Source organism: Theobroma cacao, chromosome 6, assembly GCF_000208745.1.
Source record: "Theobroma cacao cultivar B97-61/B2 chromosome 6, Criollo_cocoa_genome_V2, whole genome shotgun sequence".
NCBI classification, from domain to species: Eukaryota; Viridiplantae; Streptophyta; class Magnoliopsida; order Malvales; family Malvaceae; genus Theobroma; species Theobroma cacao.
In genome coordinates this window covers 6,780,508-6,836,667 of record NC_030855.1, presented here as the reverse complement: position 1 = coordinate 6,836,667, position 56,160 = coordinate 6,780,508, and the positions used below count along the sequence as shown (strand labels likewise).

Below are 56,160 nucleotides of genomic sequence, written 5' to 3'. Positions count from 1 at the left end.
TATTCAAACAATTTATAGTTGATGCATATGCAATTATAGAAGAAAAAAGATTACTATACATAAGAAATAATCAGAAAAATTTAAAATCTGAATTGTATAGGAGGTTTAAAAAATGCCTTTGCAAAAGGAAATAATAATGTAAGCATTATAGGTAAACGTGTAATATTACCTTCAAGTTTTATTGGTGGCCTTAGATACTTATTGCAAAATTACTAGGATTCTATGGCTATCTGTAAGTATTACGATTGTCTTGATCCTTTTCTCACATTCACATGCAATATTAAATGAAAAGAAAGTCAAGTTGCATTAAGCTTAATTCTAAATGAAAAACCAGTAGATAGACTTGATATAACATTAAAAGTTTTCAAGCTAAAACTCCATTATTTAATAGATGATTTGATGAAGAACAAACACTTTGGTCTTGCCACAACTAGTAAGACAACTCTATTAAAGTTTTATTCAAAACTTTACATCAATTAATAAATTTAACACTACTTGCACAACTTTAAATGTTTTTATACTAATTAATAATTATTAACTTTTTATAATTCAGTAATTTATACCATTGAATTCCAAAAACGAGAGTCACCACATGTGCATATCCTTTTTTGGGTCCATCATGATCATAAATGCTCATTATTTGAAGATGTTAACAAAATTATATCAACTGAATTGCCTGATAAAATTGCAGACCATGTTGCCTACCAAGCTATAGAAATATTTATGATCCATAGACCATGTGGTCCTGCATAGCCAAATTCATCATGCATGGTTAAAGGATTTTGCTCAAAATACTATTTAAAAAGGCTTCTAGACAAGAACTACAATCAATGAAGATGGATTCCCAATATATCGAAGGAGAAACATGCCACATAATACAACAACTAAAAATAATATTGAACTAGACAATATATATGTAATACCTCACAATATCGATCTGGTTATCAAATATTAAGCACATATTAATGTTGAGATTTGAGGGCAATCTAAGGCTATAAAGTACTTCTTCAAGTATATCAATAAAGGACCTGATCAAGCTAGAGTTATCCTATAAATACCAATTCAAATAGTTAAGAAAACCTAGGAAACACAAACTTGAACAACCATGAAAATCAACAAGAAAAACCTATTGAAATAGATGAAATTAAAACCTATTTAGATTGTAGGCATAGTTATCATTATTGTATGATACACGATACGTATCATACGATATGGTACATAAAAAATTATATGTATTGATATATGTATTATTTGATCGATTATCAAAAGTGTATCATCCTATACATTTGTGTATTCTGCATATCTCATGATACACATGATACACTTAATCTTAATGGATCTAAGCCCAGTTAAGTTTAGATACTTGGATTCAATTTTGACCTTTTATCTTTCGGGTTAAATCTAAGCAAAACGTAACATTTTGCTTTATTTTATACCACATCAACAGAAGTCTAAAAATTTGATTTGACTTTGGGAACTCAAATTGAGTTGAAGTATAAGAAAAGTTTAAAAGTCTGAATATTTTTCTAGAGACAAGACTTCTCAAGTGGACTTTTTAATATTTTTTAAGAATTTAAGTTAACTAAAAAGTTAGAACTAAAGACTAAAGCTTCTAGAAGATTGAAATTCAATTTTAGCCTTTGAGAGGGAAAAAAAATCAAAAACAGTCAAGTGTTAAGAGGCCTTTTGTGATTTTGTCTTCATGAATCTCCAATTCTCTCATGGTTAGCAAAACTTTCTCTTCATCAATCATCTCGTAAGTCTGCACTTTGCAACTTTCAACCTTCTTCAAGGTGAGTTTTTAACCTATTATTCTAAAAATATATATACTATTTATATTTTAACTAGTCTAAATGAACAGGTAAAAATTTAGAAGTTTTTTATCTCATTGAAGTTTTTTACTTTTTGTTGTGGTTCGTTTGTTTCTTATCTTGATTGTTGCTTCCTCGGTTCCTTTGCTCCTAGGTTTTTTTTTTTTCTATCTCTAATAGTCTAGTTTGTTTTGTTGTTGGCTATTACCTTTTTGTTTGTTTTTTGTTCCTTTTATTTGTTTTGTGCCCCGACTTTGTTGGCTTGGCCTTCTTTGCCCTTGTGGTCTTTGTTATGTTTTCTCCAATGCTTTGCATCTGACTCTTAATAAATTCCTTCTACTCTTCAAAAAAAAATAGAAGTTTTAATTTTAGTGGCTGTTAAGTTATTGGTTTTAGTTTTAGATTATTAAATATTAATTTAGTTTCAATTCTTATTTTCCATTGTACAATTGTTGCTACTTGCAAGAATTCATTAACATGGAAATTGATTAGAAGTTAGAACAAAGAAACAATTAAAGCACATAATATTTTATTAACTAATTTTTTTAAAATTATTTTAAGAAAATGCCTTCTAAGAAAAAAAAGACAAATGAAGCAACTAGTGATGATCCAACATGGGAGCATTACTCTTGTATTGATGAAAGTAGACTGCATTTGAGATTTAATTATTATGGACTTGAAAGATGGGGTGGAATAAGTATAATGAAGCTCTATTTTGTGAGTGATCAAGGTAATGTGGCTTCTTGCATGTAATGTCCTGATAATGTGGGGGAGAAGTTTAGTAAAATTATATAAGAAATGAATTAAGTTAATGAAAAAGAATGTTTTACAATTGAAGAAGTAGAAGAATAAGAATATCATACCATAGAAGAAAGGAAAAAAAAAAGAATAGCCTGACCATGGATGCATTTAGAAAAAGGAAAGGAACATTAAATGCAATGGCAAAAGATAGAGAACTAGTAGTTCAGAACATACGCAAATTTTTATATGGGCATGCATTACCTTTTAATTTAGTGGAGTCCATTGTTTGTTTCAATGATGAAAATAGTAAATGGGTATGATAGAGGCTTAAAACATCCAAGTTACCATAAAGCTAAAGTTACTTTCTTAGAGAAAGAAGTTGACAATGCTAAGCCAATTTTAGATAAATATAAAAAAAATAGGCAAGGACTGGATGCACTTTGATGTTAGATGGGTGGAAAAAAACAAAGCAAAGATCTTTTACAAACTTTCTTGTTAATAGTCTTAATGGAACATTATTTCTTAAGCCTATAGATACTTCAGGTATTATAAAACATGCATACTAGTTGTTTAAGTTACTTGATTCACTTGTGGAGGAAATTGGAGAAAAAAATGTAGTTCAAGTGGTGACTGATAGTGCATCAACTTATGTTTTTGCTAGACAATTATTAATGGAGAATAGAAAAAATTTGTTCTGCTCTCCTTGTGCAGCTTATTGTATTGACTTGATCTTACATGATATTGGTGATTTGCTCATTTTCAAGGAAACAATACAAAAAGCCAAACAAGTGTGTGTTTTCATTTATAGACATATTTGGGTTTTTAACATGTTTAGGAAATATTTCAAAAAGAAAGAACAAAAAAGAGCGGGAGTCACTAGGTTTGCTACATCTTTTCTTACTTTGAAGAGTTTTAGAAAGTAGAGCTCGTTTTCTTGAGTGATGATAAATCTTAGAAGTTAATTAAATATTGCTTGAAATGTGTAAGTCTTCTTATTAAAGTCTTAAAACTTGTAAATGGCGATGCCAAATCTACCATGGATTATATATTTGAAGCAATGGATAGAGTTAAATAACAAATTGCTCAAAATTTTAATCATCAAAAGACAAGATATGATCGCATTTGGAAAATCATTAACACAAAAGGGGATTTGCAACTTCATAGATCACTCCATGCAACTGTTACATTCTTAATCCTAAGTAAGCAATGCTAATTCTTTTCAACTTTTAAGTACAAATTTTATATAATTCTTTATATTGAATTATTGCTTAATCCCATTAATTCTTTGTGGGTTTCAATATAAAGAAGGCTTTTGTTCATACATTGAAGTTAAAATTGGTCTTTATAGGACAATTAAAAAAATGTATTCAAATATTGAATCAAAGATTAAAATTGATCAACAATTAGAGAAGTTCAAGAAAGTAAAAGGAATGTTTGACATGAGTATGGCCATTTTGACAAGAGACAAAAAGCAACTTGGTTTGTTTTTAATCTTTTTCTAGTCTTTCTTATTTTTTTTCTAAGTTTATACCTTAAATAATGCATGGCTAATGAATTTAAAAAGTTGTCCATTTTCTTTAATTATAACTTTGTGGTGGGAAAGTTATGGAGAGGATTGCAAAGAGCTTCAAAGACTTGCTATAAGAGTTTTAAATCTCACTTGTATTGCCACGAGTTGTGAAAGAAATTGAAGCACCTTTAATCATGTGCATTCTAAGAAAAGAAATTGTTTAGAGCAAAAAGACTAAATACTCTTGTCTTTATCAAGTATAATATTCACCTTGAACTAAGACAATCCAAGAGGATAGAAAAAGGTGAAACATATGATCTAATTTGTCTTTCTAACATGGAATTGGATGATGAATGGATAATTAAAATGAAGAATCCTTGTTTACCTCAAGAAAATTCATTAAGAATATCCATGAATGCTTTGAGGATGAAGGGATTGAGACTAGCAACAAAAAAAAAGCATGGTATGTATTCCAAAATCCAAATTAATATATATATACAACTTTAATATTTTTATTACATTTTAGATTAAATGTGGATAACTTTATATTTTTATTCAATTTTAAATGTAGGTTCAAGGAACTTGCAATTTGATGCCAAGAGAAAAAGTGAAATTATTTTGCAAAATGAAGATATTCAACCAATTGTTGAGGAAGAAGAAAACTTGCAAGATGAAGAAGAAGAAGAGATGGTTGTGCTAAAAGAAAATGAAGGCAGTCATGATGATAATGACTTAAAGCTTGAGGAAAAGGGTGATGATCTAGAGCGTGGTGATGAATGATGATAATTAATAATAGTCATGAGTCAAAAATGTCATGGAGCATTTTGATTACTAATATTTCTAACTTTTGATATTTTTTGAAACTAAAGAAATAGAGATTAACTTGATGGTACAATTTCGAGTATATAGTTGTCCCTATTAAAAGAAAAAAATGCTCATACACCATATTTTTTTATATTGTTACAAATACAATGCAAGATTTAAAAATGTCAAATTTTCATTCACTTTTTGTGAGTAAATTAACATGAAAAATGTAGTCTTATTTGTATATATTATTGAGGAGTATGTTGAAAGTTTATAATAATATTTTCAACTTATGCCATATAATATTTAATATATACCATATCTTACGATATGATACGATACTCAATACTTAAAAACAAAATTTTCATACATGATACATATCTCGATTTAACAACTATGATTGTAAATACTTATCGGCATATGAAGTATATTGGATGATTTTTTCCTTTCCAATACACCATAAAAAACCAATTATTCAAAGATTACTAGTCCACTTACTAGAACAACAAAACATTTATTTTCATGATAATGAGAACATATTAAAAGTTATATATAGACTAAAAATCACTAAAACTACTTCCACAGAATGAATGGTTTGCAACCAAATTGATTCAACTTGTAGGCACATACTTTATGCTGATTTTCCTACTTAATATGTATGGCACCAACAAGAATCTAAATGAGAGAAGAGAAAATAAGGAAGGTTTATAGTTGGAATTAACTATGTACATCCAATAGCAAGAGAATTATATTACTTGCGTATGCTATTAAATATAGTTAGCAGGGCTAGTAGCTATGACCATATTAAGACAATTGATGGAATTACTTATCAAATTTACCAAGAAGCATGTCCGGTACTAAGATTGTTAAGAAATGATCAGGAATGGAATGATGTATTAGTTAAAGCCTTTCAATAGGCATTTAACCAACAATTAAGACAATTATTTGTAACTATTATTATGTTTTGTCAAGTGACAAGTCCAACTACCTTTTAGGAAACTAACTAGAAATACGTTTTGAAGATATTGAATGTAAAATAAAACATGCCTTTGGGAACTTAGATTACACAATTCCAAAAATTGATTTGAAAAACTATGATTTAATTGCTTTGGAAGCTCTTTTCAATAAAAATTGTAGTTCTTTATCTGAACCTAGACTGCTTTTGCCAAGCCAAGGAAGTCTCATTCATGACTAAGATAAACTTATACATGAAGAAATGAGTTACAACTTATTTGATCTACAACGATTACACTTGGAATTATTGCAAACTTGAATCTTGAACAAAAATAAATCTATCAATCTGTTAAAAAGTCAGTAGATAATAATAAAGGACAAATGATCTTTGTATATGGACATGGAGGCATCGGAAAAATTTATCTATGGAATACAATCATATCAACCATAAAATCAATGGAAAAAATAGTTTTAGTTATAACTCTTCTAGAATTGCTTTTTTATTATTACTAGGAGGCAAAACTACCCACCCAAGATTTAAAATATCTCTTGGCATCAATGAATCCTCTACATATCTGATTAAAAAGGGAACAAAACTAGGAAGATTAATTGATGCGTGTAGTTAATAGTTTGGGATGAGGCACTTATGGTATATAGACATTGTTTCAAAGTTTTAGACAAAACTTTAAGAGACATACTCAATCATAATTATAATGAAGCCATTGGGAAACCTTTGAGAGGGAAAACCATTTTATTAAAGGGTGACATTAGGCAAATTCTGCCTGTAGTAGAATCTGGCTCTAAAATAGACATTATCAATGCCACAATCAATCAATCAACATTATGGTTTACATATAAGGTTTTCAAATGCACCAATGTTTGGACTTCAACTCAAAAAAGGATGCCTTTATCAAATTAGGAGGTTACAGATCAATGACAAGAAAACATCTTTCAATTTCATTCCTTCAAATATCATGGGAATATTTACCAAAAAAACTATCATCCATCCAACCCAAGAAGATTTAAATCCATATTTTGCATACTTTTTTAGTTTTGCCTCCATTGATTAACTGAGTACCCAAATCCGCAATAACACAGTTTTGACGGGTAACTTGATATTCTACATTAATAACTCATGTGCCAATCTTTAATTCTTTTTTTACTACCAACGCACACTCTTATTTCTAATTTGATAACCTCAACCATTACTCATATTTCTTTTTTTTTATTTACTTATCTTCCTTACGGACTTTATTAGAGCTTTAAATCAATGACCACCAATAAAAAAGTTCGTTTGCAGAATCAAGCAAATGATGTCAAGAAATGTGACTTGTATATTCAAGATATAACGTATAAAATAAGGCAAACATGCTTTCAACTCATCAAATAACTCAAAATTACATCATGTATTATCAATGGTAAATTTCATTTACAGTGGCAACAATTTGAAAGTTGCTCTATATAGGGATAAAGCTAAAACAATCAATCAGGACTAACTTTTTATTGATGCAATCAATCCAATTGTTATCTTGGCTACAACAATGGTTAAGAAATACATGAGTAAGAATATTATATATACTATCAATTAAATTAATCCATATCAATCAAATTTTCCTAATTTTGAGCTCTTTATGTAGATACCTTTTACCTTGCTTCTTGCTCAGTCACAAAAATATATGTCAATCTAAACATACTAGAAATTGCATTACACAAAGAAAGGTAATATTTATATCTAAAGTGTTTTACATTAGACAAATAGACCATTACGTAATGTTGACCTAACAAACAAGTATGAAAAAGAACCATTCAATATTTAGATCATTAATATGTAAATGCTACACCATTAGATATCAACAAAGGCCAATGAAATCAAAAAATCAACCATAGCAAATATCAATGCTGCTAACTTAACAAAAATACAAGTAACAAAAAAGTACCTCACAATATTACAAACTTAACTACTAATTAAAATATACTAACAACTAAAATAAAATGCAATACACTAAATACAAAATCAGAGCAACAATTGCTGAGATTGATTGCTCTGATGGACGATATTATAACTCTTATAATGAATGTGGATGGTCCTTATCATTTTATGCTGGGAAATATTGGTGTACACAATATGAAGAGAAAATACCACTACCAACGTAAGCAAATCAATAACCATTTATTTTTATTATTTCTATGATATGATAAATTCATACCTTGCTCGAGAACTGTATCATAGAATAGCCCATTCATATCTACATTATGTTTTAATTGTAAATACTTACACAAACTTGGTTAAGAATCATCAACTACTTATTCATAATGTTTCTATTGTATACTTCCATTATCAAATAGTTATATCCACTTTCTAATATTTAACAAAAAACCATGTATTATACCTTTCTAATTTTATATACTACATACAACTTATTATGGAGGATGAGATTACACAAATGGAGTTGGTGGTTTTTTGTAAGCTAATAGAAGAGTTGGTTGGTGCAACAACTACAAAACTTACTGCACTGCAAACTATAACCTACATGATGCTACGTGAACCTCTAAAATCATTGATTAAGAAAAAAAGGATTTTCACTATAGGCTTAACCACTAGAGTAATTAAAAAAGGGATTAACAACTACAAAATATTTAACCGTCATGAACTGGGAAATCAAGAGTGGCGCACTTTAAGTTCTATTGGTGCCTCAAGATCAAAACAACAACTGTGCCATCACCAATTAACAGCCAGGTCGCTAGAGAGTTTTTCCTAGAATCCACACCGGAGAAACAACCCAATAGCAATAAAGAAGAAGAATCACCCACCAAGAAATACAAAACCAAGTGTAATTGATTTAGCCTTCTGATAATTCTATTTTATAGAATTATTTTTATCTCGATTTGTTCTTAAAAGTTGGCCAAATTCTTGAGTTTAAGTTCAGATTTAATTATTTTAAGTTATTTTTCTAATCAGTTTATTTTTATTATGTTATTTTATTTTATGCTAATTTTATATTTATTTGTCTTATTTTAGTTATTATTTATTAGTCTGTATATTTTTGTAAAACTCTAAAAGAATAAGGCTCAATATGGTGAAGAAAGGTGTTTGAGGAGCCTAGGCCTTGTTGGTATATGTTGTTGTATTGTGAGCATAACATCCACTCCAGATGTCCAAATGTTGCAATTCTTAGACCATTGGAAAGTTAAGAGACACAGCTACAACTTTTATGAAGATCACTTTACCTAGTTCAGCCTTGAAGATAGAGAAAATCGCATTGGAATTTGATGGAGTGTAGTAGTCAATAAGAGAAAGCATGAAGTCAAGTGAGCACCGTAGCTTAGATGGGGTGTGCCACGACATCAAAGAGAAAATTTTGAAAAAATTACTATGGGAAAGAAAAGGCTGCGGGCTGATTTAAGTCTTATGGGCTCTACATTTATTCTAAGCCTATATTAAGAGTCATTAAGTTGAAATAGTTTAGTTTAAAGAAAATTAGGTTAAGTTTTGAGTATAAATAGATAACTTGAGGAGAAGTTAGTTGTAATAAGAAAATCCTAAAAGAGATTCAAGAAGTTATAAGTTGAGGCTGAAGAATAAAGATCAAGGTTGCCTAAATTTGTTTATTTTTTTCTTTCTTAGCTTTTATTATTCTTGTTACTCTTGATGGCTAAACTTCATATGTTTTTATTTATTATTGCAATTATGAGTAACTAAATTTCTTTTTCTAGGATTGCAATTGAATTTACATGGAATCTAAATTTTTAATCTCTTTCTTGCTTATTTTCAATGGAATTGAGCTATTTATTTCAATTTATTCTTAATTTTTTTAATTGTCTGATCACCAATTAAATTGAGTTATAAATATAAACATAACTTGGGAAAGAGAGTTAGCGTAGACTAAAATTGGAATAGTATCATATTTGTTTACTTGGATGAATAAATTGATTAGTGTATAGGATAGGAATATACTTATATACCGTATGTAGCCATATTAGAGCTTGAAGGTAATAAATCTGTTTTAATTTCAATTCACATAGGAATATAGTATTTTGAATAAAGTAGATATTTTTATAAGAGTTTCAAGAGAGCCTTATAAATAATTGAAGACTCTAGGCAAGCAACTCAATCCATTGGAATAAGTTAAGGAAAGGAGATAAGATCTAGATTAGGTGTGAGGGATATTATAATCCTAGGTTTGTTTGATTTTATTTTTATTCAATTATATTTTTTCTTTGATTTTAATTATTGTTAATTAGTTTAGTTTTTGTTAATTAATTTTTAGTTTAATTAGTTATTTATTTTTTATTGTTTGGATAAAACAAACTTGTTTTAATTTTAGTACTTGATAAAATTCTAGATCGATTTTATGTGGGATCGACACTCTGTTTACCATTATATTATCTTTTCGATACATATATTTGCGTGGGTAGAAAATTTAAACAACACCTTCCATTTCTAGTCCATTATTCACATCACAGCTGTTAATCTGGAGAGTGATTCATGAATATCAACTCTACATTTGCCTTTATGAATTCTTTAAATTTTGAGTATTGTTTTATTCCTTAACTTTCTTTTGGGTGTGTTTGTCATTAAAAATGGTTTTGCTCTTCACATGAAATCCCAACAAAATCTTGCTACATGCACAAATATTTGTTTTTTTTTTTAAATCTCTCATTATAATCATGTTCATAGACTAATAATAATCATCACAAGAATAGATGGGATAATTCACACTACTAACCCAACATTTTTTTATGATTATATAATCACTACTCTTTTTACATTACTCTTTAATTACGTTGATAGTTTAACATTTTATTGCTTCTTTTATATTTATCCAACTATTAAAAAAATCTTATTCATCCCATGTAGAAGATCATCCAAAACCAACCAGCCATCAAAGAAAAGACCCACTAAAGAGTTCTTTCCCACTCCTTGATACCAACAAATGCTGAAATTTTACTAACAGTTATCACCCACACTATTTTATATTTTTTGTGTACAGGTAGCTTGACGAATTGAACACTGTGATGATAACTTTTGTATATAACTATTACCTTTACCATGATAGAGATGTGCAAAAACACGACAACATATCATAATCTTAATTTTGTTCATAGCCATTAATTTTTTGTAAAGTGGGTGAGAATGAATGTATGAAAATATAAACAAGTATGCAATATACAACAACTTTTGTGTATATAAATGAATGTATGAAAATATAAACAACTATCAAATGTTGTTACAGTTTGTACTCAAACAACCAACAACTTTTCTTTCTACATATTTATATCAACAATTCATTCAAGCTTTTCTATTTAGCACGAGTGCAACACACGGGGTCAATTCTAGTATATGTGAAAAAAAGGGAATAAGCTAATTCAAGCTTTTTTATCTTTTATTCTTTTGTTATTTCAAAATTATTTTTACTAACCAAACATTACAATAAGTCATAATAGTAATTCTTACCTTATTTCATTAGGTCAACAAAACTATATGATAACATTTCCATTCTATTTCTACCTTACTCTATTCTCACAGGATACCTATTTTATTCCATTCCATTATATTCCACGAACTAAACGTGTTAGTAGTGAGATAACATGCTATCCCCAAAGTAAATGTGTTTTTCCCATCATGAACATATTCTTTCATAAAGAACGTGTATCTACCTAAAAGTGATGATATCCAATAACCACTTTCTGCTCAACTACTCTTTGGAAACCTTTCTTACTTGATATATGTATAAGAGCTTGACAATTTAAAGGGGACATAGAAATTCACCAAATTCCTCTCTAAATTTATCTTCTTAAACTCTTCGCAAATACCCTCCCTCTCACTTCTCTGCTCAACTCTTTTTGATCTTATTTTCCATCGTGCTTTACCATCACACTTTTTCTACCTCTTACCTAACTTGTACCCCTCATCTCCAACCACAAAGCACTTAATACTCAATGACTATTCCAATCTTCTTCTCTACCGCCTCTAATGTATCTCAATTTACGCTTGTTGCAACAATTCCTTTTCTTTATTAAAAGAACCTCTACATTGGGTAAACAACTTAAAAGCAAATTTCTAGCCATTAGATCCGATTCAAATGACTTCCTTTGTCACGATCCGGTACTCTCCTCGAGCCCATGACAACCGTCGCGATATCCCGATAAACATTCATTACCCGGAATGCTGACCAAGATCCCGCAAGGCTTAATATCAGTATCTCATTTCCCCCGTGAGTAACCGTTGTCGAAAATCATGTTCTAAAAGATTTTAAGCTGTTTCCAACTCAAAACAAATAAAATAATAATTTCCATCTCACAAGGGTATATTAGTCATTTTTTCCCCAAAAAGTTCAAAATCGGCTAAATTGTAGACGAGTACAAAACACATAATTCATAATAAAAAATGAGTTTTAAAGTCCAAAATCTTCATTTAAAATGAAATTACGATTATTTGGATATAATAAGAAAATAAAAGAAATATTAAGTAAAATATTCTATTTTCTTATAAAACAATATTTTTAAAACACTGCGTAAACAATTTTTACAGCGTCAAAGCAAAATAAATTCCTACATACAGTAGTATAGATATCTAGAGTATGAAATTTAATTTACAATAACAAGTGGGCCTCCAAATAAACAAAAGTAAAGAGGACTATAAACCTACAGTTTGAAGAATGCAAACCCAACGGTAGTCCTCGATGGGATCAGTTATCTATAGTCTATTCTGAGCCTGAAATGGATGGAAAGGGGGTGGTGAGATTATAAAATCCCAGTGAGTAAACAGACATCATCATAAACATCTAGAGTTGAGTACATAAAGATAATAAAATAAATCATCATAAACTGGGTCACAGCATTAGAACACATTTCATTCAAAATATGTAAAGAGGCTTATGAATCTCATAAAAACTAAGCTTGTGCCATAAATCCATTCTCGGGGACACCTTGGCCGAGGCATCCTACCGAGACCGCCAAGGTTGTTAAAAATTTTGTATACACAAAAACGTATTTTTTTAGTTCAAAAAGCAGAGTCATTCCTTGGAGTTGGCTAAGTTCACCATCACGTGGTGGTTCGGCGTGAAGTGAACTCAAATATCACCTTAGGAGCTACCCTACGCGCCTTTACAACCGAGGTGAGCAGATATAAACGGGGTTACCGTACCCCTCTCATAGGCTGGTCCACGAAACTCGCCTACTGCAGTAAGCTAATAATTATCCCACCAATCAATAAAACTCAATAACATGATATGACAATTATTGTAATTCACTGCCTTTCAAGACAAACAACCAATCCGTATTTCAATACAATTGTCAACCAGCCAATCATGCTCAATTTATCATAAGCTAATCAATGTAAACAATCACATTGCAACAAATAGCAATCTCTATGTACTCTATTTTTCAAAATCATTATTAATTTCAAAACAATTTATAAATTAATTTCATTGAAACACATTTATTCATAAAACATGAAAATTTACTTTTTTAAATCCATTTTTCCATAGAATTCATGAAATCATCTAAAAGTCACCCTCGATAATTAAAATGACAGTAAGTTTACTCACAATGTCTAGAGTGCAGATTCTCGAAATACTTAGACTACTGGTCCTAGGGTGTAATTCCCTTACCTTTATCGGAGGACTCACCACCTTGACACAGTACAAAATCAAGAAACTTACTTCATTGGTACTAAATCGAAATTAAACTAATTTAGACTACTAATGCATGATATGGAATGCAAAATGCACTGATAATCATCTAATCCCCAGTATTGGCCTAATTCATCTTATCACCCGATTAAATTACTAACGCGTCCAATTTAATCCCAAATTACTCCATTTCTTTTCTAATACCTCAATTCACCAAACATTATTCAAATAACACCAATTTCAGCATCAAAACCTTCCCATTTCTTCATGGAAAAATTCGGCCATTACAGTGCACTAACACCGTGATTTTTTCTACTTAATTTTCTCACCATTATTCATCATTTTCTAAGCCATTTCTCTTGAAATAATAACAATCCATCTCCCACACATATCAAGGAAGATTTGGCCAATGAAGATTCATGGGGAAAATGGATTCTTTTCTTATTGTTTTGCTTCAAATATGCTAAACTAACTAAAAACACTAACATAACTTAAAATCAAATCAATCCAACATCTTTCTCTCTCCATACCCATTTTGACCAGCCATGAATTCATCATGAAAATATGTAATTTAATCATGAAAAATAAGGGAAAATGCTTAAGGAAAATAGATTTCAAGTTTAAATTGAAAAATCTTACCTTTTTCACTTATTTTCCTTGATTTTCCACACTTTTTCTTTTCAAATTCCCCACCTAGGGTTTGTTCTCTTCCTTTTTCCCTTTGTTCTTGGTGTGGCCGAATATTTGGAGAGAAATGAGGGGTTTATAAGTTGATTTTTATAGAAAGTAATAAAATATCCTTGCTTAACACATGTCACATGTTTATTAGTCCATTTTTCTTTTTATACTTTAATAACTATGCTTCCAATCTCCACCACATGATTAGTCAAAGGTCAAAATAAGGATAAGGGAAGACCATGTGCTGGACAAGTGTCCTGGTGGTGGAAAATTACAATTTTACCCCTATATTGGTAAAATTACCATTTTACCCCTATGCTTTGAAAAATGTTGAGATTATAATTTTTCACTTCTCAACCTCAAATCATACTCCAATAAGTCAAATGTGATCAAAATCTTTGAAAACTTTCCCGTTTTTGTCCTCAAGTGGTAAAATTACCATTTTACCCCTAGATAGTGAAATTTTCAATTTGACTCCAAATTGATCCTCAAACTCCTAATCATCATATTAAATCATTCTGGGGCTTTTAAATTTTCAATTTCACCTTAAAATCTCTATTTGATCTAGTTCGAGGCTTAAATCAACTTTGTTGTACCTCTAGGTACAATACCGATTTTTGTAAATTTTTTCGAGACTCTTCTAGCATGCAAATATTTTATCCATCACATGCATGCCATGACAAGTATTTTATAAGGTCAGGTTTTACATCCTTTATCATTTCACGTAATTTCATTTGGTCCTTAGTTCAAACCTAGTGTCTCTTTTATTGCTTAAGTTTTTCTAAGGGAAGTTGGGCTATCTTTCACATGAGATTTGCTCAATTAAATTAAGTGACTTATTTGTTTCATCTTCTCTTTAGATTTGTTATCCTTAACTTAAATGTTGTTAAGTAGAGCTGAAAACTTAAAACAGTATTTGAAAATTTTAGTACATAAAATTTGTAAGAAGTGAAAAATTATTTGATAATATTTTAATTTTTAATAAATAAAAGACAAAACATAAAGACTCAATTTTACTACATAAAATTATAAATTTTATTGTGAAAGATATCAATAAAATAAAATAATTTTACACTAAGTAAAAGTAATAAAATAAATTAAATAAAGAGAAAAGAATTTACCCCATCCTCCATAGGTAGCAATCTAAATAAAGGAAAAAAATAGAAAAAAAATTAAACCAAACAAAAAGATGAATTTGAAAAAAAATAGTTGTTCTCATAACTTTTTGTGTTATCGAAAGGTAAAATGTGAGTATAGAAAAATCTAATTTAGTTTTTTTTTTTTTGAAAAAATTTGATCTGTAATTGAATAAAATTATTAATAAATTAGGCCAAGTGAAGACTAAATATAAAACATAAAATTGTTATATTCAATATTAATAGAATAGAATGAGAGAATAAATAATGTATAAAAATATTAAAACAAATTTATTTACATTTTAATTTTGGCAGGGGGTGGGTACTGCATAGGTCTGCCTCTCTTCGAGTCGCTCTCTCTGGCCGTGAAAAATCTGTAAAACCACTGAAACCTCAAATCTGAATCTGAATCTGAATCTCCGTTTGCTTGCAATTGTCTTTTTTAAGGAAGGAAATGCCGTCAACCCCGAACGGCTCCGTCCCGAAAACCCCCGAATCAACGGAGCAGCACGACGACACCTCCACATCCTCCATCAAATTCGGGACTCCCGAGGCCCTCAACCATGTCCGCTCCCTTACCGACGTCGGAGCCATGACGCGTCTCCTCCACGAGTGCATCGCTTACCTACGAGCCCTCGATGTCGACCTCGACACCCTCCTCTCCCAACGCTCTGACCTCGACAAGATCCTCAACAACCTCCAAAGATCCGCCGACGTTCTCGACATTGTCAAGGCCGAATCCGACCACATGCTCTCCAACATCACCGCCTCCTGTGACCTCGCCGACCAAGTCAGCAGCAAGGTCCGGGAGCTCGACCTCGCTCAGTCACGCGTAAACTCCACGCTCCTCCGCATCGACGCCATTGTAGAGAGAGGAAATTGCATCGACGGCGTGAAAAGCGCTTTCGACGCTGAAGATTACGAGTCAGCCACCGAGTATGTGAGGACATTTTTGGAGATTGATAATAAGTTTAAGGATTCCGGATCGGACCAAAGGGAACAGTTGTTAGCGTCAAAGAAGCAACTGGAAGGGATCGTAAAGAAAAAATTGATGGCAGCCGTGGATCAGAGGGATCATCCTACAATTTTGAGATTTATTAAGCTTTATTCGCCGTTGGGGCTTGAGGAAGAAGGGTTGCAAGTTTATGTTGGGTATTTGAAGAAAGTGATTGGGATGAGATCTAGGTTAGAGTATGAGCATTTGGTTGAGTTGATGGAACAAAGTCATGGACAGGATCAGAATAATCAGGTCAATTTTGTTGGGTGTTTGACTAACTTTTTTAAAGATATCGTGTTGGCTGTTGAGGAAAATGATGAGATTTTAAGGAGTCTTTGTGGAGAAGATGGAGTGGTGTATGGTATTTTTGAGTTACAAGAGGAATGTGATTCAAGGGGTTCTTTGATCTTGAAAAAATATATGGAATATAGAAAATTGGCTAAGTTGTCCTCTGAGATCAATGCTCAGAATAATAATTTGTTAGCTGTTGGAGCACCGGAAGGACCCAATCCCAGAGAGATTGAGTTGTATTTAGAAGAAATATTGTCGTTGATGCAACTTGGTGAAGATTACACAGAATATATGGTTTCGAAGATCAAGGGGATGACTACTGTGGATCCAGATTTAGTCCCACGGGCCACAAAAGCTTTTAGGACAGGAAGCTTTAGCAAAGTTGCTCAAGATGTTACTGGATTTTATGTGATTTTAGAGGGATTCTTTATGGTGGAAAATGTGAGGAAAGCGATACGGATAGATGAGCATGTACCTGATAGCCTTACTACTTCAATGGTGGATGATGTGTTTTATGTTTTGCAAAGCTGCTTGCGAAGGGCAATTTCTACTTCAAGTATTAGCTCTGTGGTTGCAGTACTGAGTGGTGCTAGTAGTTTACTGAATAATGAATACTATGAAGCTTTGCAACAGAAAATAAGAGAACCAAATCTAGGGGCAAAGTTGTTCTTAGGTGGTGTTGGCGTTCAAAAGACTGGGACCGAGATAGCTACGGCCCTGAATAATATTGATCTGAGCAGTGAGTATGTTCTGAAACTAAAACATGAAATTGAAGAGCAGTGTGCTGAGGTCAGTGGTTTAGTTGCTTTTTGTTCATGTTATTTGCTCATGCATCAAAATGCTTATATTTTTATACCCTGTTGCATATTAGGGAATTTCCTAGATTGTTGTTTACATTTTTTTTAAGTAAATAGCTCATTTCTTTCCAGTTTAGGCGTTGTGCAACATTGATTATTCTCCATAATGCATAGAAGCATTACGGTTTAAGAAGGCTCAGATCAAGAGACAAGGTTCTTAGACACTCAGACAGGGAGAAGAAAGAGAAAAATAACTGTTAAAATAAAATTCATAGAGGATCATTATTATCCCCTCTTTTGATGAATTAAGATTTACATCACTTAGCAGCAAATAGAGGGATTTTGTCGTCATTGTAGGAACTGGCTGATGTTTTGAGAAAATGACCTGAAGGCATAGGGAGTTTGCTATGTTAAGTGCTAGGCTAACATCTGGGGATACGCAGGAGCTGGGCCTAGAATTCCAGCCCCTGCAGGAAGTTCTCCGCCAAAGTGGGTTGGGTGAACCATCAGGGCCAAGCCCTAGGTTAGACCATTCAAACACTCTTTATAGAATGATCCTGGAGCAAAACTACCTCAGCGATACCAACAAAATTATGGATTCCTAAGTCTCTGGAATCAGTGGAAGATGCCAGATTTTTTGCATAAGCAGGCTGGTATCCTGGTACAGTTTATTGCCATTTATAGTTTATATTGATGGTCCTCCTCCCATGAAGTTCTCAGTTGCGTTTAGGAATTTAATTTGAGATTGTTATACCTCAAAGGCTTTGAGGCATGGTACCTGCCATTGAGTGGTGTGAAATATAGAAGGTTTCTAAACACTATTGGAGAAAACTAATTAAGATTTCAATTCTATTACTCAACTCTGGAACACATTTTTGAAATATCTCAGTCAACTACAAAGTGCAATTCTCAAGTTTGGTAGTCTGAAGAAATTCTCAATATCTCAATCATCAAAGGTACTATCTATAGTTTTAACCAGGCTATTACCTATTTCGCAGTAGTGGCAGCCTCTGCATCTGTTTTTAGTCACCATTTCTCTATGAAATTGAATCACATACTTAGTGGCATGAACGGCTGCAATAAGCAGTTTAGCGGTCCCTCATGACATTAGCGGACTTTGAGTGCTGCTTTCTCCTGTCACGGGTTTTCCCTTTTCCCCTTTTTAGTTTCTAGAGAAAATTTTCTTAGAAGACAACCTAATACCCACAAAGAGACAACATTGGATCTATAATTATTGAACAAGTTACCGTAAATAACTATCCAAGTGATTGATCAACCCTATTTGATAGTCCTGCAGTCCTGCAGTCCTTATGTTTAATTTGGGAATAGAGGTATTCAGATTGGTCTTATTTCTAGCTAAGCTAGAACTTGTATTCATTTTATTGTACTAAAAGTAATCACTATAACATGATAAGGGTTGTCTGGTTACTGTAATACTTTCTCATGATTAATTCAGGGTTTGTCATAAAAGAATTTGGCTCTCTTTTCCCATAAGTATTTCATACTCTTAATAACTACTGCACTCTGCTAAAACTCGTTGTCCTTTGTTCCTTTTTTGAAAAAAAAAAATTATTTTCATTTTACAATGCCTGTTTGCTTTTTCATTTTCTGTTTAAAACCTAAAGCTTCTTTTAATAATTTCCTTGGCTTTCTTGGCCACTCATGCGATAGTAGTGTGTAAATTTCTGTAATAGTATTTACTGCTGCTAGTACACTCGACTTGGCTTCTCCTGCTGGTGCATATGTGTTGTAACCTGTTTGCTGTACATATCCTGTTATCCGAGTGTTAAATATGCAGTGTTCATTCTCTTCAGGTGTTTCCTGCACCAGCTGAGAGGGAAAAGGTGAAATCTTGTTTGTCTGAGTTGGCTGACTTGAGCAACACTTTCAAGCAAGCCCTGAATGCTGGTATGGAACAACTTGTCACAACTGTGACACCTCGAATCCGTCCTGTATTAGACAGTGTAGCAACCATCAGCTATGAACTATCAGAGTCTGAATATGCTGATAATGAGGTGAACGATCCATGGGTACAGAGGCTTCTCCATGCTGTTGAAATCAATGTGGCTTGGCTTCAATCCCTAATGACTGCTAACAACTATGATTCATTTGTTCATTTGGTGATCGACTTCATTGTGAAGAGGCTGGAAGTGATTATGATGCAGAAAAGGTTTAGTCAGCTTGGAGGCCTTCAGCTTGACAGAGATACAAGAGCTTTGGTGAGCCATTTCTCTGGGATGACGCAGAGGACTGTGAGAGACAAATTTGCTCGTCTGACTCAAATGGCAACCATCCTCAACTTGGAAAAGGTTTCAGAGATCCTGGATTTCTGGGGTGAGAACTCTGGACCTATGACCTGGAGATTGACCCCTGCTGAGGTTAGGAGAGTTTTGAGTCTAAGGGTTGATTTTAAACCTGAAGCAATTGCTGCTTTGAAGTTGTAATCATATCTGTGTAGCCAACAATCTCCCTTAAATAGTGTTTTGTATCCTTTGCCTTTTGTGATTGATAAAAGTGAAACTTAAAAAGTATATATCACCTTAAAAGAAGTTGCCGATATGGTGTACCAATCTTTCATTGTCATGTAATATTGTTATTGTCTTAACACGATTGAAAGAGTTGTTTTATTATTATATTTGAATTAGCAAGAGTTGATTTGTACCTTCCCAATCTTTGAAACTCAGCGAACATCGATTTGTGTTGTTGAGCTTGTCATTTGGAACTTTGAGCATTTTTCTTGGCAGGTCTACAGAAATGGCGTTTGTTGGAATTCTAGTATTTATCTGGTAAGCCAGGATCTTCTTTGTATTTCTTTGTTGCAAGTGGGGATTAGCTAAGTCTCTAACGGGTAATGGAAGCAAAATTGGTCTAGATTAATGATATAATCAAATTGAATGTAATTTAGGTAAAATGGTTCGGTTTAATTGATTTATTGAGTTTATTGATTTAAAGAGTTTAATACAATTGATTTATTTGATCGATTTTTGATTTTAAACTTTTTGAACCATACTAACTAAAAGATCAAATTAATATTATATATATTATTTTTAAATTTATATAAAATATATTTTTTTATTATTAAATTTTATTTCATATTATACGATTATGAATAAAGTTTATAAATTTTAATATTGTAATTTACAAAAATAAAATAAATTTTGATCCTTTTCATCTAAAATTGAATTGACTGAATCAATTATATGTTTGGTCAATTCGATTTTTTTTTATATTTAATTGGTTTTGATTGATTTTTTAAAAATATTGATCCACTTAATCTTTAAGTACGACAAACCGTCAAATCATTTAATTGTTCACCCCAATTAATGGGTCACCTTTTCTTCCAAATAACTTTTAATTGAATAATATTATATATAATAGTAATGAAAACAAAAAGAATAAATTTAAAATAATATTTATCAAGGCTAATGTATTGTGCACATGTTGCAACTTGTCCTTTGACAATAAAGAATATTTAATCCTCCAACATTTTCTTCTTTTCCTTTTTTTTTCAATAAAATTGATGATCTAATAAAAAAACAGGATGAAGCTACAGTGAGCTAAGATGGTGCACAATGTATTAAAGTCTAAAAGCTTGGTGAAGAGAAGGCTTAAGTGTATAGGCTCAAAGGGTTTGTATGGAGAATTTGTATATGTAAGGGTGGAGGATGGGCACCAAAGAATCTCTTTCATCCTTCGAATTACTAGTTTATGAATTGTTTCTTTAATTCAAAATATACAAGTGGAATGATCTTTGATAAGGGGTTAATTTGTTGTGTTATGAATCTAGTTTTTCAATCCAAAAGACGTACCCGTTACGTGGAAGAATACTTCACTTTATCTTTTATTTATATGAGATTTCGGTACCTCTCGTGAGAATATCACATAAATTTATTTGGATTTATTTTGATATCATTTGTCATAGATTCATGATTTCAATTTGAAAGATATACGTGTTAGTTAGAAAATGATCATTATTTATTAACACAAAATCTACTTTATCTATTATTAATGTAAAATTCATAACATTAGCATATTCATCCTAGTAACAACATCCACACCATATCATGAAAATCTAGGATACAATATGTTCATATGATCATTTATCACATAAAAGATAGTTTGCATAACATCGTAATAAGGTTAGGCATTAAAAAAAAAAAAACATATTGTGGTTAGGACCACTATAATAATGGTATGCCATATGAATAGGATATCATATAGACTGTATGGTAATGGGGTTATTTTTAATAATGTTTTTTTTTTAAAGGCTATTTTAATAATGTTGGTATCAAAGTTTTATGCCATGACATAAAATATGCCATATAATTTAGGAAATGTCTGTACTATGCCATGTAGTTTAGGAAATGTCTATACTTACCATGTCATGTAGTTCGAGAAACATCTATGCTATGTCATGTAGTTCTAGTAATGATCTCATTATGTCATATATATTTAGGAATATCATCAAATATGCTGTCAAATTCAAAGGACATTTTTGCTTTCTGGTATGCCATGCAACTCTAAGAATATTTTTATAATTTTGTATGCCATGTCCAATTTGTATATTTGGATTTTTTTTCAATTATTTTTATTAGTATAGCTAACTATTTAATGTTTAATAACATATTTTATTTTTTTTTTTGCCTCATTCTAATGGTCAATAAAGTCATCCAAGATTGTCGGCTCACAATATCATTTTAGATGCATGCATGATACTATGAGATACTATTTATTCATAATTGCATGACATACTAAGGAAATGTGAGATGTGCTTTTTGATTTTGATTCCTAATTGCGTCAATCCAAAGTGAAATAGTAAAAGCTCTATTATTTTAGATGGGGCTAGAATCTTTAGTTTTCTTTTTTTTTTGCTTGGTACCTAAGTCTTTGATCTAAGTTTTCATGTAGCAATTAGGGATGTCAATGAGTAAGATGTTCATTAATTTCAAGGTACCCGAATCTTAATTTATTAAAAATTAAATACTCTAATCCAATTAACTACTCAAATAATTTTAAAAATTACTACCCTAATCTTAATTCTAATACATTCTCACTACCTTATAATTACCCTAACTTGTTTAAATACCCGATTAGATAAAAAAATTAATTGTAAAGTTAATAAAATTTATAAAATTTTAATTTAATTATTAAAATAATAATAAAAATATTTATAAGTAGTAATCGGTTTCGAGATAACGGGTACCGAAGGGGTGATACTCGAACTCTACCCGAACTCGATACGAGTAGTAAAATCACTGTCTAAACCCGTTCCAAACTAGATTATAGAGTACTTTAACTTTATATAATCAGGTTGAGTATTTGTAAGTATTCTATAACCAGGTACCCATTGCCATCTTTAGTACAATGTACTTGCAACCTTAAAACCTATATAACCGATACTCAATTTCGATATAAAAATAGGATGACGATTCCACATTTTGTCTTAAATAACATAAAACTTTAAATTTAGTTAAAATTTGGACTTAGAGAAATTAGAAGTGATACTTGTACCATTTACATCCTCAAAACAGTGAAATCCATTTTGTACTAACTTTCCTTGTTGAAATTCCTAATAGGATGGTCAGTTATTAAATTTAAATAGATTAATAATTTATTCCAAACTCAACTAAAATGAACAAATTATATACGATAAATAAGGCTGTCAACGCGCTAACGGACTAGTTTTAAAATTTCCTACCTGAATCTTAATATCCGACCCGTTTAAATTTTCACACAAATATGAGCCTGGCTTGGCACGTGACAGTAGACTAGGGTCGTCATAGGTCAGGTTAGGGCATACCCCCTGACTCCATGGGCTATGCAGGGGTAGGCGTAGCCCGTCGAGGTAGCACGCTAAGCCAACACAAAATCTTTTAATCAAGTATGAGTTATTTAATTTATAAATAACAAAAATTAAAGGGGTGCATGCAGATGCAGTGCGGGTCCAGCTCCAAAGGTAACAGAGGAGGAAGAAAAGATTTTAAAAAACAGAAATGGAAGGGCAAAATGGGGAAAAAGTGAAAAAACAGAAGCGCACAAATCAAAAACCCCATATTTGGCGGGGTTTGGTTTGGTTTTGTTTGCAGAGACAGAGGAAGTAAGTGCTTTTCTTACTCGCTTCTGACAATATTCTGTGTACGATGCTTACTGTTTCCATTGGGTCTCGTGCAATCTCTCTCTCTCTCTTTTTTCCTATTAATTTTTCACACTTTTAAATGATTTTTTCAATAAGCCAAAATCTTTTGTTTTCCTTAAAAAAGCCAAAACAACATTAATTTTTTAAATTAATTAACTAATTAATTCATATTTGGATGCTTGACATTTATTAGACCTTTCATTATTCCAAACAAATCACTCTTCTCTCCACAGCAGTCAAGGACAGTGTTTCTCTCTTTCATTTCCTTCAACCAGGCAGGGTTTCCCCTTACCTTTCATTGAAGAAACCTTTGGTTGAATCATTCACATTCTTGAAAAATTGTCTAACTGTTAACAGGTTTCTTTTGGGTCTTGCTTATTTTTTTGGAAAATGAGCTTTTGGGTAGTTTAAAATTCTTTTAAAAAAGTTAAAACGCTAGTTGATTTGGTCGCTTTCTGAAGCATCTTTTGTTTTGGTAGACCTTGTGGGGTTTTTCCCATTTTGACACTTTTTTCTACAAGTGTAATGTCGGTTATAGAAATCTGCTTTCTTTTCTTTAAAGTAGTGAAATGCTGAAATAAAAAAACTTGTGAGGCAGTTTTTGCCTTTTTGGGAGGGGTTTTGATCACTGTACATGTTCTTGCTGGGGTTTTAGTGAAAGAGCCATCTTTGAAGAGTCTTGGGTTGGTTGCTGGGTAATCTACTTTGGCAAGCTTAAATGGTAATGGGATCACAAATCCTTGGGAGTTTTTAAGGGTTTAGTTGAAGTTTTGAAGTGAAAGGCTCTGGAAAGAAATGTACTTTCAATGGCCTCACTGTTAAGGATTTTGTTCACTTTCTGCTGCAGTGCTGCTTCAGTAGGTTTTGAGGGAGAAATGATTCTACTTTTTTCTGTTTTAGAGCTTCTGGTTATGTACCCATTGCTTTGAAAGCACCTCTACGGTTGAAAACTTGGGCTGCTTCAGTGGTTTTTTTTTCTTGTGTAAGCTTAGATCTTTCAGATTTCTTGTGCATCATATGCTTGCTTCAAATAGGTTCAAAGGGCCTGGATTTTAACAGTCGCCATTGAAGGAGATTTTGGGGCTCAATTTACTGGTTCTTCTCTTGGCATTTTGCTTGGAGATCTGCCATTTGTCTAGCCAAAAATTTTGAGAGAAAAGAAGGTACCTTTGCTGGAATAAGAATATTGTTCTCTAGTTGGAAGTTACTTTCTGAATATCTTGGTTTAATTCTGGGATCTACAAGACTAATTTAATATATCAAAGAATCTAATTTCTAAGGTGAGAAAAGAAAAGCTTATTTGGCAGCAGAAAAAGTGCAGCAGATGGATTTCTTGAAAGTTAAGAAGTTTAGGAAAGCCCACAAGCCAGACCCTGAAAAGGATTTGGAGGATAAGCCTGTGCCGCAGCCCGAAGAACTGACGAATGAGAATGGTGCTACTGAGGGTGCTGCTGCTGGTGACAATGATTTAAATAAATCATCCGAAGCTGACGCTGCAGCTGAAGTTGAGGATGATGATGACGAATTTATAACAAATGAGGTGAAAAGGAGATTGAAGGAACTAAGAAGAAACAGTTTTATGGTGTTGATTCCTGAAGAAGAAGAGGAGTCGTTCCCGGAGGACGAGGAAGAGGAGGCTGGTGAGACCAGCTCTAGTGAGTGGAGGGATGTGGAAGCAGAAGGTAGACAATGGTGGGGTGGTTTTGATGCTGTTTATGAAAAGTACAGTGAGCGTATGCTTTTCTTTGATCGGATGATTGCACAGCAGCTCAAGGAAGCTGGTAAATGTTTTCATCATCTCTCTTGCATTGTCAAATTTTACACCGTGAGGTAGCTGTTGCTTTGCGAGCTTTTAGTGCTTTTGGATTCAACAGGGGAAACCTGTTAGCTGCATTTTGAGGAGACATATTGTTGCCTGATTGCGTTCTGAAATTTTTAGTTAGAAGTGTCTTTCTTTTGCACTTCCCTTGCACGATTAGCAATTTAGGAGGTCCAAATGTAAAACATAAGGTCTTAGTGGGAAATGGGGCTGTGATTCAGGGTTTATATATCTCATCTGTTTGTGATTTGAGTCTCCTTCAAGTTACTTGAGAAAAAAAAGTTCCAAATGTTGAACCGAATGAACTTTTGAGGTACGCAATTAGATTGAGTGTTAGTCAATGCTACCTGATGGGACTCAGAATCAGGCTTCTTGACCTGATTGGTGAGTTGTTGATTTCTATTTCCTTTAATCAAAAAGAGTTTTCCTGGAACTCAATGCGTATGCTTTTTGATGCTTCACTCAAGTGTTGGGAGTAGGGATAGGTGCAAGATTTTAGTTGGGAGTCTTTTTTCTGTCCTGACATAGGTTTCTATTGTTCTCCCTCTTTTTTCCTTTCCAATAGGCATTAAGTTTATTGATGATAGGAAAATGTGAGATGTTGTCCTGTCCAAGTAATCATACAGCACCGGTTGATGCATTAAATGATGAATACCATTTGCTGGCAGTATTTTTTTATTTTTCCCTCCTAGACCTTCATGTTTCACATCTTACTGTCAAGCATCCATCCTAGTGCTCCTAGTTTGAGGTTTTCTGCAGTTTTGATGCTTGTTCAACATGGTCTTGGTTGAACTTGATGGGAACCAAATAATTTAGTCAAAACACTTAAGAAGAGGGTGCATCATTTTTTGTTTATAATAGAAAGATTACTCTTTTAACGTCTCGACTTTATAAATCTAAGGACATTTTCTCCCTTAACTAGTTTGTGCTGTATAATTTCAAGTTTTAAGCGCAGTAATTTAATGTTCTTGGAAAGAATTTGGTTTGACAGGGTAAAACTTCTCTGTTCTTATCTAGGGAAGCTTATTTCAAATATGCAGAACTAAAAGGTGATTTGTTCTGCCCATGGCTATAATATAATTCCATATTAAGGAAAAGTGGGCCACTGCTTTGGAATATAATATTTCAACTCTTAAGAAGTGCCATCTCTTTGAAAGGACAGAAATCCTTTTTTTGCTTTTTGCCATAAATGGGCAAGTTATCAGTGTATGATGGCAGAAAGGAGCAAATGATGGTTTCAGACATAAGAGAACTTTGAAATTCAGGCTAGCCCACTGCTGAACAAATCTGCCTTAACAGCTTTCTTGGTGTCCCAATTTTGCTCTTAGGTGGTAAAGTACTAAGTACTATCTGTAGGATCGTTGGGGCTTAAACATTATTTCTTTTTGTTGTTGGTGGGTGGGTAGAGGTATTGTTGTTTGAAACATTGTCACCTTTCCTTTGGTGTTGGTTTTGTAGTCTCCTTGTTAAAATTCAATCTTAATTTTTAAGGCAAATAATCAATTGTCTTACAGGCTTCAGAAATCATTCAACTCCATCACCTAAATCTGCATCTAAGAAGCTTGCATCCCCCCTGCGATGCCTTTCATTGAAGAAGATTGAAGAACCTGATGAAGAAACTAAGCACCTACAGCAGCCAATGAATAACCCATATCAGGATCTTGAAACAGCATATGTAGCTCAAATTTGCTTAACTTGGGAGGCACTTCATTGCCAATACACTCAACTCTGCCAGATAGTTTTATGCCAACCTGAGAATCCCACCTGTTACAACCAGAGTGCTCAGCACCTCCAACAGTTCCAGGTCTTATTGCAAAGGTTCATTGAAAATGAACCTTTTCAAGAAGGTCTCAGAGCTGAAATTTATGCCCGTGCTAGGAATATTTTGCCTAAGCTGCTTCAAATTCCAAACATACAAGGTATATCATAGAGAATTGATGGAGGGAAAATAAGGAAACTTGGATATTCTTTTACTAATTTTTTTTTGTGGCTTAATAATGGTTTTATTTTGCAGTTAACGCACTGAAACAAGGCTTCGTTCAAGTTCTGTGAATAAATCATCTTTATTTTTTCTGTTTAACTGAACAATGAAGTACTTGCTGGGATTGGTTCTATTTGCTTTTACTGTAAAGGTCATATCTTCCATGAATCTTTTCAGGTTCAGATCATAAGGAAAAGGTGGAAGAGGAATCAAATTATTTGGTCCATGCCCCTGATATCATCAGGATTATTGAGAACTCAATCCTGACATTCCAGCTGTTTGTAAAAATGGACAAGAAAAAACATAGTAGCGTTCTTAACTTGTTTGGAAACCAGAATCCAATGGCTACTCCTCTTCAACAAGTTCAATCTTTGTTAATGAAGGTAACCTTAGGCTATACTATCCTTTTAAACTTTATAGGTTACAACTTGATTATATGGCATTCTCTTTGATACGCATGATTGCCCACATTACAGCACTTTTCACTAGTTTTGTTGATTGTTTTGCTCTATAAGAGTTGCAAATGGATTCCTGCCCCTTTATTATTAATAGCTTATTTGCTTGACTTGCTTTGATAATCTAATGAGTATACATAAAATGCTATTTATTTGAAATCATAAAGCTATTCGAAAACATTTTAGTATGTTGTTTAATTTGGCTGGTTATTGCCTATTAGCTACATTACTTGAGGTGATGAAAACCTATAAAAAACAAAAGTTAACCAATTATGCTAGACTACTAGAATGTCTTAATTTTCTACCTTCTGTTTCCAATAAGAAAGGACTAAAGTTTCAATTACATTTAAGCTTTATTTTAAACCAACAATATTTGGAGTCCAAGTTTAGCACAATAAGCATGTCTTGTTCGATACAAACATCACTCTACTTATTGTCACCTGCTATATTACTGTTGAACTCTTGGTGGCTACTCTTAGATCACACTTGCTACTCTTTGAAGATGTTCATGTTTTTTTGTTATGTATTGACTTAAAGATAGTGATCTCTTTTTTGTTAAGTATTGACTTAAAGATAGTGATCTCTTATCTCTCACTATTTACTAGATAGGATGGCCTGTTGTGTACTGTTCAAAAAACTGCCCAAATGGATATGCTCATTGTGACTTCTGATGATTGCTTGATATTCCACAATGTTTTCATTTCTATCTGCAGAAAGGGATGAAGATAAAGGAATTGTGTAAAAAAAGAAGAGGGTGGAAGAAGAAATCGTGGCCACAAACATGTGAGGATGTTCCTTTGTTGTTTGGCCTCATTGACATCAAAATTGTATCCAGGGTTCTCAGAATGGCAAGGATCAGTAAAGAGCAGTTGTTCTGGTGTGAAGAAAAGATGAAAAAACTAGATTTATGTGATGGGAAATTGCAAAGAGATCCATTGCCCATCCTTTTCCCTTGTTGATAGCTGTAAGGAATGATTAACAAGGCTGGTTAAATGGACAGTTAGCTGCAGAAAGGCCCCTCTATTTTTCATTAAAACTTCAGTGTTGCTACTACTTTTCATCTGGGATGATAAAAACATGCTTTCTATAATTTTTGATTGACTGATATGATAGCAGATGGTTTGGATTAGGTTGATGGCCTTGATTGCCATTTTCCAGTTTGTTGATTAAATTACTTGAAGTTGATTGATCTGCTCAATGACATTCAAAGTCAATCAGTGTGTTTATCATCCTAACGAGGTTTTCTTATTCAAAACTAGGAAAGGAGTATGGAAAGTAGAGGCCTTTCTGCAGCATTTTCCCTAGAAGCAGCAGTCCATTGAACCAGAATTGTGGTTAGCTTGTTGTATTTAGGATATGTTGTATGTAGTGGATATCGTCTGAGAAGTAAATGTCTAAATATTTTATTTTCTGGGGGCCTTCTCTTGTTAACCTACTGTTTATTTCTTTCAATCAACCCAAGGTTCGTTTTGATTAGTGGCCTTGCGACGGAAAACTTAATTATATCTTGCAATTCGAATTTGTGTTTATGTATCTTAATCTCGATATTAAGAGTTATATGGCTAATTAGACTTTGTATTTTGTGTTTTGATTTTGTCGAGCAAACATAAGATATTAAAAGTTATATGAGTAAATATGAACACAATAATATTAATTTAATTGTGTTAATGATAAATTTAGTAAACGGGCAGGATATGATTACCATGTTTATTAAATATGTCGAATGATATAATTTATTTATATAATTAACATAATTAAAATGATTAAATTAAAGTATTTACGATTAAAATATAATTTTATTTTTAAATTTATAATAAAAAATAATAAATATCATAAAATAAAATTCATTATTAATAAATTTCAATTATTATAAAAATATTGATTTTTATATAGATCAATAAGTGAGTTTTGATCATAATAAATATATTTATTTGACACGTGAACGTGATTAAATAAATAAATAATAAATAAATCACGAGTGATATAAAAATATAATAACACAATTAATTAATTGTATCTTAAAGAAATTGAACGGTTTTGACATGATTAAGATACGATTTATTTGTATCTTAATAGTGTCGACACAATTAATATATGAAACATAATTATTCAAAATTCAATTCCATTTAAATCCATGTCGAGTTGTGGTATCGTGTACAAACTAACTGTTTCTGTTCATAATGATTAAGACAAAATGATATCATTGTTGTTAATTTGTGTCCATCCTGAATGTTTTCTAAGTTTCCAGCCATGTTTCATTTGGTCAAAGTTCGTTGATGGGTAAACATCATCACCCATACAAAAAAGGACAATAGAACTGTAAAGTTGTTGTTTCTAGTAACTTTCTTGCCCTCAATTAGATGCAATGGACAAAAGTGTAAAATTTATTTAGTTATAAATTTGGTTTCCAAGATTTAATTAATTTTAATATCATTTATCAAATTAAATTTTAATTAATTATGTATTAAATACATTGAATTATATATAATTCAATTAAGATATATGAGATTTTATTGATAATAAACTTTTTTTTGCTCAATAATGGGAAATAAACTTACCTCTATTAATTTGAAAATATGTCCTTTTTTTCATTTCATTTTTTTAATCAATTTCTTTACCAGTAAACCTTTTTTTTTTTCAAATCAATGGTCATAAAATTTTTGTAACTACACATAATTGAACACAATGTCTCAAACTTAATATATAATTGAGTTAAAGATAAGTGTAAAATATTTCAAATGGAATTGAATGAGAAATATAAATTAATCGAAATTTAAAGCAAATTAAATTTCACAAATAACTAAATTTCATAAGTTTGTAATTAAAAAACTCTTAGAAAAAAGGAAAGAAAGAAATAGAAAAAGAAATAATTAAAAAAATGATATATTTGTTTGTCATTTAAAATTAACTTAGTAATTAAGTGTATTTTCTATCAAATATGGAGAGGGTTTGTTTTTTTTCTTATTATATAAACCCTAATTGATTTACCATAAAGTAATCAAAATAAACAAGAATTATGACAATAATAATTTACAGTGTAAAATTTTGGCCCAAAGCCACCATATGCTCCCCGTCTCCCGTGCATGTCCCCAACTTTTGTGCTTTTCAAAGATACAACACTGAAAGGGATTCTTCCTCTAAAGTCAAAAGCTAGGATGCTATAATATTAGATGTTAATGAGGATTATGTTTATTGGCCAAAATTAATTATGATTATGTTTGGTTATTATTTGTATTATTTACTTTTTACTTTAATAGGAAAAATAAAAAATAAATATAAAAGCAAACAAATATTTTCAAAAAATTAAAAATTAAAATATTTATAAAAAATATAATTTTTAATCTTTATAAATTACAAACAAATTAAGGCATAATACTCAAATAAGTTCTTAAACTATTTAAGAAAATTTAAATAAATTTTTATATTTTTATTTTGAGTCAAATAAGTTTTTATAATTAATAATTGATTTAATCAAAATACCATTTGATATTCTATATAGGATGACACTGACGTGACATATTAACATCATATAATTGGTGATGAAATGATATGTTGACATATTATAATTGATGTTTATATGATAAGTTAATTTAATATGATAATATGTCCATGTGACATTTTTTACCCTCCACGTCAATATTATGTCAATATCATGTAGATATAAAATGACAAGTTATTTTTTAACTAATGACAATTAGTCAATAATAAAAGTATAGGAACTAGATTAAATGTAATAAAAAATAAAATTTATTTAAATTTTTTTCAATAATTTAGAGGTTTTTTTGAACACTATGCCATAAATTAATTATTTAATGTTGATATTTTCCAAGCATAAACAATGAGTAGAATGCACATGTCATGGGTCATGCTTTAAAGTTTGGGTCAATTATCATTTATAGTATGAAATAATATATTTTTATCCTTAAATTTACATTTAGTTTTAAAAATCATCACATTTTTATGGGTTCGTGCTTGGCACGATTAACTTTTATCTTACCAAAGATAGTTTATGTAAAAAACATACATATATTATAGCACAAATAATATATATAAATAGCTTTTCAAATTCAAAAATTTCTCTAAATTAAAACAAGTTTACTTATAACATTTCATTAGAATAAAAAATAAATATAAAAAATAAATTTCCCAAAAAAAATAGTAAAAAGAAATTAACCTAAAATCACAATCATAGGGAAGAAAAAATAAGAAAGATAAAGGCATAATACCTAAAAGGGCTGTTTAGCTATTTAAAAAAATTCAAATAAAGTTTCATTTTTTTATTATCTTCTATCACGTTTTTATACTTGCATTTTGAATCAAATAAATCTTTATGACAACAGTTGATTACTATTATTAGCCAAAACGTCACTTGTGATTTTATGTTATATTAGGATGATGCGTCATGTTAACATGTCCTAGTAGATGATAACGTGGCATGTTGATGTGGCGTGATGTAAAACCCTGTTCTTAGATAAAGGTTAGAATCGTAACCCAACTTGGTGAGCTAGTGATTTAATGTTTCTAGATGTGTTTATAAATGCATTTTAACTTTGGAAATCCATATTTATTGAATATTTAAGTTTATCTTGGAGTTGAAGCCTTTTTAAGGTCAAAAGGATTATTTTTGGACTTAAAACTGCATTCTGGAGTGTATCTATTGATACATGTCCATCATGTATCGATAGATCAACCCAGAAATTTAAAATTTGATAAACATCTATCGATAGATGATAGATGATCAAATCTATCGATAGATAGGCCTAATTTATATATGGATGATGTTCAGACTGAAAAAAGGGGTGTTTTGGTCTTTTCACCCCCCAATTAAATCCTTTAAACCCTCAAACTTTTCCCATAACGGCAAAAACTAGGTTTCGCTAAAAAACACAACCACCTTATGCTCTCAACTCCATTTTTCATCAAATCAAAGGATTTTGAAGATTTAAAGTGATTTCCAAGTTTGGTTTACATCCTAAGTGATTTTAAAGGTAAATAATTGATTTTTAACCGTTTAATCTTGAGTTTATATTTCTAGAAATTTTATAAAGTTGATAAAATTTGTTTTAATCTTGAAATCTACATTTTTGAGTTGGTTTTGAGATCCTCTAGCTCACCGAGGTAAAGTTGCTTTAACTCTAGCTTATAGTTGACTTAAATCCTTAGGCTAAAGGTTAGATTAGATGCTAGTTTTAAGCAATGTTAGGTTTTGGATTAAGCATTGCTGGAAAATTTTGAGGAATGATTTTCTAATTATTAGCTTAGGATAACCAAGTATTAATGTTGGAAACATTGTGTTAGGTTTTGTGAAGGAGATTTAAAGTTGTTGGAAAAGCAAGTGTTTGACGAAAGGTGCAAGTGAGCAAGGCATGCTTCATTGAGGTGGATAGATGTGGCGTTTTTAATTATTTTGATATAATTAAGCATGCCAATCCTTTAACATTGCATATAGAAGAGTTTTGGCTATGTTTGTGTGGTGAACAAATGTTTTCAAGGATGTTTGCGAAAACTATAAACTAACTATATATAGTATATACTATATGGTATTTGAAAATGAGGAACAAGCCTTTCAATGTGTTTATGCCTCAACATATCATTTGTGAACGATAGCTAGGTGATAAATGGATTTTTAAAGATGCATGATAAATGTTTTCTTTTTATTGATGCCATGGTGCTTATAGGTTAATTATTGTGAATGTAGTCATGGTTGTTTGACAAAGGATTATAATTATGTATATTGATGAATTATTTTATCCTTTGGATTATTATTCATTGTATGTTGAATTGTGTATTGTAGTTGTTAGAGCTTATAGGTATAAGGACCTGTACCTAGTGGTAGGGAACACTAGCCATTGTGCACAATGAGAGGCAGCTTGAGCCGATGAGAATTTCTCGAGGACTCGTTGGATTGGTAGCTAACGAAGAACTACCCTCTTTATGATTTGTTGTTAGCCAAAGAGTAACGAACTATTCGGTTCTAGTGTGATGACACTAAGTGGTTTGATTGTCCTTGGTTAAAGCTCTATTTTGCTTGATTGAATGTTTAATATGGTGATTTGGACTAAGTATTATGATATGAATGTTTTACAAATATGTTTTACAAATATCTTGAAATAATGTTTTAATCAAACTTTTGATTGACTTCCAAATTTTGCAAACATTTTTTTAAAAAAGGTTTATGAATTGTTTTACAAATATGTTTTATAAAAGGAACTATCCATCCTTGAACCAGTTGAAAGATATCGATCTTAAAGTGAATAAAAAGTATACATTTCTTGAGGACATTTGAAAGATAATGAATTCAAGGGTTATGGAATCAGTTAAGTTAATGACCAGTGATTGTTAACATGCTCGGTAAGTAGAGATGTCTAGTGGAGATGCTTGGTAAGCGAGACTTGGTTTGTATTAGTGCTTGAAAAGGTGGGTTTTACAAATATTGATTTATTATCTGTTTGCATGTTTCTAAAAATGTATTTTCTAAATACTCTTCCCCATTTGCTTGTTCCCCTTCCTCATATCTATTCACAGAGTCTTTGTGACTCACACGTTATTACCCACTATTTTTTTCAGATCATTAGATTACTTGGCTTGCTGTCCATTTGGGGGGAGTTGTCTTTTGTGGTTGATCTAGTAGGTGATCGTTAAGGCATTCAATAGGCATTAGCCCTTTTATGGTGTTGTATTCCGCTGGTTGAGTCTATCTTTATATTTCAGACTGTTATAAACTTGACTTGTTTATGTCATGTAATAATTAATATTCTATAATGAATATACTTGACTATTTTACCACGAAACGACTTATGGGTGGTATCTGCCTGTGAAACCCCATCCTAATGTGAAATTGTTAAGATAAGAAATCCTTAGGTGAGCATGCATGAATCATGTTTTGAACACTTAAACTTAGTTTTTGAGCTTGGAAAATTTACTATATATGTAAATATTCTATTATGTATTACTTTCAACAAGAGGGACAAGCACCTTATTGTATGAAACACTTAATTACTTCGGTTTTTAGATTGGTGTGGGTACGAGATATAATTTATGTTTAAGGCATGTATGCTATGATGTAAATGTTTGCTATGTTGAAGCATGTGATGCATGATAGATTGGACAATGTCATTTCCGTATAAGATTTCTATGTTTATGTATATGATGTATATTTCATATACTACATGAGATGATTGAGAAAGCATGGTAAATGCCATGAAATTATGTATACGATGTATATTCCGTATATTACATGAGATATTGAATAGGCATAAGGAATGCCATGAGTTGTGTATATGATGTAAAATTTCATATACTGTATGAGATGAGTTGGTATGGACATTCCACATACCTAATGCTATGAGTATGAGAACTGAATGAGTGCAATTGATTCCACTCACTCAAGGTGTAGTTACAACTTCACTCCTATGATGCATCATGAATGCCCAAGGTGTAATGAGGATTGTACATTGCTAACCCAAGGTTGATGGGGGTCAAACCATCAACGGATGTGAATGTTAATATTATGGGAATGATGATGATTGTTATGTTTATGAAATGTTGCATGTTAAGTTCATTTGAGTCTTGTCTATGATTTAATACTCTATGATGGTATGAGAATGTGCTTGGTGAGGTGGACTGAGCCATAAGAATAGACCTAAGAGGTAAAAGGTGTTAAGGAAGAGTAAAAATGCAGAATTTTGCCTAGAAAATAGAGTTTCAGAGGTTATTTATCGATACATGTATAACATTTATAGATAGATAGTAGACAAAATGCAATAGGAAGCATTTTGCTTCAAATCTATGGATAGATGTTCATTATCTATTGATAGATGAGTTCTAGAATTGTATGTAATGGCTTGTTTAAAGGTCTTGTAAAGGTAAAAAGGTTTCTTAAGGTTATGGAAACTTGTTTTCCACGCAAAGTCTATTTAAAATGTGTTTAAGTACTATGTTTCATGAACTTTATGATTAAATGATTTATGAACGGTATGAGATTTCAAGTGTATGTTTACGAAATATTCTTATCTCTTAGCTTGTGCCCTTCTCGTATCCACTCATGGAGTTTTTATGACTCACACGTTATTTTTTTCATATATTTTATTACAGATCAGTGATATCACTCTTGATAGCAACTAGTGTCACAGAGATGTGATTCGTTCTTCTTTTTGGTAGGTGATTTAATAGCCATTTGCAACTAAAGGTCAAGTCATGTTCTGTTGATGAGTCGGTCATTACTTTATGTTTATGTCTACAGACTATGAATATGTTTTTGTTAATGTTGCCAATGTTTGGGTATTTTACATTAATGTTATTTATGAGATTATGATGATGGCTTGAAAGCCTACATGGACACCCAAGGGTGTTGTTGACATTTAATGTTATTGTGCACTGTGACGGTGGCACTTTTTAACATATATAAAATTCTTAAGCTTACACAATTAAGTTGAGAAGTTCTTTAATTGTGTAATGAGGTTTACGAATGCATACACGATGATATCATATGTTAATGGATGTTATAAGACACTTCCACATGAAATGATGAATGTTTAATGATATTTATAATAAAAGGCTTACTTGGGCCTAACAAGCCATGCTCTTCTAGGTCCATGCTTCGGTCACGATCCCTTTAGGAAATAGGATGTGACACTGCCACAGGATGGCCAATGACCGAATTTATGTTTATTTGCTTTCGCAGTGTTGAGCATGTGAGCGTACATGATGATTAATATATTTTCTTATAGATATAATTAATCATGCTATGTTGGCATAATTATGAGTACTTGATTTAATCACTCTTTGGGCTTACATGGGAAAAGAGAGTAATTCCCTTCGATACCCTTGCGTCGGTCATGAACCTGGCATTGGGTTATGACACATGATGATATAATCACATGATATTTTTCACCTTCCATGTCAACATGACGTCAATGCCATGTAGCATAAAAAAAACAAATGACATTTTAATTAATGGTAGTTAGTTAATCGTTAGTTAAAAGGCCTACTTGATCCAATATAAAAATATAAAAATTTGATTGAATGTACTAGAAAAGTAAAAACTTATTTGAATTTTCTTAAATAGTTTAGTGGTTTTTTAAAAACATTTTACCGAAGATAAACTAATCCCTACCTAAGACAAGGAAATATTAGGGGACTAAAATCTTTGATGCTCTTCCCCCACAAATATATATGTATATATATATATATAGAGAGAGAGAGAGAGAGAGAGATCAAATAAAGGGTATCAAAAGTGTATGGACAAATAAATAAATAACCATAAATTAAATACAATAGTTTCAAAAAATTATAAATAATTAAACGTGTAGTCTAAAAAGAAATAAATCCTAGCAAATTAACTCCACCATGGAGGTTGAATATCATTGGCCTCAATTAGTGATGAAAGGTTAATTGCATTATCTTTTTTTTTTTTGAAATTTCTATGTGGGAAAAACCAATACCATCTTTCTTAATACATTGCGATAATACAACAATTGTTGGAGAGCGATAAGAAATACGACAATGGAAAATCTATATTTATAAAGAAAAGTAGCTATGTGAGATCTGAAATAACTAATGGTACCATTAATGTTACTATATTCAAAGTGGTGACGTCCTGCAAAGACTCTGACAAAGATCTAAACATAGAAAGGTCTAGATGGCATCCAACTAGGGATGGGACTTAAGCCTAAAGAAGAATAGAAATTGCATATGAAAATACCCTACCTAGTGATTAAAGACCCCAATACCAAGGTTCAAAGGGAAAATCTAATCATAAAGTGGTTTGAGGGACATGTATATTTGAAAAAAAATCCTTCCTTGTGATTCAATGCATGTATCTTGTAACAATAATAAAGGTTGAATTTTTTATACTCTTATTGAGATAAATAGCTCATTGAGTGGGATTTAGAGTTACAGGAGCATTTTGATAGCGTTATCTATACTAGTGTGTGGAAGTGAGGTATTTTTATAATAATTTTGTCAATTCTCTAGAATGCTCATTAATATCGGGATAAAAGTAAATGATCACATTCTTACTATCAAGCCCAGCCCTAAATTATCTACCATGTTACACATGAGACTGATAGAGTGATTGTATATTTCAACAGCCCCGGAAGAATATTTAAAAGTCGGTATTGTGCTTAGAAGTACAAGTAAGTCGATTTATACCTCAAACTAATTAAAATAAGGATTTTAAGGTGAAATTAAGAGTTTCATAGTCCAGAGATGACTCAAAATGATAATTCGGAGTTCGAGGATCAATTTGGAGTCAAACCGAAATTTTCACTATCTAGGGGCAAAATGATCATTTCCCACCTAGGGACAAAATGAGAATTTTAGAAAAGATTTTTTTGGCCCCATTTGACTTATTGGAGTATGATTTGAGTATTGGAGTATGATTTGAGGTTTAGAAGTGAAAAATTTTAATTTCAGTATAATTTGGAGTATCAGGATGAAATGGTAATTTTGCCACCTCGGGGGCAGATCGATAAATTTTCACCCCATACACTTGTCAAGACCAAGGGATTTTATTCATCATGGAAATGGATAAACATGAAAAATGTGTGGTGGAGAATTAAAGAATTAAAAGTCAAATATTTAAAATTTAAACCAATAAAAAAATACCATGTGTCATACTTTTATTATTTTATTGTTTCTTTATAAAAAGGCATAAAAACCAGCCCATTTCTCCCATAGTGGTCGGCCAAACTGGAAGAGAAGAGAAATCAAGGAAGAATAAATCCTAGGTGGGAAAAATCAAAGAGAAAGTGTTGGAATTCAAGGATTTGATCAAGCAAAGGAAAATTTCTTTGATTTTGCTAGTGATTTACCTTACCCATGCATTTCTCCTTAATTTCCATGATTGGATTGTATGTTTTCATGGGGAAATCATGGCTGGCCGAATGGGTTTGGTGAGAGAAATGATGTTGGAATTGTTTGATTTTGAGTCATGTTGGTGTTTAGAGTTAGTTAAGCATATTTAGAAACAAAACAACAAGAAAAGAATCCATTTTCCCCATGAACCTTCAATGGCCGAACCCTATGTGAAGTGTAGAAGTAATGAATTGATTTTGTGATCAAGTGAATTGGTTGAAAAAAATTGATGAAATGATGATTTATGGTAAGAAAATGGAATGGGAAAATTTTTAGTGATAGTGCACCACAATGGCAGAAATTTTCAAGAAAAATTGTGAGGGCTGTTAGGCTGAATTTTAGATTATCGGAATTGTATTTAGTGAATTGAAATATTAGGAATGAAATGGAGCAATTTAGAGCCAAATCGGACATAATTGTCATTTAATCGGGTAATAGGCCGAATTAAGTCAGCACCGCATTTAAACGGTAGTCGGATAAGTTGCATATCATATCATGCATATACACCGAGCCTGAATTGATTTTATAATGGTCAAGCATTGATGTGGTGAATTATGTATTGTACATTGTGGATAGGTGGTGAGTAAATTACACTGGTTAAAGTACAGAGATTGTGCTTGAAGACTGGGATTAGGAGTACATCGACTCCTAGAACTGTGAGTAAACTTATTATCGTCTTAATTATCTAGAGTAGTTTTATTCAATTGTGTGATTTTATAGAAAATGGGTTTAAATGGTAAATTGCTATGCTTTAGGAGAAATTGTGATTTTATAAAATAATTTTATAAATTTTATGGAAAATTGAATACTGATTTTGAAAATAGAGTAATTGGAGACTGTCTGCTTGTGTTATAAATTGTGTTTTAAATTATATGGCTTATAGCAATATGTGAGCATGAATGGCAAAGTTGGTATTTGTATCAAAATTATATATATACTATGTATTCAGCCTTGAGAGGCTAGATTGCGATAAATTGTCATGTCATGCAGATAAAGATTTTATAAATCAGGTGGTAGATAAAATAATCCATAATCCCTGCAGTGGAGGTTCTGTGGACCAACCTAAGAGAAGGGGCACAGAATCAAATATACCTTACCTCGATCGGAGAGCCGTGTGAAGGGTGTCTCTAGAGGTAAAGATTTGAGTGCACTTCACCTGGACCACCGCGTGAGAGTGAGACTCAGCCAACGTCAAGGCATGGCTAGAATTTCGGATGTAAAGACATTTAACCGCCTTGGTGGTCTCGGTCAGATGCCTAGGCCAAGGCATCCCCGGGAATGATTTTGACAGGAGCCAAGTTTTGTGAGATATATAAGCCATGTTGATTAATTGAGTAAACTGAATATTCATGTTATGAAACATATATTGAAAAAGAATTATTTTAATTCGCCTCCATTTACTCGCCTTTAGATAGTTTAGATGGCGTCTGTTTACTCACTGGGATTTTATAATCTCACCACCCTCAATTCCCCATATTTCAGGCTCGGGATAGCCGGTAGATAGCCGATTGCATCAAGGACTTCAGTTAGCCTTGCATCGACAAAATTGTAGGTTCACAGACTCGCACCTTATTGGTTAGTTAGGGGCCCACGTGTCACTGTAAAAGTAATTTTATACTTCAGTTATCTGATTTAAAGTATGTATGAACATATTTAGCTTTTACACCATGTTTTTGGCGGGTTTCGGTATTTTAAAAAAAAAATGACGAAAATGCCCTTGTGAGCCAGAGAATAATATTTTAGTATTTTAATTTGAAAACGACTTATGATTTCTTGAAATGCAAGATTTAATAATTGTCGCTCACCGAGGAGATGCGAAAGCTGATACGAGAGCCTTGCGAGGTTTCGATCGGCATTCGAGGTGAAGAATGTCTATCGAGGCTTTGCGACGTTGTCACGGACTCGATGAGGAGTTCCGGGTCATGACACTTACACTAAATGAAGTATGGGTACCAAGTACATTTACAGAGAAGAAATTGTGAGAAATAGCCCTTCTCATAAGGTGATTTGAAAAATACCCACCCATATAAAGTTCTCTGTTTCTAGTAAAAAATAAGTATGAGTAAACGAAAATGCCTTTAAAAACATCCTGGCAAATTAAGCTCCCGATATCTCTCTCCCTCCATAGAGAAAATAGAAATAAATGCTCAGTTATTTGAGCTCACTCTTTCTCAACTTTTTGAAATGTATCAACTTTGTCAACTCTTGTTAAACACCATCGTCATCAGTGCTTTCAGCTCTCTGAATTGTATGAGCTCAGTCAACTCTCTGTTAAGTACCATCGTCATCGAACTGTGGTCTATCTCTCGGCATCTGGTCATATTGTCATCGATAAATAGACCCTATAGCAGAGATGACATCAAGGTATGTTATTGGGTTTATTGCTGCAACACATAAATTTCTAAAACTTTTTGTATAAATTAGAACATGGATTAAAAACATTGCCCAGAATTGTTACACGCCATGCATCTATAATGCACATGGCATGTAAAAAACATACTGAAATAACATGCGTTAGCACATGGCGTGTAACATGTTAGGAACATGGCGTGTAACAAGTTTTGAACTTGTGTGTAATATTTTTAAACACGGCGTGTAACATTTTTTGAACTTACGTGTAACATTTTTGAACATGGCGTGTAACCTTTTTTAAATATAACGTGTAACAATTTTGAAACATGGTGTGTAACATTTTTTGAAAATGGCATGTAACAACATGATTGAAAAATTTTAGAACATGGCATGTAATGTGTAAAATGATTGACAATTTTTTTGTTTTCAAAATTTCAATGGGGTTCCAATTGTGTGACTTGTGATAAAACACGATGGTTAGTAGGTGGATGGCATATATAAGGATAATGAGTCATGTATGCGGGGGGTTAGGAGTGATTTGTCGTTTACAAGCTTGATGAGTCTAGTTGAAGATGTTGTTGGGGTAAACTCAAAAACTAACGAGATTGAGATACATGCATTAATCAGTACATTTGGAGAGCTATCATGCCCAATTATCGAGGACGATGAGGATGTTGCATTAATTCTGCTAGAACAGAGGAATGTTCCGGCTATGTATGTCAGCATTAAGGGATGCTAAACAAATGTTATGTCACATGAAGAAGCTGAACAACATGTTAATCAGTTCCATCAAAATGAGATTTACAATGCTTCACATATACCACAACATTCGATCTGTAAACCACAACAATGGCGATTGACGTATGCACAAAAATTTGTGCAGCCCAGTAGACACACGACATTCACAAAATAGGTGGCTGCACAATTCTGATCAGGATGTGCATCGAACCAATTACTTGCTTTTGTCCAACAAATGCAATGATCGAGTGAAATTGTAGAGGGTGTAATACCATTTTCAAATGAGAATACGACATTTGAGGATAACACTACGACTTTGGAGGGTGACACTGCGATGTTCGAGGATAATACTATATCTGATGAGGGAAATGAGTATTTGTTCCCTATCGATGAAGATAGATTTGATGACAATTCAAATGATGGGCTTGATGAATGGCATGATGATAGTTCAAACGATGATTGACTTTATGATAGTGACATTCTAATTTGCAATAATGTTGAAGGTGAAATGGAACCTGTTGGAGGTGTTGATGTAGGAGATGTTCAGTGTGATGACCCTATATACAATAACCCCATTGCTGGTGAGAACAGGATTCATTCCCTTGATACATTACTCGATGACAGTTATCAAGAAAGGGGAAATGCAGGGATATCTCGTACGTGGCTAATTCTAGGTGCAAAAGGGTTCTCCTTCCAAACAATTACCACTGAGGAGTAGACATGTGCTGATGATCGCTTATACAAAGGAAGAATTTTTTCCTTGAAAGTCGAGGTGAAACGAGTTTTGAACATGTTGGCTCTAAAAGAGCAATTTGGGATGAGAGTAAAAAGGTCATGTAAAGGTCGTTATGAGATTGGTTGCAAGTTCAGTGTGCGTGCAACGAAGTTACTTGAAGGAGAATATCGGCAAGTTCAGACATTCCACAAAGTACACATGTGTATTGTCGATGGTTTGCAAGGGCGATTTCTAACTGTAAGTGTGAAGATAATTGGTGAACTTATGTCACACAAGCTTTAGGCTAATGGAGTAGCATTGAGACCTAAAGACATAATTGGTGAGATGAGGGTTCAGTGGAGATTGGAATGCTTGTATGGTAAGGCCTGACAAGTGAAGGAGTATGTGGAGAGGCTTGTTTTCGGTCCCCTGAAGAAGTCATTTCAACTACTACCCTCGTATTTTTATATGTTAGAACAAGAAAATCCTGGCACAGTCATTGCGGTAGCTACTAATGAGGCATAAAGATTCAAATATTGTTTCTGGTTATACAGGGCTTGTATTCGAGGGTTTAGGGATGTAATGCGTCCTACGGTTGCAGTTGATGCTACACATTTGAAAGGCAGGCTCAAAGGTGTTCTGTTTCTCGCTGTATGCAAAGATGCGAATGAGTACGTATATTCAGTTGTGTTTGGCATTGGCCATGTTGAGGACGAAGACTCATGGGTGTGGTTTTTTAGCAAGCTACGTGATGCGGTTGGTTGTCCTGAAAACACTATGTTCATTTCTAATTAGCATCTCGGCATTAAGAAAATAATCCAAAATGCATACCCAAAAGTGCACCACGGCTTATGCGGTTGCCACTTGAAGAAAAACTTTAAAAACAAGTTCAAGTGCAATGACGTTTCGATGATTTTCACTCTTGCTAGAGATTGCTATAAGGTTTTCGAGTTCAACAGATATATGAACCAGCTTAAGCAGATTCACGTGGGAGTCCACGCTGACCTTATGAGAATAGGCCCTGAGAGATGGCCACGTGCACGTTCACTGGCAAGGCGATACCAACTCATGACATCTAAAATTGCAAAATGTGTTAACTCATGGTTCAAGCATGCAAGACAAATGCCAATCACTATTTTGATCGAGTTCATCATAGATATGCTCTAGCGTTGGTTCCATGACTGGTACGAGGAGGCCATCAAGGTGACCACGCCCCTTAACCTTTGGGTTGCTAGGCAGTTGAGCAAACGGTTCAATGATGCATATTGCTTTGTAGTTAAACCTATCAATCGAGTGGAGTTCGAAGTTAAAGATGAGAAGATGGATAGACTTGTAAACCTATCCAAGAAGACGTGTTCATGTTGTGAGTTCCAAACAGATTTACTGCCATGTAGCCATGCCATTGCAACGATAAGGTCAAAATAGCTTTATTTCTTATTTGAACCTAATTGCAATAGCATTTACATTGTGCTTGAACATTGAGTTCATTGTATTTTTCAGTAAATGCAAACGTGAAGCTGTTGAATTCTACATTGACTACTACAAGATAACCATTTTGGTGGAGTGTTATGCGAGGTCCATTCACCCGGTAGGGCATCCTAGTGAATGGGACATCCCCCTTCATGTGAAACAAATTGTCGTCTTGCCACCACCTTGATGAGGCCAAGCGGGAAGACCTAAAAGGAGAAGGATTCCATCGGCTGGTGAAAGCAGTCGAGCACGAAGATGTTCGCAATACAAGAGGTACGGGCATAATAGACAGAATTGCCCATCCCTATTTGCAGTTCCATCCACAAATTCGGCACCATCTCTAAGTCAATCGGCACCTCCACAAATGCGATGACCGAAAGCATGTTCAAGTTACAGACAAACCGATCACAAACACAACAATTGTCCAATACGAAGGACAATGTCTGAAAACGTAGGGTGTCTAGTGGATGAAGATAGCTTGTCGGCCTAACTAAATATGTGAGCCATGTGCAATACCTTTCTCACAATTTCCTTTTGCAATTTCATACATTCATTCTTATTTTGTGTTTGTTAGTTTCCTCTTGTAGATGAGTCTTTATTTATTTTTATTGATTTTGTAGATATATTATTTGATTATTCATTTCATTTTGTTCGTAGTTTTGAGCAGTGAATAGACTTACGAAGTCCCTATACTGTTCGAGTTGATTATTATTGATATGCTTATTAATAAGTCAAATATTTAAGTGTAAAAGATTAGGGTGTTGAAAATATATATATATATATATATATATATATAAATTATTTTTTACTTGATTATTTGATTCTAGAATATGTAAATTAATTTATCATTTTGACAAAAATTAAGTTTGAATTCTTCTTCTATAAAAAAAAAATTGTAAAAATTTCATATCTAAAGTCAAATTTAGATGAATAACTTGTATTACTTTAAAATAAAATAATACAAAATGACTAAAAAAATTCTTTCTTCTTTTATTTATAATAATAAACAAATTTGGAATTGGTTATTTAACTTAGTTTTTTACTTGAGCTAAAGTCAAATAAGCAAAAATATGTTGATTTAGTTTTTTCTTTTAAAAAAATTGGAAAACAAAGATATGGAGTTACTGATGATTATAAAATTAATTCCTCGTTTTGACTTGATTAATTTGGACATGACAAACCTCTTATTACAACTATAGAATCTGAGTTCCACCCTTCTAATTAGTTATTTATTTTTTATGTTTTTATTTTGTTTAATATTTTAAGTTGAAATTTGCTAGATTAAAGATTGCATTTATGGTTGATAAAGTTAAATATAACTGTAAATATTTGTTTCATCTTATTTTATTAATAATTTTTTAGGGTTTCAAAATTAATAATTTAAATTTAAATTTAGCAGAATTTGATTATGGTATTTGAATTTAAATCAAATCGTTTTATAAGAAATTTTGAGTAAATTTAAATAAAAAGTAAATTCGGTAAGAGTTGAATAATATCAAACGAATGTGTATCTGTAAATTGTGAAAGTTGTAACTAAATGGTTAAAAGACCTGAGAAGTCTCTGTACTCGCCCATTTCGTTCAATTTAGTCTTCCGACTCAAAAGCGAAGCAATTTAGTTTCATGATTTTGAAAATTTCTCTAATTTAGTCCCTCATTCAAATAGCGGACGTGCTGTTGACGTGGCAACTTGGCTAACGTGGCAACATATGTGTAATTGGGCGAATGATGTGGTAGTGCCATGTCGTGGCATATGATGATGTGGCAGTGCCACATCACCTGACTAGATGACGTGGCACTGACATGTCATATTATCAGATTAGGTATGACAACGGTACAGGGACTAATGTGAATAAAATTTCAATGTATGAAGATGAAAGTGGACGAAAAAATTGTATTATGCTAATAAAAGAAATGCCACGTGGCAGTTTTGATCAGATGGTGTGGGGGGGTGAGATTTGGCTTTTAGTTTCCATTTCTCCTTAACCACGATAATTATCCCTAAATAGTGGCTAAACCCCTAAACTAGCTGTTATCCGCGTTGAAGCCATTAACCTTTGAAATTTCGACAAGCTAAATCGAGAGAGAGCAAAAAACTACGAATTAAACCTAGCGTACATAGTAAAGTAAATCGAGATTGAAACCTAGGCTAAAAACTAAATTGAGAGTGAAAAATTGAGAAACTTTGAAATTGAAAACCCACCTAAAAGCTTGAAACCAAGCCTAAAATAGACAAACCTTGAATTCAGGGACACTTAAAAGCTGAAATCGAGAAAGTTGATGGGTGAGAGCTTGGGAGAAGGAAGAAAATTGAGAAAAAGAAGAGGAAAGGAAAAGGAAAAGGTCGCTAGTCTCGAAGAGCGTGATACGGATTCATTATGTTGATGATGAATAGTATTAGGTCTGCTTTTAATGTTTACTGAGATACGGTTTTGTTGTTTCATTTTTTATTATTGCTAATGTATTTGTTTATAGTATTAGGGTTTAGGTGTTTAATGTATGCTGATTTGGCTTTGTTTTTTTAATTTGTTATTGTTGTTGATGTGTTAAATAAGACAAACAAAATATAGGCAAAAAGTAATGCACCAAAATTCTTTCAGTTTCCAAGTTTGGCAGGTTATATGACTTTATGTGGGTACTTTATGGTGTTTAAGGCACATAAAGAGGAGTATGAGGTTGTTGGTAATAAATTATCCATTTTCGCCACATGGTGGATAGCAATATCTCAAAGTGTGTGTAGAAACATTACAATATGACCCTTCGAACATACTGGTAAATGAAATTGACATGTGAGGATGTGATTGGAACAAAATTGATTGGATTTAGTGTTTGTTTGGATTTGTTTACTTGTAACTTTTAATTGGCCATGCCTAAGTCTATATATTGTTGAGCTGTAGTATATATATTGTTGAGCTGTAGTATATTCCTGTGTCTATTATTTTGATTAATTTTTTTCTGCATTGTTACTCAACATTCTATTCTCCACACCTTTACTTGGCACATACAATATTAATGTTCGATTTATGGTCAAATACTAGATTTGTATTTGTTTTAATGTATGTTGATTGGGTCTTTCAAATTTATCACATAGATAACAATTGCTTTCAATTATGCTTTCATCATGGGGGGATTTTAGTTCATGAACCCAAGTTTGCATATAAGAGCTAGAAGAGGAAGATGGTTGATATATCGGATATCGATACCATATATTATTGGACTCTATTACAGATGGTAAAGGCTTTAAAATATGATAGAGGATTGGTTAAAGGCGTTTAGTTAAAGGCTTATATTATAAAGATGGAAATGGCTTAAGAGCAATTTTAGATGATCAAAGTGTTAATAGTTTGTGCGGATTACTTAAAGAGAAGGGTCTTCTTGCTATTTATGTTGAGCATGGGGAGAATACTCAACATGGTACTCCAATGCCTGAAGCACTCAATAAGGATGTGGAGTTTCTATCATTAAATAATTAAGTTGGAGATGAAGAACATTTAAATGAAGATGAAGAAGGTTTAAATAAAGATTATTTTGATACAACATGGTTAAGTGATGAAGGGGATGATGAGTTGGTAATGGCTAGGGAGAAAATTAGAGAATTTAATGCAAGTAAAGATGGGTTGTTGGTTGTTGCATCAGAGGAATTAGATGAGAAAGGGCCATCTGAATCAACAGCTGCAAGTCTATCAAAAGGTACTAAACTCCAATTTAAAGCTACTAGTGGCTCATTTGAAACTGCTGAAGGCCCATTTAAAGTTGTTGGCGGCTCATCTGAACTTGTTGAAGGCTAATTTAAAGCTACTGATGGCCCATCTGAACTTGCTAAAGGCCAATTTAAAGCTGCTAGTGGCCTTTCTGAAGCTGCTAGAGGCCCATCTGAAGCTACTGGAAATGATGGAGGCCTGGCTGTTAGACCATCAACGGCAAAACATCATAGTGATTATATTGATTCTAGTGACCTAGGGAGTTACATTTCTACATGCTCTGGGTTTGAAGCTAATGTGGCACAAAGGGTTAGGTTGAGTGAACTGTTTTGTACTTTAGATTAGTCGATATCGAACTTCTTGTGGGTCAATCTTTCAAGGATCCAAGACATTTCAAAACTGTTTTGTTTGAGTATAGTATGGCTAAGCGGTTTTCTTTCATTTTTTAAAAAAATGACAAGGTCAGAGTTAGAGCTAAATGTGCTAGAATTCGATGTGAGTGGGAGATACTAGCTTCAAAGCACGAGAATGATAACTCTTTCAGAGTGAAAACCTATCTCGAAACACACAATTATCTACCTATAATTAAGAACAAGAGAGTGATAGCAAGGGTTTTGGCTAGTAAGTTGAAAGATGATATTATCAGGATGCCATTCCTAAGGGCAAGACAAATCATAGTGTTGGTGAGAAAACAACTAGGTGTGGCAATTGGTCTTACAAAGGCTAGAAGAGTCAAGTTATCAGTGATGAAGAAAGTGTGAGATAATTATGTAGACAAGTTCAGCCAATTAAGACAGTATGCTAATGAGCTTTTAGAGAAAAATGAGGGGTCAACAATTAAAATAGAGGTGGATAGGTCTAAACCAGATGAGGCAGTAGTTTTTCATCAAATGTATATCTGCTTTAAGGCATTGAAGAATAATTTTTTAAAAGGTTGCAGACATATGTTTGGATTGGATGGTTGTTTCTTGAAGGGGTTAGTGAAAGGAAATCTTTTGGTTGCTGTGGGCTGAAATGGGAACAACTAAATGTTCCCTCTTGCATGGGTTGACATGATGAGTGGTAGTAGATTAATGGAGTGACATGCTGAGTGGTAGCACATTTATGGCATGACACATTGGGTGGTAACAGATTTATGGGGTGATACACTGAATGGTAGGAGTTTTATGACTTGACACGTTGAGTGGAAGCAGATTTATGGGGTGACACGCTGAGTGGTAGCAGATTTATGGCGTGACAGGTTGAGTGGTAGTAGATTTATGGTGTGACACGCTGAATGGTAGTTGATTTATGTGGTGACATGCTGAGTGGTAGCAGATTTATAGGGTGACACGCTGAGTGGTAGCAGATTTATGGTGTGACACGCTGAGTGAAAGCAAATTTATAGGGTGACACGTTGACTTGTTGCAGTATTATGGAGTGACATGACAAACTCAATTGTTAGATGTTGATGACAGCTTGTGGTGACACACTGAGTGGTAGCAGATTTATGGCGTGACATGCTAACTTGTTGCAGTATTGTGGAGTGACACGCCATGCCCAAATTGTTAGATGTCGATGACAGCTTGTGGTGACATGCTGAGTGGTAGCAAATTTATGGCGTGACACTCTAATTTGTTGGAGTATTGTGGGATGACACGCCACGCCCCAACTGTTAAATGTCAATGACATCTTGTGGTGACCCATTGAGTGGAGGCAGATTTATGGCATGACGCGGTGACTTGTTATAGTATTGAGGGATGACACGCCATGCCCTAATGGGGTGACACGCCACGTGGTTGTAGTATTAATTTAATTTACATCAGCTTCTGATTATTATAGGTACTGTGTCTGAATTGAAAAATTCATGTATAAATGTACGAATGTTATTAAAATTAATAATTAATTGTATCCACAAAAAATCTACATACAACTTCGGATATGTTAATGGCACAGGGTTTAGGTTTCGCTCTCTAAACTGTTGTTAAAAATTTCCAGAGCGTATTAGTGACGCATATTAGCAATCATATTATGTTTAACTCTGATCGGTTCCGATTGCAAAATATCGTCAATGTACCCTATGGTGAACATACTGCAGCTAACACTATCATTTTGATGATGCACTTTAGCTTTTGGCAAATGAATTTCCAATGGCATCGACGTCAAATCTCGTGTCTTTTGGCCCATTTTGTTGAAACAACCGGCTTGGTGGCAGATGATTGGCATCATTGTCGTAAGGGGTGTCATTTGAGCCGCACACACTCCGTTATCCTTAGCAGCCAAAGTTCTTGTGGAGTCCACCACCTTGATCGTCCACTTGACCAAGTACATCTTTGCAACCACCCAATGCCCACCCACATTGCAAGGCACGATGATGAAATCGACATCTTCCCATTTTTTACCGTATGTCGGCCTTTCACCTCCACGTACCCTCGTAACTCATCTGGAATTTCCATAGTGGATAGGCCATCTTCAGTTGGAAATGCGATGTATAGCATATGGATGGTGTCCTGCGAAACATGTATACATTAGCTTACACTTAATGCAATCCAAAACTTTAGTATTTTCATAATTGAAAAATTTACAAATGAACTTACGAAGAATATTGTATCAACCATGCATGCTCGAGTGTTGTACAACTTCGACTTTAGCCTTATCATTCGCTTACACAGTACGTGTCACAGCCTAATTTTCGAGCCATGTCAGGCGCATGGGCCCAATGGGCACAGCTAATTAAGTCCAAGCAAGCCTTTTTATGTAGTTCTGTCCATATTTTCATCTATCATTCTTAAAGTCACATTTCATAATTCTCAACTACAAGTACTTTAATAATGTGCTATGACAATCAAATACTTGCATTTATATTAACCTAAAATAATGTCACCCATTGCCAACTCATAGTGGCATCATCAATCAAAATATACATGTGTTGTTCATAACATGAATCTTAGTGATTTACATTACGTGTGCGTATACACAAGCAAAAAACTTTTGTCTACCAACAGAGTGACCTTGGGTAAAGGTACAGCTATTGAATGCCATGGTACCTACTAAAAAAACGAATATACATGGACACCTTAATCTAAATCCCAACTGCCTTCGAATATGAAAACATGAAGTTGAAAAAAGTGAGTATAAACCCAGTGAGTGAACATAGGAAGGGAACAAGCAAAGAATATGGAAAGTTTTAGAAAACATGATGCACTCATGTTAAAAAAAAAATAATGCAATTTAGCTTAATTTCTTGTTAAAAAAACCCTCAATTCAAACTTCGATTATTTTATCTCTCAGTGTTGAAGGATCCATCATCAACAAGGAAGCGAACAGTGAGAATTGAAGTAAGTATCCAAACATGGCAGAGAGTTTTTTACTGCAGTGAGAATGCAATTTGGCTGCAGCGAGAACAGTGGCTAAATTTACACCATCCACCCGAGAGTTTCTTGCTGCAGCGAGAGTACAATTTCGCTGCAGAAAAATTTAGGGTAGGAGTTAAAACCATCCACCTAAGAGTTTCTCGCTGTAGCGAGAATGCAATTTCGCTGCAGCAAAATTTAGGGCAGGAGTTAAGACCATCCACCCGAGAGTTTCTCGCTGCAGTGAGAATGCAATTTCGCTACAGCGAAAATTCAAGGCAGGTGGAGTTAAGAGGATTTTTGCTGTGACAAAAATCCATTTTTGCTGCATCGAAAATCAATTTGAAAACATTTGACAATTTCAACATTCAACATTCAATACAATCACATCTTTTTTCCTTAACCTTCCTATAACATATATAAACATGTATACAACTACCGGCCCCCCAACCCATATGCACTCCCACACCGCATGTAACTAAGTCATCATGTGCACTCCCACACCGCACATTACAATATCATCTTGTGTACTCTCGCACCACATCACCATCGGCATGTGCACTCCCACACCGCACACGCATGGTTACAATTGTCACATAATAGTACCATTCAATGCATAATGTACACATTAACATAATGTTGGAACACATGAGCTAATCACATTACACATTTCACAACGTAATAACATTTCATCAAGGGCTTGTTCCCCATGTATATTTTAAAGCAAAAACAAATAAAATTTTCAAATGATTCATTCAAACACATATGCATTTCCCAAAACATTTTAAATGCAAATTCACTAACATGTCCTTGTTAATTTTTTAATTGACTCCAATTTCCACTAATGCTCCAAGTGGAGATGTGGGGTGTCGTTGGAACCTATCACACACAATAGCATCACAACCAACTCAATTTACATGAATATTATTCCAAAAGCTGTTTCCTAAATCAAACTTTACTAGTTATTCCTAACTAGTTTCCAATTACCATTTGACTAGTCATTAGTTTGTACTACTTTAGTCACACTAGAATTAAATAAATAACCTTCAACAATAAAACAACCCACAATTCTAATTATTTGCCATTCATCAACAACTTAAAAATCAAACCTAACTCATTACTCACCTTGGTGAGCTTGTAGTTGAATCCTTTAGTAAAGATTAAAGAGGGAAATTCTTTTAAGGGTTTTCTCAACCTAATTTAAAGACTCTCTCTCTCTAAAATGTTCATCTAGTGAGAGAAAGTGCAGAGGAAAGAATTTTTGAGGATCTTTGAGGTGAAAATGTGAAAGAGCACAAAGAATCCTATGAAAAAGTGTACAAAAGCATGAGAATTGGAGTTAATTTGAGAAAGTTATGGAGGTTTCAAGGGTGGCCTCCATGGAAGATGGAAAGTTTAGAATGAAGAGAAGGGATGGGAAGAAGAAGAAGAACCTGCTAGAAGTGAGGAGAAAGTTGCTAGAAAATTAGATATTTATTCTTAGGGTTGACTAAAGTTCCACTTATTTATAAAAATGCCATTGTATAGTTGACTTTGCCTTATTTTTCCCTTTGGCTCAAACTTTTTACTCTTTTGACATTGAGAAAAGGTCGACAATAGATTAGAGGTACTCAAGTTCATGAAAACTTAGAAATTTAGACCCGAGACCCAAAATGACCATTTTACCCTTACTTCAGAAATTATCATTATTTCTATTTTCTTCTTTTATTTCATTATTATATACATCATTCATTTATTCCTTGGGCTTACTTAGACCTTAATAATATTAGAAAAACCCACTTCTATGAGCCCACGAAGAAAATGACAGAACTACCCTTAATTCATGTCATCGTGTCCACCTCGGCTACACACTTATGAAGGTCCAGGTCTCACAGTACACTGAGGCATTCGTCTATTTTGTCATTTTGGGATCCTCTAATATTGTGAAAAAGTCAGCCCTTTAATCCCCTAAGATCCTGACGTTGCGCTTGCATATGTAGTAGAATGAATTTCAAAAGGCTTGATGGATTAATGTTTCATTCAAAAACAATATTTGCAATGTTATTTATGAGCTTACCTTGCACATTCGTCTTTCTTGAAAGCTTCGTACGCTTCCACTATTGAATTCTTCAGATCTTGGTGGCTCAATGACGGGTCGACGTACGGGCTTGCCATGTATTTGCTGGCCATTTTGACCCATGCCCATTCAATTAGGTCTAAATTTAGTGCTTCACAATGATGAACATCAAATAACTCTAGTGATGACACTCGTGATCCGTTGCCTTCAGCCTTGCTTTGAGGAAAATGGTCATTTTTTGCCTGAACTAATGCAAGGTTCCCATCCCCTCTTGCTGCTACCTTAACTACTGCATCGGCTTAAGGAAGATGGTCCCCTTTAGCCTGAACTGATCCAAGGTTCCCATCCCCTCCTGCTATTGCCTCGACTAATGCATCAGCTTGAGAAAAATGGTCTCTTTTAGCCTCGATTGAGTGAAGGTCCCCCTCCCCTCTCGTAGATGCATTGATAACCGAATCGACCTCAAGAACATGGTCTCCTTCAGTATCATCTAATTGAAGGGTCACATCCCCTGCCATAGCATCATCGAGAACATCATCGAAATGAGTTACATTCTCTCCATCAGCACCAACAACGTCCTGGTGAATGTGAACAGTAGGCTCATCATGCTGCCCATCATCAGCATCATCATGGTCCTCACCATCATCGTGGGATGAAGCACCGCCCTACAAAATGAGACAAATGAGAAAATTTGTTAGCTCATAAAATACCACAAACCATAAACCGAGAATAAAAAATAGGACTACACTTACTAAACATAAACCGCCAATATATGAGCAAAGATAGAATGATGTACTTGTGATTTCAGGCCATCTAGAATTCGACCAACGATACGGTCCTCAAACGTCTGCATTGCGAGAGTCAATGACTAAATTGAAGCCTTCAGCTCTAACATGTCTTTTTTATGCCTGCGCATGATTTGTCGTAGCTGACGTTTCGTGACTAATCTGTCATTGACTCTTATTGAATAGGTCAACTATAATAACATATATTATTATGTTATTCAATAATTATATATAGAATTGTTGAACATAAACCGTTAGAACTATAATATCCTTACTGACGGCTCATTATCACTGTGTGGTTGAGCAGGACCGATCGGTGGTTAAGGAGCTGTCGTCACCTCTGTCAACTGAAATAATAGAAATTACCGTGTTACTTGATAAACATATGTGGAAATGTTGAACACAAATCGTTAGAACTGATTTTACTGATGGCTCGTTAGTACTGTGTGTTTGAGAAGGACCTCTTAGTGGTTGAGGAGCTATTGTCGCATGGTTCAACTACAAACACAGATATGTTATTTGATAATCACATATGGAATTGTTGAACACAAACCGTTATAACCGTCCTTACTGGCTGTTCACTACCATTGCCATGGTCATCCCCTTCCTCTATCAACTTAGGGCTCGACAGCTCATCGTCTCCAGCAGCAGCGGAATGCCTCCGCTTCATGGCACCAGTAACTCTATTATCCTTCAAGTTTCTCCTATTTTCTCTTGCACCTAAACCCTAGTCCGCTCGATCCTCCATGTGCCCCATTGGCACATAGTGGTGGCTCTTAGATAAGGGGACATTGATATCCACAAAATACTCCTGTTTGGCCTCATTTGGGGTGGGATCCAAGGTCTCGAGTGCCCACAACTGCAAAATAGGTATTGTGATTAAATTTTAGAAAAATTATTATACAAATTCACAGCACAAATTAGTAGTTGTTCACTCACATGCTGAGATGACTCCAACTTCTCAACTGCCTTGTAGAAGTCTTTCGGCTTATGATTTCATTGCCATTTGCATATACTTGGGTAGACGTTGTCCTTCGGAGCAGAAGGTGCAACTATTTTTTGGATGGCCGAAATTACCTCCATTACCTAGAACTACAAATCAAATGTAACCATTATCAGACCGTAAATGATAAACGAGTGCAACAATAAATTATTATGTCAAAAGGAAACTGAAAAATGGTACGTGACAGTACCTATATAACCCACTCAAATCTGTAAATGTTGTAGCGTAAACGATTATCCTTTTACAAGTTTGAGGCAGGCACTTCGAACCCCTTCAATAGGCAGTCCTCGGTCAGCCTCCAAACATAGTGACCCTAGAGGAAGACATTCCAAGCGTCGATGTCCTCCACCAATGATAAGAGCCAAGGCGTCACCCGTCTACAGTAGTCTTGACCAAATAAAATGTTATTCGCGATCAAGACAAGTGCCATCTTGGTCGCGTCTCCTAGTCACTGAAAGTTACCTCCGCAGAACATATTAAGCAACACTTGCAGCTTAACGCTCTGCTGCTCGTTCTAGTATCTTGCATGAATTTCATCGGGAACAACCTTGTACAGTCGTGTGAACACATCAGATATTCGACCAAACTTTAGTCTGATGATAAGGCAGAACTCCTGATTTGATAAACGCGCCTTGCTCTTGCCAATGGAAAACCATAGCTCATGGTCCATTAACTCTGTCTCAGTGATTCGATGAATCATGATGTTATGTAGGAGACCAGTGCAAAAGTAGCCTTGTGGATATACGTCCAGCACCATTCCGAAGCACATACGCTTGACTGCATCGTAATTCCTTTTCTCTTGGAGAGTCTTGTTGATCTAATGCAGTTACGACTACTTACAGTGGGTGTTAATAAAGAACTTGAACACCCACTTCTCCCTTGGCACAAGAAGCAAACTATCAAGATCCTCATACTGTTTGGACTGCATTTGCAAAACATTGCACACATGCATAAGTGAGTTAACCCATAATGTGCAACAAGGTATACTAAATTGCATTGTTTGAAACAAGTGCATCATGATTTTAAATTTTCCTAATTGTTGCTTGTTCCCTTCCTTGTTCACTCACTGGGTTTATACTCACCATTTTCAAATTCATGTTTTCAGATCACGAGGTAGCCGATAATTAGGACGAGGTGTCCTTGTAGATCTGTGTACATCTTCTGGTAGGTGTCTCGGCATTCGGTAGCTGTATATCCATCCGAGTCACTCCGCTGGAGGTCGAGTATTATTTTGTTATGTATAGATGAACTTAAATGTAAATTTTAAAAGAGTAATGCCAGTACGAGTTGGCAATGTATATCACTATTTTGACTCAAAGTCATGAAATAGGACTTAGTGATAATAAATAGAATCATAAGTAAGATAAATAATAGGCTTGCCTGGGTTTAGTGGATTACGTCCATTGGA

General features: G+C 33.4%; 2 protein-coding genes across 3 annotated transcripts; both read left to right on the top strand.

The window, feature by feature from the left end:
* Nucleotides 15,569–20,022, top strand: LOC18595586 (conserved oligomeric Golgi complex subunit 4). The gene is made up of 2 exons (XM_018123711.1): nucleotides 15,569–17,345; nucleotides 19,168–20,022. Exons 1-2 carry the CDS (start codon nucleotides 15,723–15,725, stop codon nucleotides 19,795–19,797), a joined length of 2,253 nt encoding a protein of 750 aa, XP_017979200.1. The 5' UTR covers nucleotides 15,569–15,722; the 3' UTR covers nucleotides 19,798–20,022.
* Nucleotides 23,697–29,244, top strand: LOC18595585. 2 transcript variants are annotated; one of them, XR_001928580.1, is made up of 5 exons: nucleotides 23,697–25,270; nucleotides 26,823–27,227; nucleotides 27,323–27,351; nucleotides 27,467–27,672; nucleotides 28,458–29,244. XR_001928580.1 is itself a non-coding variant. In XM_018123929.1 (4 exons), exons 1-4 carry the CDS (start codon nucleotides 24,814–24,816, stop codon nucleotides 28,701–28,703), a joined length of 1,314 nt encoding a protein of 437 aa, XP_017979418.1. In that variant the 5' UTR covers nucleotides 23,913–24,813; the 3' UTR covers nucleotides 28,704–29,244. The 2 variants fall into 2 exon arrangements, 1 of the variants encoding a protein (XP_017979418.1); XM_018123929.1 differs by lacking the exon at nucleotides 27,323–27,351 and having other exon boundaries at nucleotides 23,913–25,270.

Coding starts and splice junctions, on each gene's coding strand:
- LOC18595586 (XM_018123711.1), top strand. CDS start 15,723: ATGCCGTCAACCCCGAACGGCTCCGTCCCGAAAACCCCCGAATCAACG. Junction 17,346..19,167: donor TTGAAGAGCAGTGTGCTGAG/GTCAGTGGTTTA, acceptor CATTCTCTTCAG/GTGTTTCCTGCACCAGCTGA.
- LOC18595585 (XM_018123929.1), top strand. CDS start 24,814: ATGGATTTCTTGAAAGTTAAGAAGTTTAGGAAAGCCCACAAGCCAGAC. Junction 25,271..26,822: donor ACAGCAGCTCAAGGAAGCTG/GTAAATGTTTTC, acceptor ATTGTCTTACAG/GCTTCAGAAATCATTCAACT. Junction 27,673..28,457: donor TTCAATCTTTGTTAATGAAG/GTAACCTTAGGC, acceptor TTCTATCTGCAG/AAAGGGATGAAGATAAAGGA.